A 72,089-nucleotide genomic window follows, 5' to 3' on the forward strand; every position below is an offset into this window, starting at 1 on the left:
CAGCTTCCAGGCCACCATCCCTCCCACTGCTCCTGGCCCAGAGGGAGGGGCTTCTGAGCCGCCATCCCTCTGTTCCTGGTCCAGAGGAAGGAGCTTCGCAGCCACCATCCCTCCCGCTGTTCCCAGACCACAGGAAAGGGCTTTTGGGTCACCATCCTTACCGCTGCTCACAGCCCCTGGACCACCTCACCCAGCTAAGAGGAGGTAATCTGTGCAGGTGCTAACAGCCCCCCAGCCCAGTCAAAATGAGAAAACACGTAAATAAGTCTCAAAACCAGACTTCCAGATCACCTACAGCAACCTCAAAGGGAAATGAGATGGAACACTCTGATACTCAACCACCTGGACCCACTGAACTGGCAACAAAAAGGGATCTGGAAAAAATGAAATCAGAAATAATTTCTCAGATAACAGGAGAAATTGTGCCCCTACTGCAAGATATGCTTAATAAATCTAGAGAGGAGCTCAGGAACATGATGGAATCCCAACATAAGAAACAAATGGAATCCATAAAACAGATGCAAATAGATTTCCAGGACATGAAAAACTCCTTTGAAAGTCTACACAGCAGAATGAGTCAATGAGAGGGCAGAATTTCAGATATAGAAGACAAGATTGCAATTAGTGGCCAGGAAAAGAAAAATTGCTTCAAAATTATAAGGGAACATGAGAAATCAATCCAGCAGCTGCTAGATGATGCAAAGAAGAATAACATAAGACTGATTGGACTCAATGAAGAAGCAGGAGAGAGTGCAGACGACATAAAAAGTCTCTTCACAGAAATAATGGCAGAAAACTTCCCAAGCAGGGGAAAAGAGCTTGACATACAGATAAGTGAGGCATATAGGACTCCAAATAGCCTTGATCAAAAAACATCTACACATAGGCATATAATTGTTAAGATTCCAGAAACACAACAGAAAAACAAAGTTCTCCAAGTAGTCAGAGAAAAGAAACAAATCACATACAAAGGAAAGCCCATCAGAATCACTGCAGACTTCTCAACACAAACCATCATGGCAAGAAGAGCTTGGAGTGACATATTCCAAGCCCTAAAAGAAAACAGCCTCAACCCAGATTGATGTACCCTGCAAAACAATCTTTAAAAATGGATGGAGAAATAAGATACTTTCATGACAAAGAACACCTGAGGAACTTCGTGAATACCAAACCAGCACTCGAAAGAATTTTACACAATATCCTAGGAACAGACATTGAGGATCACAACCCCAGGAAGCAAAGCAGAATGAACCCATCTGGCATGACAAGAAATTAAATGTAAAGGGGGAGAACCCAACAAAAAGAAAAAGTCATGGCAATGACAAGTCAATATGTTTCAGTTATAACCATCAAGGTTAATGGTCTCAATTCACTAATCAAAAGAAATAGACTGGCAGAATGGGTCAAGAAGCAAAATCCAACAATATGCTGCAGACAAGAAACACACTTCATTCAAAAGGAAACTCAACTCATAGACTGAAAGTTAAAAGGTGGAAAACAATACTCCATGTGACAGGAAACCAAAAAAAAGCAGGAGTAGCTATCCTCTTTGCAGATCAAGTAGATTTCAAACCAACACTGATTAAGAGAGATGAAGAAGGACACTACATCCTTGTAAAGGGAAGAATCCAAGAGGAAGAGATGACAATCATAAATATCTATGCACCAAACACTAGTGCACCCAACTATATAAAACAAATACTAACAGACATGAAAAGTCATATATGAACTAATACAATTGTACTGGGGGACCTCAACACCCCACTGTCACAAATAGATCAACTAGACTAAAAATAAGTAATGAAATACTAGAACTCAATCAAACTCTTGAACAAATGAACTTAACAGAGGTCTACAGAGTCTTCCACCCCCACAAAATCAGAATACACATTCTCCTCATCTGCCCATGGGTCATTCTCCAAAATAGATCACATACTCACACATAGAACATGTTTAAGTAAGTGCAAAGGAATTGAAGTTATCCCCTGTACATTATCAGACCATAGTGTGATGAGATTGGAGATCCATAGCAAAAGAAACTCAAAAAATGTCATGAACATGTGAAAATTGAACAATACACTTCTGAATACCCAATGGGTCACAGAGGAAATTAAAGAAGAAATCAGACAGTTCCTTCAATCAAATGACAATGACAATACAACATTTTGTAATCTATGGAACACAATGAAAGCTGTCTTATGAGGGAAATTCATAGCAGTGAATACACATATTAGGAAAACAGAACAAGCCCAACTAAACAACCTGATGTTGAACCTCAAGCTTCTAGAAAAAGAAGAGCAGGACACCCCCAAAGCTCATACAAGGGAGGAAATTATAAAGATCAGAGGAGAAATCAATGCAATGGAGACTAAGAGAATGATACAAAAAATCAATGAACCCAAGAGTTGGTTCTTTGAAAGAATCAACAAAATTGACAAACCTTTAGCCAACCTTGTCAGAAAAAGGAAAGAAAAGGCCCAAATCCATGCAATTAGGAATGAAAAGGGTGAAATTACAACAGACCCAGCAGAAATCCAGAGGATCATCAATACCTACCTCCAGAACCTATATGTCAATAAGATGGACAACACAGAAGAAATGGACAGAATCCTAGATATATATGAATTACCAAAGTTGAATGAAGAAGACCTAAAAATTCTGAACAACCCAATATCAACCAATGAAATTGAAAATGTAAGTAAAAACTTATCAACTAAGAAAAGCCCAGGCTCTGATGGCTTCACTGCTGAATTCTACAAGACATTTAGAGAGAAACTGCTGCCACTACTGTTTAAACTTTTCAGTGAAATTGAAAGGGAAACAATACTCCCACATTCATTCCTGGAAGCAAGCATCACCTTGATCCCCAAAGCAGAGAAAGACCCAACCAAAAAAGAGAACTATAGGCCAATTTCACTAATGAACATAGATGCAACAATTCTTAATAAGATAATGGCAAACAGAATGCGGAAGATCATCAAGAAGATCATACACCCTGATCAAGAGGGATTCATGCCAGGGATGCAGGGATGGTTCAATATACAAAAATTAATCAATGTAATATACTATATCAATAGAGCCAAGGACAAAAACCATACGATTATCTCCATAGACGCAGAAAAAGCATTTGACAAAGTCCAACATGCACTTATGATTAAAACCCTACAAAAAATTGGGATAGATTGTCTCTACCTCAAACTGATAGAAGCTCTCTATGAAAAACGAACAGCCAATATCATACTAAATGATCAAAAACTGAAATCCTTCACACTAAAATCAGGAACAAGACAAGGATGTCCACTATCACCACTCTTGTTCAATATAGTTCTGGAAACATCAGCCATGGCAATTAGAAAAGAGAAAGAAATAAAAGGAATAAAGATAGGTAATGAAGAAGTCAAATTGTCATTATTTGCAGATGACATGATACTCCATATAGAAGACCCCAAGAACTCCACCAAAAGTCTTCTAGACTTAATAACCAAATTCAGTCAAGTAGCTGGTTACAAGGTCAACACACAAAAATCAATAGCTTTCCTCTACACGAATGACAGACTCACTGAGAGAGAAATAGGGCAAATAATTCCTTTCACAAGAGCATCCAAAAAACTGAATAAAGTATCATGTCATCTGCAAAAAATTATAATTTGACTTCTTCCTTTCCTATTTTTATTCTTTTTATTTCTTTCTCTCATCTAATTGCAGTGGCTAATGTTTCCATAATTAAATTAACCAGGAGTGGTGATAGTGGACATCCTTGTTTGGTTCCTCATTTTAGTGTGAAGGATTTCAGTTTTTGACCATTTTGTATGGTACTGGCTGTTGGTTTTTCATAGATGGCTTTTATCAGATTGAGGTAGAGACCATCTATTCTAATTGTTGGAGAGTTTTTATCATAAATGCATGGTTGATTCTGTCAAATGCTTTTTCTGCATCTAATGAGATGATCATATGTTTTTTAACCTTGTCTCTATTAATATAGTGTATTGCATTTGTTGATTTCCATATGTTGAACTGTCCCTACATCCCTGGGATGAATCCCACTTGGTCAGGGTGTATGATCTTCTTAATGATCTTCTCCAATCTATTTGCCAGTATCTTATTAAGGATTTTTGCATCTATGTTCCTTAGCGAAATTGCCCTATAGTTTTCTTTTTCAGTTGGATCTTTCTCTGCTTTGGGGATCAAGGTGATGATTGCTTCCAGAAATGAATTCAGGAGTATTGTTTCCCTTTCAATTTCATTGAAGAGTTTAGACAGTAGTGGCAGTAGTTCCTTTCTAAATGTCTTGTAAATTTGAGCAGTGAAGCCATCAACACCCAGGTTTTCCTTAGTTGGTAAGTCTTTAATTATATTTTCAATTTCATTGATTGATACAGTGTCCTTTAGAATTTTTAGGTTATCTTCATTGAACTTTGATAATTCATTTGTATCTAGAAATCTGTCTATTTCTTCTGTATTTTCCATCTTATTGGCATATAAGTTCTCCAAGTAGGTATTGATGATCCTCTGGATTTCTGCTGGGTCTGTTGTAATTTCACCCTTTTCATTCCTAATTGCATGGATTTGGGCCTTTTCTTTCCTTTTTCTGACAAGGTTGGCTAAAGGTTTGTCAGTTTCATTTATTCTTTCATAAAACCAACTCTTTGCTTCATTGATTTTTTTTGTATTGTTCTTTTAGTCTCCATTACATTGATTTCTGCCCTGATCTTTATAATTTCCTCCCTTGTATGAGATTTGGGTTTATCCTGCTCTTCTTTTTCTAGAAGCTTGAAGTTCAGCACCAGGTTGTATAATTGAGCTCACTCTGTTTTCCTAATATGAGTATTCACTGCTATGAATTTCCCTCTTTAGACTGCTTTCATTATGTCCTATAGATTCTGATGTGTTTTATTGGCATTGTCATTTAATTGTAGGAACTATCTGATTTCTTCTTTTATTTTCTCTGTGACCCATTTGTTATTCAGAAGTGTGTTGTTCAATTTCCATGTATTTATGAAATTCCCGCGGTTTCTTTTGCTATTGATCTCCAATTTCATCACACTAGGGTCTGATAATATACAGAGGAATAACTTCAATTCCTTTACACTTACTTAAATGTGTTCTAGGAGCAAGTATGTGGTTTCTTTTGGAGAATGAGCCATATGCAGCTGAAAAGAATGTGTATTCTGATTTTGTGGGGTAGAATACTCTGTAAACATCTGTTAAGTTCATTTGTTCAGGAGTTTGATTGAGTTCTAGTATTTCTTTATTTTTTGTCTAGTTGATCTGTTTGTGACAGTGGGGTATTGAGGTCCCCCACTACTATTGTATTAGTGCTTATTTGATTTTTCATGTCTGTTAGTATTTGTTTTATATAGTTCAGTGCAGTAGTGTTGGTGCATATATATTGAAGAGATGATTGTCATCTCTTCTTCTTGCATTGTTCCCTTTACAAGGATGTAGTGTCCTTTTTTGTCTCTCTTAGTATTGGTTTGAAGTCCACTTGATCTGCAAAGAGGATAAGTACTCCTGCTTTGCTTTGTTTTCCTGTCACATGGAGTATTGTTTTCCACCCTTTAACTTTCAGTCTATGAGTTTCCTTTTGAATTAAGTGTGTTTCTTGTATGCAGCATATTGTTGAATCCTGCTTCTTGACCCATTCTACCAGTCTATGTCTTTTGATTGGTGAATTGAGACCATTAATATTGATGGGTATAACTGATATGTATTGAATTATCCTTGTCGTGACATTCTTTTTTTCCCTCTTTGCACTTATTTCTTGTCGTGCCTGATGGATTCATTCTGCAGGGCCTCCTGTGGTTGTGACCCTCATTGTCATTTCCTAGGATATTGTTTAAAATTTTCTGGAGTGCTGGTTTATTTTTCATGAAGTTTCTAAGGTGCTCTTTGTCATGGAAGTACCTTATTTCTCCATCAATTTTGAAAGACAGTTTTGCAGGGTACATCCATCTGGGTTGGAATTTTTTTGCCTTTAGGGCTTGAAATACATTACTTCAGGCTCTTCTTGACTTGATGGTTTGTGTTGAGAAGTTGGCTGTGATTCTGATGGTCTTTCCATTGTATTTGTTTCTTTTCTTTAACTGCTTGTAGAATTTTGTTCTTCTGTTGGGTTTCTGGAATCTTAACTATTATATGCCTATGAGTAATATTTTTATCACAGCTAGTTGGAGTCCTATATGCCTCACTTATCTCTATGTCAAATTCTTTTCCCCTATATGGGAAGTTTTCTGCCAGTACTTCTGTGGACAATTTTTTTATGGTTTTTGGTGGGATTTTTTTGTTTGTTTGTTCATTTGTTTTTGGGGTTTTTTTGGTACCAGGGATCAAGCTCGGGTGACAATTTCTTTATGTTGTCTGCACTCTCGTGTCTTCATTGACTCTGATCAGTCTGATTTTATTCTTCTTTGCATTGTCTAGCAGCTGCTGAATTGATTTCTCATGGTCCCTTACTATTTTTAAGGAATTTTTCTTTTCCTGGTCACTAATTGCAATCCTACCTTCTATATCTGAAATTCTATTCTCACATTGGCTCATTCTGCTGTGTAAACTTTCAATGGAGTTTTTAATCTGCTGGAAATCTGTTTGCCTCTGTTTTATGGATTCCATTTATTTCCTATGTTGGGATTCCATCATGTTCCTCAGCTCCTCTATTTTTTTTATCTGTGTCTACTCTAGATTTATTAATTATGTCTTGTACTATGGGCACAATCTCTGCTATTATCTGAGAAATTATTTTTGATTTCATTTTTTTTCCAGATTCTCCTTTTTTGCCAGTTCAGGGAGTCCACGTGGTTGAGTATGGGATTGCTCCATCTCATTGCCCTTTGGGGTTGCCTTAGGTGATCTGGAAGTCTTGTTTTGAGACTTACTTATGTGTCTTCTCATTTCAACAGATGCAGCCTGCAGTGCGTTTGTTCGGGTGACTTTTTGCTCACCCAGTGGTCTTGAATTTTCAGCCCTTACCAAGCAGCATTTACTCTGCTGCTCACCAGTACACCAGTTCCTGGCTTCAGAGTAGTGGCCTTCTGGATCCCTGAGCTGACCTGTTGTCTCAGTGGGCTTCTGGCTGGGGCCTGTGCACATGTGGGATGGTATCTAGGCATGCCTCTCACTGGGCCCCCTATGTAGCTATTGTTTGGGAGGGCCTTTAGCTGGGGACTGTGCACTCAAGTTCCTGTTGCCAGAACAGGCTTTGGCTAGGGTCTCCATACACTTATCACTGCTATCGGGGTGAGCCTCTGGGTATTGTTTGTATGCCTGTGTAGCTCTTTTCTAGGTGGGTCTTTGGCTGTGGTGGATGGTATGCTGGGCCTCTGGCTGAAGCTTGTGCACCTGTGCAGTTCTTTTCTGGGTGGGCCTTTGGCTTGGGCAGTTGTGCAGGAGCCTCTAGGGTCTAGGCAGACCCCTGGCTGGGATCTACCTGCAGCCGCACTGGTCTGGGCCACACATCCATTGTTAATCAATGATATGTTAAGGCCAGCAAATTCAAAATATCAACTAAAAATTTGAAATAACAAGATATTTTAATAATTTGACAGATTACAAAGTTAATACATACAAGTAGTTTTTTTCTCTAGAAAATCAGCGATTGACAAAAAAAATAATAGAAAATATTATAAAACCAAAATCTGAAAAACTGTAATAAAAACACAAGAGTTTTTTAAAAGAAGAAAATTTTAAGCTTCATGTTGAATCATAAGTAAAATTTTCATATATGGAAAGATAATATCTCATTCTCAAACACAAATAGCTAGTATTGTAAAGATGTCACATTTTCCCAAATTAATTTATAAAATAAGTGCAACCTCAACATTCCAATAGAATTTTTGTGAGAAACAAAACAAAAGCAAAATGATATGAAAATTAATCTTGTTATAAATAAGAATAATAGGAATAAAACAGAATAAGCCTCATGCTAACACCTAAATTACAAATAGTATGAACATAAGGTTAGGATTTAAGAAAAAGCTCACAAAATAATGCATCACTGAGCTTCTGAAAGTCAAATAAAATATGTATAGGAATTTATTTTGTAATAGAGATATGATTTTCTTTCAATATTTATAGTTTCTTAAATAAGCTGGGCTGTAGAAAGTCCCTAAACATGTCTGGTTGGGAGGTAGTGGAAGGAAACAACTCTTGCCCATCAAAAATTCAAAATATGTTATTAATAAAAATTAATATTAATCAATTGATATTAATTTTTCATTCTCAAACATATTTCAGAGTTTGTATATAACCCAAAGAAGATATTTATTTACCCTCGGGGGCAACTATGAGGCTATAGTGAGAAATTTAACCCCTGTAAATCCAGATGACAGTCTCCTGCTGCAGAAGCACCAGCCTCTATATTATCACTTGGTCACTACTCCCTAAAATGCATCCCAAAGATGAAAAATTCACACACCAAACTGCCAACAGCATGTTTACATATCACTCTGTTGGCATGGTTTTTATTTACATAAAATGACTATACTTCAAAATTATTTTCATCCATTATCTATTCAGATTGTTTTGTGAATGTACAAACCATGCGGTGATGCCTGCTAATGTGCTCATCTTGCCACCACTGAACGATTTCTTCATTATACAAGACTATTTTTTCCTCCCTGAAACTATTACTGCATGCAGCAGGAGGCCGAGCAGGGGTCAGACCTTAAAGAGCACTTAGCTGTGGTTTCAGGGTTCTGTCCCTAACCAGCCCAGGGCTCCTTGAAATTACTGAGCAGCTTCTGATGCATGAGAGCCTCTCAGAAAAATAGGTTCTAAGGTATTAAATAAAATGCTAAAAAGAAGCCTCAGAGCCAAATTTCTTCTTCCATTGATTTTCATATAAGAATTCTCCCAGTAGGTGTAGAGCAATGGTTCTTGAACTTTAGTGTGTGCATGATTCCCCTTACAATGTAGATTCTGACTTACCGCTTTGGGGTAGGGGTCTGAGATTCTACATTTTTAACAGCTTTTGGTGATATACCAGCCTTTGAGAGGCAAAGTCCTGGGCTTTTTGAACTTGAAATTCAAGTCCTTTTCTATTCTAGTTCTATGACTTTGGTTCCACAACTATTGACTCAGTAAGGCAAAGGTACCTCTAAGAACATCGTTCAGGTAAGATGTTGTTCATGGTGCTGCTATAGTTTGGATCTAAAGTGTTGTCTAAAGGCTGCTGTGTTGAGGACTTGGTCCTTGGGGGATTATTAGGAAGTAGTGAAACTTTGAGAGGTGGGTTTGGTGAGATGTTGTTAGATATTGAGACCTGCTGTTGAACGGGTCTGTGAAACCGTTTTCAACGGTTTCATTTCTCAGCAAAGGTAAGTGATACTGCTCCACTGTGCTCTTCAGCCATGAGGTGCTGCCTCAGAACAAGCCCAAGATCCAAATCCATCAAGAAATGAAACATCCAAGAGGAAGGTGAGAGGGAGGGGAGGAGAAAGGATGAAAAAAAAGTTGTTAAGTACATGACAAATTCCCCACAAGGCATGAAATCATAATGTACTGAAAACATGTACTAATAAAAAAAAGAAATGAAATCACTGAAATGGTGTGCTAAATTAAATTTTTCTCTTTATAGGTTTATTACCTCAGATATTTAATTATATTGATGTAAAACAGCTAATGTAAGTGCAATTAATATATATTTTAAATAGTCCTGTCTCCAAATTATTCCAAAGAATGAAACAACAAACAAGTAAATAAACCTCTGACTTTCTTTTATAAACTAACAACATCATGTGTCAGGGTGATTAAATTTTCCTAGGTTGAAAGCTAGTGATTGCTGAAATTGAAAATAATACCAACAACTTGGCCCTCATTAGTAGCATACACAAAACACTATTGGTACCTTTTAGTTTAACAGAAATGTTAAAAAATTAAAGATCCAAAAACAAAATGCATTCATTAAGCAGGAGAAAGAGAAGCAAAAGTTTAAAACTGCGTTTGTTTTTCTACCTCCTTGGAATATAATCCTATGAGTAAAACATAATAGCTTTTTTAAAATGTCATGTTAAAATGTTAATTTGTGACTAAATAAAATTATTCTGCTTATAGAAGTAAAGGAAGACAAAAATATAATTAAGAAACATTTAATCTGGTGAATAAACAGAATTATATGTTATATATACCTTTCATGTGAAATTTTAGAATTAGCATTCACATTTACATTACTCAGTTCAATTTCTTTCTTTTCTTGTTAGATGACACACTTTGTCTTACCCTACTTCAATCACTCAGTTTTCTGAGTTTTCTTTCAAAATCTACTTTTAAATTTAATATTTTACCCTAGAATGTAAATGAAGGTGACTTTATGTGTTAAATCACCATAGAGTATTTAATTTTAAAGAGTATATTTCTGTTATATTAGGTAAAATTTTTAAAAAGCATATTATTAATAGCATCTTTCACTGAAATGCAATCAGCCTACTTCTCTTAATATTACATACCATGAATAAAATAGATCAGGTCTGCTTTTAACTAAATCAAAGAAACATCTAATTTGATATAATAGAGAGCCCCTTCTTGGGGTTATTTTTCTTCTATAGGGCCTGTTTCAGACATCTTGGAGAGGACAGTAGAATATGCTTAGTAAATTTAACAAGGTTTGTTTCTGACCAATTATATTTGCAACACATAAGAGTTACTAAATATACCTTTGTTTTATTTTCCTAATTCAAAAAATAATAACTATAAACCCATTCCAAAACTATCTGTTTAAATATAAGCATCTTTAGAAATAAGATGATAATAGAAAGTACTTAGTAATTCATTTCCAGAAGTATATTAAATTACTCCAAACATCAGGAAAATGATTATTTTGCCATAACATCCCCTTTCTAAAATTAATTTTATTGGTACATTTTAGGTATACTCTATAATGACTTTCAACATTGGAAATTTGCACCTTTACATAATCTCTCTTGGTTCTTATTTTTTCCCCATTTCCCTGCCCTCCCTTCAACTCCTCCATTCCTCCCTACTTACAAAAACTTTGTTTCCATTTTACCATATTCTCATATTAATTCCATTCCCTTCTTTCTTTTACCCTACCCCTCCCACTTCCCCTTCCCCTTTGCCTCTTTTCTCCCTATTTCACATTATTTATTATACCTTTTAGTCCTTATTTACACTTTCAGTTTCTCACACTAGAGAAACTTCAGTATTTACACATGTGTGTCCTATTTATTTCACTTAAGATTATTGCTTCAATGTGCATCCATTTAGCAATAAATGTCTCTAATTTCTCATTTTTTAAGGCTGAGTAGTAAACCATTTTATAAAAAAAAAAAACCCACATTTTCTTTATCCAGTCTCCAGTTGATGGGCATTTGGGCTGCTTCCAAGTTTTGGATATTATAATTTGTGCTGCTCTGAACATGAGTGCACATATATCACTGTGGTATGATTCTTTTAATTCTTTTGGGAAGATACCCAGCAAGGGAATAGCTAGGTCAAATGGGACTTCCAGTCCTGTTCTTTCAGGTGTCTCCGTACTGATTTCCACAGTGGTTGCACCAGTCTACACTCCCACCAGCAGTGGAGCAGGGTTCCTCTTTCCCCAGAGCCCTGCCAGCATTTGTTATTGGTGATTTCATGATAGCAGCCATTCTTGCTGGGGTGAGGTGGAATCTCAGTGCTATTTTCATTTGCATCTAGTTCATGTCTAAGTTGACACTTAGCATGGTATCATCATTATAGTAGACCACCATGACTTCCTATGGGATAAGTTAATTAATATAACTTGTCTACTATAACAGATCTCCCCTCAGGTAAATGCCATATTTGATAAACATTATCACCAGTAATGAGTACTAAGAAAAAAGCCAAATCAGTCACACAAATTCAGTAAAAATGTTCATCTTGATGTATAGCAGTAAAAATGCAGTGTTCTCAATTGCTGCAATCATAGTAGCCGTCTAACCACACATTACTACTCATACAATTTTGAGGGAGTATTGGTTCCCTTTCAATTTCATTAAGGAGTTTGAGAAGTGGTGGCATTAAGTCTTCCCTAAATTCCTTGTATAATTCAGCAGTGAATCCATCAGTGATTTTCTTTGTTAGTAGGGGAGCTGTGGGAGGGGAAAGGAGCCCTTTTCCACGGTTGCAGGGAGTGTAGACTGGTACAACCACTGTGGAAATCAGTGTGGAGATTCCTCAAAAAATGAAAACTAGAGATTCCAGTTCACCCAGCTGTTTTCCTTTTTGGTATCTTTCTGAAAGAATTAAAAACATCATCTCACAGGGAAAGTGGAAATAAGGACCAAAATATATAATAGATATTGGGAAATTGTTAGAAAATGTTCAAATAGGAAGGGGAACAAGGAAGTGGGGAAGGGGGAAAGAAAGAAAGGGCAAAAAAGAGAATAGAAGGAAAAAAGGAAACAAAGCTGTTGTAAATTAAGAGGGAAAGAGGAGTTGAATGGAGGGAAGGGAAATGGGAAAGAAAGAAGCAAGATATATTGTACACAAATACAAAATTATGGTGATAAATGTTATCATTATATATATATCCAAAATGTACAAAAAATTAAGAAGTAATAATACAGATTAAAAAGTGAGCTATGCAATTTAGTTAAATTTGACAGAATAATATTATTTTGATATATAAGACATTACTCTTCAAAAGAATGTTACAATCATGATTTTTGTTTTGCTTTAAAATTATAATAATGTTAACATTTTTTAAAGAATTGCCAAGGTTATCACAAAATTGTGCATATGCATACAATTTTAAAGAGTCATTAAACACTAAAATGATAATGACCACAACAATGAGTAACAGTTCAGCAACTTTGGCCAAATATCTTTTCATAATTTCATGATGGTCAGCTTTGCTATCTGCTATTTTTTTTTCTCTCTGCCCTCAGTAGACAATGTCATTTAATTTTTAAAAATCCTGATCTTGGGCCGAGGATTAAGCTCAGTGGTTCTGCCTCCTGCCTCGAAAGCACAAAGACCCAAGTTTGAGTCCAGGTACCAAAAAAAAAAAATCCTGATCCTAACTCTAAGTCTGCGGGTGTAGAATCTTTGGTTCTAGGATTCTAGAATAAGATAGCATTTAAAAGGCTGGAAGCCAAGGAAAAAATGCTCTGGAATGCATTAATTTTAATCTTGTATAATGGTTCTTTGCTGCTTCTTATTCAACTCCTGACCTATAAACCAACTTCTCTATTGCTTCTGTTTTCTTTCCATGCATTTGTACCTCTATCCCCAATCTGATCTATCCTTTAATTCCTTCTACCATAGCCAATATTTTTGCATCTACAACCCTTACAGCCAATCCATCCTCTTCATTCTAATCATTCCAAAAACCAAGGTCCCAACCGTGACCTAACCTCCAATGTGCCACTAACTTCAGCTGCTGGTCCACATGCTGCTCTGCTGCCTTACAGCAGCCTGCTGCCTCCTGGCTACCATGTGACCCTAAGAAGATTTAAGGATTAAAGAGCATAATGTGATGGTACATACCTTTAATCCTACCACTGCTCGAGGAAGAGGTAGGAGGATGGCAAATTTCAGCTCAGCCTGGGCAACTTAGAAGACCCTATCTTGAAGTAAAACATAAAAAGTTGTGGGAGGTCTGGGGATGTAGCTCAGTGTGAAGGTCTTGGGTTCAATACTCTAATACATACATACATACATACATACATATATACATACATATGCTACAGATTAAAAAGTGAACTCTGCTTTTTATGACTGGAGGAAGTTAACCAGAAAAGTTTAGCTGCATGATCACAGTGATAATTAAAAAAACAAATCTGTTAAATACTCGTCCTAATACCCAATTTTTTAAGCTATTATGTTACACAATCTTGTGACACAATTTGCCTTTAATGATTTGTTTACACCTGGAAGGTTGATCCTTCCAATACAACTCCACCATATATTATCATATCTACCACTATTTTTGGCAATATACACAGTTGAGAAACTGAAGCAATTTGTTGCATCCTTTAGAAATACTGTTTTGGTTTTTTTTTCCAGTACCAGGGATCGAACTCAGGACCTTGTGCTTGCCAGGGGGGCACTGCACCACTGAGCTACATCCCCAGCTCCAATTTTTTTGTTTTGAGGATATTCTTTCAGTCATTTTTAAAAGATTTGAAATACCTGGAGAAGGGACCATTGTAAGTACTTACATAACATTTGCAAGTCTAAAATATAAACAAATCCTAGTAAGCAACAGCAGCTGAAGTAAAACTAAAACCTTGATGACTAATGTTAACGCCTAACAGATATCCACAGGAAACTTGCCAGGGGCACTTACTTATGTTTAATACAGCCAGACCTCTCTTTTCACTGGTTCTTAATTGTGTGTGCAACCATAGATCAATATTTGAAAAAATATTGTTTCTGCGCTGGACATATACAGAACTTTTCTTGTCATTATTCTCTAAATAATATAGTATAGAGACTATTTAAATGGCATTTACATTACAATAGGTATTATAAATCACCTGACAATGATTTAAAGTATATGGGGAACCATGAGTAAGTTCTATGCAAACAACACCACAACTTGTGCATCTGTGCACTTTGGCATCCACAGGGGCCCTGGCACTGATCCCCATGGATACAAAAGATGATTCTCTACATATCTAACTACAGTACATGATTTTTTCCAAGGAAGTGATCACATGGTGTGATGCATAGCAGGAACTCCAGGAGGTCCCAATACACTTTATTCTAAGTGGGACCCCGCAGTATGTGGTATACACTCTTCATCAAATATATAATTATCCCAAGATTTATTGCCAAAGAAGAGACTTGTGTGTAAACTGTTTGTAAAAGTTCAAACAAGCCACTAACAAAATGTATTCAACTATAGTACAATAAAATAACCCACATTTTACACGATGGTCTCCATCTCCCTCACCTCTGGATGATAAGGATGTAGAGCAGTATTATAAATATGTTGGCTTCCAGATTTAGAGAGGAAAGATAGTGGCTAGAGAAGGAGAAGAGATGGCATAACAAAGAAAAGAAATCTGTGTGGCTCAGAAAAAAAGAGAAAATCCGAACTTTCTTAGCCATTTTTTTTTTTTTAGACAGGGTCTTCCATGTAGTCCAGGCTTGTTCTGAATGCACTATGGAGTCCAGGCAGGCCTCAAACTTGTGAAGATCCTCCTGCCTCAGCCTCCCAAGTGGGGGGATTATAGGTGTACACCATCACTCCTGCCTGAACTTTCTGAGCTTTTAACATCTTTATGAGACTATGAGACATTTGTCATTTTTATTTTTCACTTTTAATTTACTATCATTTTAATTTAGTTATTAACTGATATATCAAAACCTAAAATGTACATATCAATGGAATATCACATTACATTCCAATCCATGTTTAAAACAGGGCAAAAGTATTTGTTTCCTTAAACATTAACAATTTCTTTATGGTTAAATCTTTCAAAATCCTTTCTTCTATCTTGTTGAAATGTACAGCATATTACTGTTAGCTTTAGTCACCTGACTGTACAGTCTCACACTAGGATGTCTGGCTTCTCTCTAAGTGTAACTTAAAAACCTTTCCCATTCCCACATTACCTTCACTCTGCCAGCCTTTAAAAACCATTTTTATTTTCCCAACTTCTATGAGTTCAAATTTTTAGATTCGGTGAGATCATACAGTATTTGTATTTCTGTTGCCTGGCTTATTTTACTTAATATAATAATCTTGAGTTCCATCTGTATTGTCACAAATGGCAAGACTCCATTCTTTTTATGGCTGAATAGCTCTAGCATGCACATTTTCTTTATCAATTTATTGACACGATTACTGAGATTGTTCCCATTTCTTGGCTTTGTGACTAATGCTACAATGAATATGGTAGTACAGATGACTCTTCTATATATTTCTTTAATTTTCTTTGATGTATACTTATATGTAATTGCTAGATCTTATGATGCTTATATTTTTTGAGGAATTTCCATATGGTTATCAATAATGGCTACATGAATTTCCACTCTCATTAAAGCTTGCATGGGTATCCTTCTCTCCACATCCTCATCAGCACTTATTATCGCTAGTCTTTTTTTTTTTTTTGGTACCAGGGATGGAACTTGGGACCTTGTGCTTGCGAGGAAGGTGGGTGATGGAACCACTGAGCTAAATCCCTGGCCCTATAGTCTTTCTGATAATAACCTTCACTACAGGGATGAGTTGATATCTCAATATGGCTTTGATTTGAATATCATTGATTATTATTGTGTTGTCCTTACTTTGAGCCTTAGAATCTGTCCAGATTACATATTCAGGATTTTTTTTCATCAGTACACATAAATTGTTTTGTCTTACTATAAGCAATGATGCCTACACTTATAATGTACACAGTTATTCCTTTGTATTCATAGGGAATGGGTTCCCAGACACCTTGTATACCTAAAACTGTAGACACTCAAGTTTGTGGTATAAAGTTGTACAGTATTTGCACATGACATATGTCCATCCTGTGTACTTTCAACAATGTTATATTGCATACATGTTCTATAAATAATCGTTATACTGCATGATTCAAGAAATAAGGACAAGAAAAAAATCTGTATATGTTAAAGTGCATTTTTTTCAATAGCTTTAATCCCAAGGGAGTTGAATCCATGAAGGTCCAAACTGCAGATACAAAGGACCAACAATATATACATTTTCTCTAAAATTTATCTGATAGAAATCAGAGAAGTGATATGCCCCCCTATCTGAGGGGTAGATAGCCCTCAGCATGACCTTGCTTGGAAACTCTGACCTCCTTGTTCTAGAGAAGTTTAGACGTGTTCTTCTGCAATGCTGCTGAGTGCTCTGTCTAAGCAAAGTGATGAGAGCCATGACGAGAACCTTAAGAAATGAGAAAGGGAGTTTTATGAATGAGTTTTCTAGGAGAAGGAAGAAGAGGGCAAACTTTTAATTCAGCAAGTCCTCAAATTTGGAGAGAGCATTGCAATACCTTACATGAAGATTTTAAAGTTTATTTTTCCTTTTACCTTCGATAACAGAAATATTTATTGTTAAAATCCAGTTATTACCTTCATTTGTTTCTATATTGTTATTATTATTTTGTTCGTGTTACTTATCTTATATTTTCTTAAGTTCTCAATGAAAATTAACACTCACATCACTTTTATGTTAATAATGATGAGAAAATTAAAGAAAGAGTAAAAAGGGAGTTAGAATTTTCTATCGCTCCTCAGCAAGGGCCGAACACAAGTGCCTGACTGAGGTGATAGAGTAAACAAACAGAACATGCCACTCAGTCAGTGAGGAACCTACTGATGTTTGGATCAGATTTGAAGATTATTATGTTTTAATAATTCATACATAGGGTACAGAACCCAAAGGATTTTGTAAATCCCCAGCCTTAATGGAACTTTCTGTGTACTAGAAATCTGTATTTTGAGTACATTTTGAAACTTACAACTCATTCGAGATTTAGTAACACTCGCTCACAAAGCTAGCCTCTTCACAGACTACTTGAAGTGTAATAGTCTAAATTTTTATCAAGTCAGGGGTAGGCTCACTAGCATTCTCTCCCAGATCTCTTATTTTCAGAGAGATGGAATTAAATATTCACTAATGATCTTGGTAAATCATAACCCTGAATTAGTAAAATCTCACCTTTACTTATGTCTGGTAAGTTTTTATATCTTTCTTTATATACCAAGTCAAATTCTGAAGAAAACGTGTCTCACTGGCTCATTCTGTACTTGTTGACATATGGTGTGGTTTGGGCCACTGCATAGGATACTGGGGAACAGAGGAACTAGCTATAAAAGGACTGTCCCTGGACCAATCACCTTTGGCTGTGGAAGGTCATATTTTACGTAACATAGCTTCTTACAGCAATAACTTATAAATGTGTACCAGGAATGATGATCACCATAATGACACAGTTGCCATTGGCTTCCAAATCACTACGTTCTCCCATCCTATGCCTATTTCACATCTACCCTTCCCCTGGAATTTCTTAGCCCATGCACTTTAATACTCCCTAGGACCTCATCTTTGCCTTTTGGATTAGTTGTGCCACTATTATATTGAGAAGAGAATTCTCAAGCCCATATGTCCAAGTGGTACTCCTCCTTTAATATTCAGCAAACGCTAACTTCATTCAGTAGCTAATTCAGTCTTTTTCTGCTGAAAGTCATATCTTTGATAAATAATGTATCTATTATTAGAACTATATTTCAAAGTTCCTACTGCACTCCTCCAGTTGGATGCCAACATATTCAGAAGTGAATTTATCTATCTCCAAATGTAATTTTAAATCCTGATTTTTTTTTTTTAGGCACTTGCCCAACACTGCTGTGAAAGGAAAAGACAAGGGTCATTTGTTCATCACTATGCTTCTCACTGTCTGGCACATAATACGTGTGAAATAAATCTTTGGAGATTAAGTAATCAAGAATAGTTCACTGTTACCTAGGCTAGACATTTGAGATTCAATCTCCTTTTGTCATTTGTTTTGTCACTAACCTTATTCAATATCAGCTGTGTTTGTCTTAGAGTTACTTCTCTAAAAATAATCCTCTCTAATCTTCATGCTATAGCTGTTTCTATACATTTGACTGAACTAATGAGAGAAGCTTAAGTGTTTTTCTTTTTTTCTCTCCACTCACTCCCCTCAATTCAGTCTCCATAGTAATGTAAGTTTATTTATCACTGTGATCTGAACAACTACCTATTCAGAAGTTTCGGATATCTGCTCTTTCATTGCATAATACTATGTTTTTCATAAATATCCCCTAAAAACACACTTGTCAAATGCTTTTTCTTACCCTATAGCTCAACTGGGAGGTGGTAGAATTTTTAGGAAGTGGTGCATTGTGGGAGGAAGTAAGGTCACTTGAGTAATGCCCTGAAAGTGGATATTGAGACACCAGGCCTTTCTTCTTTGCCTCTTGGCTGCCTTGAGGTGAGCAGTTTCCTTTGCCACACACTTCTGTCATGTGTGGCTACATGCCCAAAAGCAATGGAACCGGTCAATCACAGAATGAAAGTTCTGAAGCTGTGAGCCAAAATAAGCCTTCATCCTGATAAATTGCATATCTCAAGTACTTTGTCCCATGGTGACAGAAAGCTTATAACATATGTAATAAACCCAAATTCTTTATCATGCCATTCAAAGTTGCTTCCAGCTCTATCTCCCATAACTATTCTTTCTCCTTAACATTTTATTATGTTCCAAGCACAACTGAATACTAAAAGCCTTCATGTGCACCCTTATGTGCAAAATTCTAATTCATTTTCAAGATCGACTTACATATTACCACTTCTATCAAGTCTTTATCATTTCCTCAGCCTTGTTTCATTTTTTCTTTGTGACCAAATTTTACTTCACACATAGCTCGTCAATAGCACATACCAAGAAACATTTTGTTTAAACATATGTCTTTCCTTCCAGCTAGATAACACCAGAGTTATCCCATATGTCTGAGTGTTCAGCGTTTAGCAGAAGACATTATAAAATATGCTAAACATTTGTGGGATGATTATGGTTGAAAGTAGCCACTAGAATTTATAAAAATTCATGTTTAAAAATGATAACAAACTTGTGAGATATAAGGAAATAAAGGAAGGACAAGAAAAAAGGAGGGGACAAGGGAGGGAGGGACAGATGGACAAGAGGGAAGGAAGACAGGCTCAAGGATAACGTGATGCTTATTTGCAGAACCTTTTCATAAAGTACTCTAAAGAAGTGAATACTGTTATAATATTATATTTTGACCAATTTCATTTATTTTTTCAGCTCAGAAAAAATCTACAGAATACCCATAAACATGTATACTTGAATTGGAAAAGACTGAAAACATAAGAGAACACATTGAAATCAGCATATATGAATACTCGTAAGATTCACTTTATGTGAAATTTTTCTATCAGGTGAATAAGATTCTTACTCTTCACAACATTGTATGATGCACCAAGGTGCATGATTCTCTAAATCGGAAAATGTTCCTTGATTTTTTTATTGGGTCAGAACTTTTCAAGAGCATAATTCTGAAATATTTAAATAAATATACATAAGGTTATATCACTCAAGCACTTTACAGAAGAATGAATAATTTTTCCCAAATATACAGAGTCCCCTTCAAAAATAAATTATCCTTCTTCACTAACATCAGAGACTGAGTCATTTTATTTACCTCTGTCAATGAGAAACGAAGTGATTCTTGTCAATTCATGTAGAAATTATGAATCAGAATCAGGTCCACTAAATTCTTATTTTATTTTATTACTACATGTTTGAGTACGTAAAGTTTACATTTACCTTAGACAGTAGGTATGCTTACTTAACATGTCTTGATTTTTAAAATTATTTTCCCTTCCCCATCATTCACACTCCCTCTGTCTCTAGATCCTCTTTCCTCACTTTCATTCTTCTTATTTTTTAGTTCATGTTTGCAACCTACAATGTTTACATTCATTTTGAGTATTTGATACATGCTCATGACACATCTTGAATCTTTTATGTATCCTTCCTTACCCTCTTACCTCACTGTCAGTCTCTTGGACCCCTTCCTATTTGCAAAAGGTCTATCTCCCTAAATTCCTTTTATATATTTTCATTTTTCTTTTTATTTCTGCTTTTCATTACTCAAATGAATCTATAGTATTTAAGCTTGTCTGTCTGATTTACTTCATTTAACATTATTTTCTAAGTGTATCCATTTACCTTCAGGTGTCTTGAATTTGTACTTCTTTATAGCCAAGTAGTATTCCATTAGGTACAGGCTTCACATTTTCTTTATCCATTTATCTGCTAATGGACATACAGGCTGCTTACAGGATTTTATGAATTGTGCTGCTATAAACATTGGTATGCATGTATTGTTGAAATACTGTGTCTTTGGCCCTTTAAGGAAGATATTTAGAAGGAGAATAGTGAGATGAAATGGAATTTCTATTTTTAGATCTTTTAAATCTCAATACTGATATCCGTAAGGGTTGACATGCCCATCAATGATGCAGAAGAGTTCCTTCTTCACTGCAGCCACACCAGCATTTGTTATTATTTGATTTATTTTGGTGTCAATTCTTTCTGTTATAAAATGAGATCTTAGTGATCTTTGAATTTGCATTTTTTTCTAATGACCAGAGATGTTTAATATTTTTTCCTATATTTATTGGCCATTTGTACCCTTCTCAGAAGTATTTATTCATTTCACTTGCCTATTTTTTGACTGAGTCTTTTACTTGGGCCTCTAGTTTTTTGATTCTCTTTATATTCTAGACATTAGTCCTCTGTCTGAGGAATACCTAGCAATTTTCCTCATTCTGCAGGTTGTCTTTGCACTTTCTTGATTATGTAATTCTTTTCTTGTGCAGAAGCATTTTCATTTGATGAAATTCCATTTGTTGATTCTTACTGTTATTTTTTTCTGCAATTAGAGTTCTGTTCAGATAGTCCTTGCCTATATCTATGACTTCAATAGTTTTAATTTCCAGTAAGTTAGATGTCTCTCTTTTAATCTTTAGATCTTTGGTCCATTTTGATTTTAGTTTAGTGTATGCAGAGAGATATGGGACAACTTCAAACTTATGCATATGAATAGCCAGCTTTCCCAGAAACATTTGCTAAGTTAAGGTTATCTTTCTTCCAAAACAGATTTTAGGTCCACTGTTAAATATCAAATAATTGAATATGTCTGGGAATGTTTTTGCATCTGGTATTCTGTTTCACTCAACCACATATCTGTTTTTGTGTGAATACTATGCATCTTTATCACTGTAGCTTTGTAGTGTAACTTGAAGTCAGGTATTATGATTCCTCCTGCTTTGCTCTTGCTGCCCAGAATTACTTTTGCTACTTTGGGTCTTTTCTGGTTCCATATGAATTTTAGGACTCTTTTCTCTAGTTTTGTGAATAATGTTGTAGGTATTCTCATTAGGATTGCTCTAAATATATTTATCAGTTTTGGAAGTATAGCCATTTTTAAAATATTGGTTCTATCCATGAACAGGAGACAACTTTTCGTTTTTGGGAATCATTTTTGATTTCCTTTTTTCAGAGTACTGTGGTTTACATTGTGGAGATATTTTACTTCCATGGTTAGGTTAGTTCTTGATATTTAGTTTTTGTGAATGACATTGTTTTCCTACTTTCTCATTGAGTTTTTCATTGATGTACATAACTACAAGTGCTGATTTTTCCATCCTGCTACATTGTTAAAAGTGGTTATTGATTCTAAGAGTCTTTTGTTGGAATTATATGGGTCTTCTATATAGTGAATCATACTATCTACAAATAATGACAGTTTGATTTCTTCCTTCTCCATACATATAGCAGCTTTTTTTTCCTTTCTCTTCCTGTTGCTCTGACTAATGTTTCAAGTACTATGCTGAACGAAGTGGTGATAGTGACCATTCTTTTCTTCTTTGTGATTTTAGAGGGAAAGCTTCTAGTTTTTCCCCATGGAATACAATGTTTGGCATAGATTTGTCATGAATGCCATTTATCAGGTTCAAGTAAAATCTTTCTATACCTATTTTCTAGAGTTTTTTTTTTAAAATCATGAATGAGTGTTGGATTTTGTCAAAAGCTTTTTCTGGATCCATTGAGATAATCATGTGGCTTTTGTCCTTGTTCTCTTTACATGGTGTATTATATTCATTTATTTGTACATGTTGAACTATCCTTGCAACTCTGGGATGAAATCTATTTGGTCATGATATATGATCTCTTTGAGGATGTGTTGCATTCTATTTGCCAATATCTTATTGCAGATTTTTATAGATATATGTTCATTAGGGAGATTGGCCTCTAGTTTTCCTTTTTCATTTGAGTCTCTGTCTGGTTTTGGAATCAGAGAGATGCTGGATTCCAGAAATGAGCTTAGAAGCACTTCTTCTCTTTCAATTTCATTGAAGAATTCGAGAAGTATTGGTATTATAACATCTTTAAATGCTTTTGTAGAATTCAGCACTGAATCCATCAGGTCCTTGACTATACTTAGTTGGCAGGGGATTTTGTTTTGTTTGGTTTTGTTTTACTGCCTCAATTTCATTGCTTGTTACTTGCTTGTTCAGAATTTTTATGTATTCTTGGTTTAGTTTTGGTAATTTGTGTGAGTCTAGGAATCTGTCCATTTCTTCAATTATTTCCAATTTGTTGGAATACAATTTTCCACAGTAACTAGTGACTACACTCTAGATTTTGATGATGTCCATTGTGATTTCAATTTTTTTTATTTCTAGTTGCATTGATGTGAGTATTTTCTCTCCTTCTTTAGGTACATTTGGCTTATTTGGTACATTTGGGTTTATCTACTTTGTGTAGCCTTCCAAAGAAACAGCTCTTGATTTGTTGATTTTTTATTGATATTTTAGTCTCAATTCCATTAATTTCTGCTTTGATCTTTGTGATTTTCCTCCCCAAATTCAGTTTGGGTTTAAATTGCTTTTCAAATATCTTGAGGTTCATCTTTAGATTATGTAACTTCATTCTATTTTTCTAATAGGAGTATTGATTGCAATTAAATTTCCTCTCAATACTGCATTCATTGTGTCCCATAGGTTCTGGAGAATTGTCCTGGCATCACCATTTGATTCCTAAAATTGTTTAATTTCTTCCTTGATTTCTTCTGTGACCCACTGGGTGTTCAGGTGAATTAAGTTTCCAGATGTTTCTAAATTTTCTGTGGCTTATTCTGTGATTGATTTCTAGTTTCATTGCACAGTGGTCTGAGAGTAAACATTCACTGGTTTTAATTCTTTTGTATTTATTTTAACAGATTTTGTGGACTATAGTTCTATTGTGGAGAAAGTTCAATGTGCTGCTGAGGAGAATATGTATTCTATTGTAGGGGTGTGGAACACACGGAAGACATCTATTAAGTCCATTTGTTCAAAGGTGTGGTTCATCTCGGATATTACTTCATTGAATATATCTTTAGTTGATCTGCCTCTTTTTGAAAGCGTAGCATCAAGGTTACACACTATAACTGTGTAGAGGTTTATTTGATCTTTTATGTCCAGCAGTATTTGTTTAATGTAGCTAGGTGTTACAGTATTTGATGCATATATATTTGTAAGTGTTATATCTTCCTGTGAGATTGTTCCCTTCATTAGTCTGTAGTGATCTTTATCTCTTCTCATCAGTTTTAGCTTGAAGTTTTTTTGTGTGTGAGAGTAAGATTGCTACCCTTATAGTTTTTGGCTTCCTGGCACCTAAAATATTGTTTTGCATCCTTTCATATTTAGTCTACAAATATTATTTTGGATTAGATGAGTTTTGTGATTGCAACAGACTATTGCATTCTGGTTTTTGACCCTGACGATGTGTGTCTTTTAATTGTACCTTTAACATTGAGAATTATTACCAAAAGGTATGGATTTTTTCCCAACTGTGGATTCTCTTTCTGTTGATGATGATTTTTCTTTTCTTTCTGTTGTTTATCTATTCAATTTGCTTGGTGTATTCAGTCCACCTGGACTTTTGGCTTTGCTGGCTTCATTGTCTCTGTTTAGGATATTCTTGAGCATTTTCTAGAGTGCTGGTTTGTTTTCACATATCTCTTGTTGTTTTTTTATAAAATGTCTTCATATCCTCCATCTATTTTGAAAGAAAGTTTTGCCAGATATATTAAACTGGGTTGAAAGAAGTTCAGTTTTACAGATTAAATATTTCACTCCAAATCAAAAACCTCATCCATGAAAACTATAGCAATCTGAAAAGAGAGATTGAAGATGATATCAGAAAATGGAAAGGCATCCCTTGCTCCCAGAGAGGAAGGGCCAACATAGTGAAAATGGCCATACTTCCAAAACTACTAAATGGATTCAATGCAATCCCAATTGAGATCCCAGCAGCATATTTCATGGACCTTGAGAAAACACTCCAAAAATTCATTTGGAACAAGAAGAGACCCAGAATAGCAAAAGCAATTCTAGGTAACAGAGACATGGCAGGGGGTATCACAATCCCCAAATTGAAACTATACTACAAAGCTACTGTGATAAAAACAGCACGGTAGTGGCAAAGAAACAGACCTGAGGACCAGTGGAACAGATTAGAAGATGCTGAAACAACTCCAGACACACTCACTCAGCCACTTCATGTTTGACAAAGAAGACAAACACCCTCACTGGAGGAAAGATAGCCTCTTTAATAAAAGGTGCTGGAAATTTGAGGTTTTAACTTGCCAAAGATTAAAATTAGACCTATATCTCTCACTATGCACTAAACTAAAATAGAAATGGATTAAAGACCTAAATATTAAAACAGAAATGCTACACTGGCTGGAACAGAGGTTAGGCAGAACTCTTGAAGATATCAGTGTAGAAAAAGATTTTATGAGCAAAACTTCAGCTGCCCTTGAACTAGCACAAACAATCAACAAGTGTGATCTCTTCTTACTAAAAAGTTTCTGCACAGCAAGAGAAACCACCAACAGTGCGAAGAAACAACCCACAATATGGGAAAAAATTTTCACCAGTGGTCCCTCAAACAAAGGTCTACTATCTCGAATCTATAAAGATCTTAAAAAAAAATCAGACCTCCCAAATTTAAAGACCCAATCCAAAAATGGGCATCTGAAATGAACAGGCATTTCTCACACAAAAAATTAGAAATGGAAAATAAACATATGAAAAAATGTTCAACATCACTGGTCATTGGAGAGATGCAAATGAAAACAACACCAAGATTCCACCTCACCCCAGAAAGAATGGCTGTCTTTATGAAATCAACCATTAAAAAATGCTGGTGAGGCTGTGTGGAAAGAGGAACCCTGTTCCACTGATGGTGGGAATGTAGACTGGTGCAACCACTGTGGAAATCAGTATGGAGATACCTCAAAGAACTAGGACTGGAAGTCCCATTTGATCCAGCTATTCCCCTGCTGGGTATCTTCCCCAAAGAATTAAAAGAATCATACCACAGTGATATTTGTGTGCCCATGTTCATAGCAGCACAGTTTGTAATAGCTAAAAATTGGAAACAGCCCAAATGCCCATCAACTGGATACTGGATAAAGAAAATGTGGTGTTTCTTTTTATATAAAATGGAGAACTACTCAACCATAAAAAATGAGACATTAGAGACATTTATAGGTAAATGGATGCACATCGAGGTGATACTCTTAAATTAAATTAATAGGACACACATGTGTAGATACCAAATAGTTTCTCTAGTGTGAGAACCTGAAAGTGTAAATAAGGACTAAAAGGTATAATAGATAATATGAATTAGGAAGAAAAGGGGTAAAGGGGAAGAGCAGGGGAAAGGAAAGAAGGGAATGGAATTAATATGAGAAAATGAGAAAAAGGAAACAAAGTCTCTTAAATAGGGAAGGATGGAGGGGTTGAAGGGAGGGCAGGGGAAGGGGACAAAATAAAAACCAAGAGAGTATATAAAGGTGCAAATTTCCAATGATGAATGTCATTATATTGTATACCAATAAAAGGATATACAGTTAAAAAAATTCACCCCATGCTATCCTGGCCTTTACAGTTTATGTTGAGAAGTCTTCTTTAATCCAAATAGATTTACCTTTATATGTGACTTTTGCTTTCCTCTGCCAGTTTTTAAGATTCTTTCTTTTGTTGTGGTTGTTGTTTTTGTTGGATATCTGGAATTTTTGACAGAAATTTGTCATGGGTGTTTCTCCTTTTGTAATAGTTGGTATTCTATAAGCCTTGTTTACCTATATGTTGAACTCTTTCTTCATATTTGGGAAGTTTTCTGTAATGATTTCTGTAAACAAATTATTTATTCTAGGTGTGCTTTCTTCTACTTTTTCTCTAACTCCAGTCAGCCTTAGGTTGTTCTTCTTAGTGTCATCTCACAGCTATTGCATGAATTTTTCTTGTTCTCTTTGTTCTCTGATCATTTTTAAGGCTTCTCTGAGTAATTTGTCATAATTTACCATTTTGTTCTTGCCTTCAAAAACCTTGTGTTCTGAAGCTGGACCTGGAGCTCAGTGGTATAGCATTTGCTCTGTCCTGCCTTTATATTGGTCATTTTTTTCAATTTATCAATTCTATATAATTTTTTCATATGCCAAATTTCTTTCTGATACCTTTTCATGGAGTCGGTATGTTTGGTAAATTTGTCATTCATATTTTGAACCATTTTGGTCACCTGCTTCTTTTTTAATTCATTTCTTCATTATCCACATTGGGCATTTCATATGATAGTTGCATAAACTCTTAAATCATGTCCTCTTTGAACTGGCCCAGTATCTTTAATTCCTATTGAATCATTTTGTAGAGCTCTACTACCTCTCCTCTTCATTGGCACACTCTAGATCTGCCTACGAGAGTTGGGAGAACTCGGGGACCTTCTATATCCTTCGTTTTTTTCATCTATTCCTGGGTGTATGATGTACATATACATACATATATATGTGTACATATATACACATAAATGTGTATACATAGTTTTGTGCTGAGGGTTGGGGTCAAGTAGAGTGAGAATAAATTATAATTAATATGAAGATTCTTTCAGTTAGATTCTTCCTTCCAGCAATATGTTCACAACTCTATTTGTCCAAAGATATGGTTCATCCCTTCTGCTATTTAATTTAAGTGCTTTGGGATCTGTTGCTGTGCTGTAAGGAGAGAATTGCAAAGGGTCATAACAGCAGCAACAGATCCGAACATACATCACTTATATTAATCAAGCCTTGGGTTTATACTTTCAGCCTTATCAATAACCTTAACAACTTACTATTTTATTAGCAGTCAGTCTGCAGTGTGGAAAGAGAAGAGAGTGAAGAGATGGGGGATGGTAAAAAGAGGAATGAAAGTCAGTAAGAGCAGAGGTAGATAGGAGAAATTATAATAAGTAAAATAAATTACATCAGGGCTCAGATTCTGTTAGAGATCTTTTATAGTTGGAGTGAAGGGTTAATGTTGAGTTCTTTAAGAAGATACATGAGGATACTGGGGTGGGATGTAGGAAGGACATGTAATTAGGGATTAGGTAAAGCTGTGAGGTTGATTTATTTGTGCACCTGTCAGAGAAGAGGCAAGGAAAGACAAGGGGCTAGGTAAGATAAGGAAGAGCAAAAAGAATAGAATAGATAAGACAGAGGGTAATGACAAGACAAGGATAGTAATGTCTGAGAGAGCAGAATACAGAGTAAAAACTAACTTGAGAGGCAGAATGTAAAAATTGAGAGAAACAAGTAGAAAGAAAACGGTGTTGCTACAGATGCTAGAATTGAAGGAGTAGGGACAGGAGAAGAGAGAAGAAAGTAGACAAAGACTGAATCAAAGCAAAAGAAAAAAAGAGAAGTAACCAAAAACACCCAGCGGGTGTATCCAGCAGTACAACAAGACAATATACAAGCAATTCCTTTGTGACTGCTCTGCCATCAGCCTCAAAGTCCGCACAATACCCTTCTTCCCTGAGGTGCAGTCTGGTGGTAAGCAGCCACATAAGGATTTCGCGTGCACATGCAGGGGGACTCAGTGGGCAGGCGGGCACACTCACACAATCTGGGCTGACCTGGTGGCACCAGTAGCTCCTTTATCCTTTCTCTGGCCAGAATCTGTAGAGTGTAGCTTCCCTTGCACTCAGCGATCACTGGAGAGTACATCACAGGAATTCAGCTTTCTCTGCTTTGGGAGGGGGCAGGATGGGGAGAAGGACCACTATATGCAGTGTCTGTCCCAGGAGTCTGGTCTTTGCAGTGCTTGTTTGGTCCCTCAGGTTACGTGCCACACTCTCATGATGACTACCTCTCAGTGAAGCAGGGCAGAGGTGTGTGTGAATCAGCCTTGGCAGCACAACTTCCCTTTTTTAACTATCCAAATGTTGCATTTGGTCTACATATACTATCTTCTCTATTAATTTTCCCTTCCAGGTGCAAGCACCTCCCCTTTTCAGAATGCCTTCATTTTGGTGAATCATCTGTAAGCATCTCCAATGCAACTCCTCCCCTAGTCAGGCATGTTGGATTTCCCACCATGTTCTTTTCCTGTCTATCAGGGAATGACATGTGTTCCATGAAGGTAGCATTCCACTGGGTTGTGTCTCATAGTGAAGAGTACACAGAACAGAGCCACAGTGAACATAGACATGAAATATGTATGAGAAAATAAAATTTTATGTGTTAAAATTTAAGGATTTGGAGCTGTTTGTCAAACCAGCATGAAATTGCTTATTCTAACAAATCTATGAACATGTTCACATTTTAACAAATATTTATGAAAAATGCATTTTAGCACTTGTATTGCATAGGCATTGATAGAGATATATCATTGAACTCAGTTTGTGCTGCCTATGAAATGCAAATGTGGCCACATAACATTGTTCACATTCCTTCCAAATCATGCTTGAGAACAGATGTATAATCCTCACTCATGTTTAGAAGTAGTAGGTGAATGTTCAAAATCCATACACTAAATTTTCTTAGCCTGTCTGTAGAGAATTACAGTCAAAAATGATTCCTGTGTCTATAAAAATATGGCTCTCAAAAGGATTTATAACTTTAAAAGCAGTTAGAAATAAGCAGAATTGTTGATGTATTGCCCTCAAAATGTATTGCTCAGGTAAAAGCATCTAACAATCTCACTACATCCTTGTCTCTCTTTTGGCTCTCTTCCTATACTGAGTCCCATCTGATAAAATTATAGTGTCCTTACAATAAAGTCAACTTGGGGAGTTGCTAAAAGTAGAGACTTTTAAAAGATTTTGTTCAACTTGTAAAAGTAACTGTGGTGGATACCACTGTGGCAATTCCTGAATCCTCCAGTAGGAGATAATCCTCTACCGTAGATGTGGTAAGTGTTATCCTGATAGCAACTTGCAGGGGCCCCTTCTCCAGAGCAATTCCCTCCTGCAAAGAGAACTGCCCCTTGCATCAGAGTCTAACTGTTGCCTCCACTCCTGGAGTGGGCAAGGACCAGAAAGTGACAAACAGTTATAAAATCCCAGACCACTACCTCAAAAAAGAACAAATAATTCTTGTTCCAAAGCTTCCCCAGGCCATCAGCGTGAAGCTGACTGGAAGAGGAAAACTACACTCCACACAGTCTCTCTTACCCTATCCATGTAACTTGCCTCCCTGAGAGCATGTTCCTAAAAGCTAACTTGAAAAAAATCTTCCCAACTTCTTCTAAAGAAACTGACCTAAAATTGTTCTCTCATTTATAAAGCAAATATTTTTTTCTCTTTGATTATCTTTACATATTTGATTTTCATTTGGGGAAGTATTTTTTAGTGAAGAATAATATCTGACTCATAATACATACCTAAATTATATTTTCAGTGAGTAATTAGATATGCAATTAGAGTTATACTTTTCTACGAGTTTTATTTTTTATTCATTATTTATTTATATATGTTTGTAGTGCTGGGAATTAAACCTAGGGCTTCCTGTAATGCTAAGCAAGGTTTCTACCACTGAGCTACACTCCTAGCCTCTGACAATTAGTTTTATTATGGACTGAATCCCATTATGCAGGCATTAGTCAGACCAGATGGTTAGGCATGTGTACCAGCTGATATAAGTTGCTAACAAATACATTCACACTGTTCACACATCTGGCCTTTATGACAGAGTTTCCTCATGTGAAATATTTGTACGTGTGTCACAAAATACTTCACTCCTCATTATATGCAATTTCTGTGTACATAGAATCATACCTAGAATTCAAAATATAAGGTATATTAATATTTGTAATTTTATCATGAATTAGTTCTTTTTATAGGTACTTTTTGAGTGGCATAAGAACTCTTTGAAGATAGAGATTTTTCACATCTCTTTTTCAGAATCTAACCCAATGCATGTCATAATCAATGTTAAAAAATATCAAGTCATTTTTAAAAAAATTATCCTTGGTCTTACAATGTGAATAATTGATTGCCTATAAATCTAAGTATTGTATTCTTGTACATATTCTAAATTTATTTGTAAGATGTATATATAATAATCTGGATATCCAACATTAAAACAATGTATTGGGATGCCATTAAAAAAGTCACACATGTAGATGAAAAACACACAAATATTGATTATTTAAGTCTCATGTCAACTGGTAAAACTCAGAATTTGCATTGTTACATCAAAAATATTCAAAAAGCAGTGTGAGAAATTTATTAGCAAACATGAAAATGTAATATGTGCTGCTAATGACATAGTTGATAGAGAAGTGTAAAGAAATTAAAATTTAAAATTCAAATTTTCCCAAAATTTTAATATAAATTTCCATTGTTTTTGTTTTAGGAGGAACAGTCAAGAAAGCTATAGAATTTTAATGCCATTTGCTAATATGAAAATAGGTAAATATTTTTTCAGTTAAGCTTCAAAATTGTGAATATTGGAATATTTTTTATTTAAATATTAACATTCTTATAAAATAAGTAAAATTTATGGAAAATATTTGTTAATGTTTTTTCCATCTTGCTAAATGTTAAAGAACAGACAGCATAAGAATTATAAAATTTTTATTTTATTTATGTTAAAAATTATTCCTCTGCAACTTTAAACAAAGGATATTGCATAAAGCAATAAATATAAATTAAGAAAACTTAGTAATTAATTAATACTTTATGCTTAAAAAAACAAATTGGATCATTATCTATAGAGTACTTTCTTTTTCTACATTTAGTTAATAAACTACTTAATTCAATTTTACATATTTTGGGTCAAATTGGAGGAAAATTCAGTACAAGCTATTAAATAGTATTGAAAGATGGTTATATGTGCACACAACCTGAAATCAAAGTTTCAATCAATGAAAACTTGGAAGCAGTATTTGATATGAAATGCAAACTCCTTATTATACATACCTTCACCACAAAATGTACATGTTCTATTGTTTCCAGGGCACAAAACTTTTATTAAAGTTATGAGATAACCAAAAATGCTCTGCTCTGTAAAACCACAGTAAACTGGTTGCCACTTACACTGAATGGCCATGTGGAGTTAGTATGGAGAGTAAGGTTGCTGGTCAAACCTACTCTGAGTTGAGGAAGAAAGAAAGACCATGAGAATGCAGTGAAAGTCTGGCTAGAGATAGAAAACAGCAACCAAACCTAAGAAAGTGTCTTTGGGAGAGAGTACTAGGTATATGGTAGATGTTCCAAAAATTTATAAGTAAAATTTTGAGCAAGAGAAGGAGGGAGGTGAAAGGACTGGCAGACAGGGTGGATGTGGTTTTCTAACACATTTTATGGCAGTCATGAAATCCCTTGACAATCAATTTGCTTCACCGTGGACTCTCACAACTTTTTCTCTAAATTGTATACTTTCATTTAACTTATGAGATTTACTCATGATTTCCTTAAGGATACCTTTTCTGAATCCCCAGAATTTTTCATCTTTATGTGACATCATGAGCTTAATTCCTAAAACAAAGTGTTAGTATTACTTGATTATTCTGGCTCTTGATGTAGAATTTATCTCAGGACAATATATTCCCAGCACTTGACACTGGGCCATATATAGCGAGGGCAATGGATAAATATGCATTGAAACATACTGAACAATTTGAAAAATTATGCAACTGAATGCAGTCTTTATTCTTAACCAAATGTGGGTCTTGCTAGGGAAATAGACTTTTTTTTATTTAGAAGGAATAACATTAGAATAAATCATTTTTTTTTACAGTTACTAAAATATCAGTTATTGTTCATGAAATCTAATTGTCCAGGCACCTTAATTGTCATGAACAATCCTGGAAATGACTGATAACATGTTAAAATATTTGCAAGGCAGATTCACGGCCTAACTTATTCTTAAGTCATTAATCAGATTATCTTCTGTTGTTTACCACAATTTAAATATTGGAATGCTTAATGACTTAAAGAAGTTTATTGTGATGCCAATAAAAACAAAGATAGTAGTGAGGAGTAAACATAAGTTGACAGAATGAAACATTAAGTAGTTTGCATGTAATCTTAGAGGGAAAAGGGAATATTATTTTATGCAACCATCTTGAAAGTTTTGCCTATAATATATGTGTATCACCAGTACAAAATATTTAATTTAATTCATGCTATTCCACATTTACACAGTAATTTCAGGAAAGAAGAGCTCAAATATGTTAATCCTATTCAAACTCATGAAAAAATTTACACTGCTTATGCACAGAAAATTATTCAATACATATTTGTGAAAAAGTCGCTTGCAAATATAAAATCTTTGATGTTGGCTTTGTACTATGAAAGAAATTTTTTTTTCAAATATGTGATTAATATAAATAAATTGAACTTCTGGTTTGCAGTTTCAATATAAAAACAGTGCAAGTCACTGTCCCTGTCTTCACAATAAGAAAAAAAGCTAAAATATGCAAATAAACAAAAAATAGAAAAAAACAAAAAATAAAAATACAACTCCTCTAAGAAACATCAAAGAACTGAAATAAGCAGGCAAATTGTCCCCAAATTTATAGAACAAAGTATATGCTGTAAATTACCATTTACTATTAACAGAAGCTGAAGGACAGAAGCCTTTCTGGGAGCCAAGTACCGGTAAGAGAATTTAAATAGTGATTGACTAATTGTGATAGTTTCACTGTGAACTAGTTATTACAGACTGAATTACATCCCCCTAGAGTTCATATTTTGAAGATCCAACCTGCATCATAGTATAAATCTAAAATGTCCCCCCCAAATTGTCATGTGTTTGTAAGGTAATTGGATCATGACAGTGCTATATTTATCTGATGAGTTCATAACTAACTTGCTGTTAGAAAGGGGTCTCTAGGCACATGACTTGGAAGGGTGTATTTTTCCCTGGCTTGTCCTACTTCTCTCTGTTTCTGGGCTCCCATGAGTTGAGCAGCTTTCACCATGTCCTTCTACCATGCTGTTTTCTCCTTAAAGAAAGCCAACCATGGACTAAACTTACTAGAATCTATGAGCCAACTAAACCTCCCCTTCTTTAATATGGGGCTGTTCAGTATTAAGTCTCGGTGATGAGAAAGCAGATTAACACAAACATTTGTTGCCTATAGCAGGGTCATTGCTGTGACTGCATCTGACCATGTGGTTCAAAAGGCTTTGAAATTGGTTTCATGGAGGAGTGTGGAAAAATTTGGAGATGACAGCTACAGCAGGGTTAGAATCCTGTGACCAGAGGTGGATGAGTGATACATACAAGAGTTCAAAAGCCCAGGATGCTGATAAGAATGTGTATAGTAAAGACAAAGCTGATTAAGATTCAGTTAGAAATGAGGACTGCCTGGGAAACTAGAGTAGAAGCCATGGATATTTCATTCTTACAAATAATTGCTTTGTTTTTTCCCATTTCATGACACTTTGCTGCAGGTGGAGATAAAAGGCAATGGATAAGTTAATCTGCCAGAGGAAATTTCAAAGCATCTCAATGTTCAGGGTATGATATTGGTACTGAAAATTGCTTTTCTCCAGATCTAGAATGAGAATCAGCAATCAAAAGTAGGTGCAAAATGTTTGAAGTTTTATCCCCCCCAAAATCTAAAAAACTGTTAGCACAGTTGCTAACAAAATTAACATTAAATAGAAGCTGAATAATTTATGTCAGATGAATACAAAAAAATGACTTGAAAACATCTCAGAAATCCACCAGACTCCATCCTTCATGGGCTCAAGGGTGTAAAAAGGAAAACTCCTTTGAAAATCTTTGCTTTGAGAAGATAGCCCTTGCTCATTCAACTTGTGCTAGGCCACCTAGGGAAGTGTTTCCCAGGTCAACCATCCAACTACTCAGAGGCCTCTGCAGCCATGGTCCAAGAAGGCCCAGATATTGTTCAAATTGGTAGCAGACTATGCCATCATCTATGTGGTGTATGTTTTATATGTAAACTGAATATAAGAGCTGTGAGTTCAAAGAGTCTTCCACCTAGATTTTTTAAAGCCCCAGGGGAACAGGTATTGTGTTTCTCTTAGGGAAATATGTGAACCTTGAAAGTAAAAAGTAAAGGTATAGTAAGGAGCCTAAGAAGTCAGACATCTAAAAATGTAAAATACCTGTTGAGTAGAACCAAAAACAGTGAATGGAGCCACCTTGTGATAGAAGCCATGTGGGCTGTAACTAACAAATCTATTGGAGCTAAGCTTCCCAGCACTTTGAAGCCTACTTCTTATCATAACCTGCCCATGGTGCTGGACATGCAGGTTCAGGATTCAATGTTTTTCTTGCTGGATTTTGGTCTTGCTTTGGTCCTGTTCCTTTCTATTCTTCTAGTCCTCCTCTTTGAAAATAAATTATATATATATATATATATATTATATATATATTATATATATTATATATACATATATATAATATATACACACACACATACCCTCTGTGGCTCTGTGGGTATATGTTGGGAATATTTAAGTTTCTTTTTTGATTTTCCTTTTAGGGACTCACAGCTAAGTATTTCCCTTGAGTCTCAGAGGAGACCTTAGTCTTTTCAGCAATGCTGCAACTGTTAAGCCTTTGGCAACTGCTAAGACTTTGCACAGTGAGATGCATATGACCATTTTGAGGGGGGAGTGGAATGTAATGGTGTAGATATAAAATGTCCCATAAAAATCTCATGTGTTTGGAAAGAGATCTTATCATGGGGGTATTATACTCATCTGTGGATTACTGCACTAATAAGTTCATAACTAATTTCCTGTTAGGACGTGGGGGCTAGCTGGAGACAGTTCACTGAAAGTGTGACCTGGAAGTCTGTATTCTTTTCTCTGGGCCCTTCCTTCCCTCTGTGTGTCATATCTGCCTTGGGTTGAGCAGCTTTCATCTTCCAAACCCTCCTACCATACTATCTCTGCCTTGGAGCCAGCCAAGTATGGACTGAACCCACTCAAAACTGTGAGCCAAATAAACATTTCCTCCTTTAATTTGTAGATGTTGGGCATTGTGTCTTAGTAGAGAGAAAGCTGACTAATACACCCCCTAATGTAACTACACTTAGATATATGCTCTCTAGGAAGTAATTAAATTAGATGAGGTCACAAGGGATTGAATTTCTCATAAGAGAAGTTTCAGGGATGAGAATTCTCTCTTTCTTCCTTCAGGCATGCACACAAAAGAGGTCATGTGAACTCTCAGTGGGATGACATTGGCTTCAAGCCAGGAAGAGAGGCTTCTTCAGAATCCAAATTCACTGTCATATTGTTCTTGGGTTTCTTAGTCTTCTCAGCTATGAGAAAATACATTATTAAGCCATTTGTATTTTGTTGTCACAACCCAAGCAGATGACTATTGCTAGCTTGAGAATGAAAATATTCAGGGGCCATGAGTCTACAGTAGGGGGTGGCACTCCTCATGAGTTGGGTGTTTATCCTGAATCTCACCAGTTTTACAGGGTGAATATAAGAGAAGATTTCCTTTTGTTTCTTTCAGAAGGAGGGTTAAAGTAAACATTTTGACATAGAAGAATAATTTTCTATTCTCATCCACAAAGCTTTCCTTCAAAGGAAAAATCTTATCAGAACTTATCAGTTCCACAATGATATATGTGCACCCATGTTCATAGCGGCACAGTTTGTAATAGCTAAAGCTTGGAAGCAGCCCAAGTGCCCATTAACTGGAAACTGGATAAAGAAGATTTTTTTTTTTATAGAATGGAGTACTGCTCAGCCATAAAGAATGAAAAACTAGAGTCATTTACAGCTAAATGGATGCATACTGAGGCCATACTCTTAAGTGAAATAAATAGGACACATATGTGTAAATACCAAATAGTTTCTCTAGTGTGAGAAACTGATAGTGTAAACAAGGGTTAAAATGATTAAAATGAATAACTGATAATTTGAAATAGGAAAAAAGGTCCAAAAATGAAGGAGTGAAGGGAGGGGAAAGGGAAAGGAAAAGAGGGAAAGGAGAAACTATGAGAAAAGAAAAAAAATGGAAATGAAATCTATGTAAATAGGGAAGGGTGGAGAGGGTGCAGGGTGCACAGGTAATGGGGAAAAAAACAAGAACCAAGATATATCATGTACAGGTACAAACACCCGATGATAAATGTAAATGAATTTTATACCTAAAATGTACCAATAAAAGCACTAAAAAAGAAAAAAAGAAAACCAAATATTGACTTTTGGCTCTCCTTCTACCTCACAGGCTCAGTGTTTTTAGTGTAGAGATTTTCTTGCTATTGGCACTGTCACTGTTATTCCTTTAGTAACACAGTAAGAAGAAATGCAAATATCCTTTAAAATAGGACACAGAATTTTAAAATATATTTAAACAGCCTTTCTTTACTTTTATTGTTTTATATAAATGGACCTTGTTTTGTGCCTTAGCATCAATTACACATGTTCATCTATTTAGCCAGTTTGATGATATTTCATGTTAGTTCTCCATCAGGGTACACAGAATTTCTACAAGGCAGGTGACCATATATCTTTTAAAGTAATACTTGAACATTCACACTCGAAGGCTCATGACAGCTTCTTTGAGGAGTACAGCTTGAGATTCATGCTCTGTGATCTAGCTTTAAGCCTTAATAAAGGTATCCCAATTCTTGCAACTGTTATCATTTGACACATTCCTAGGTGTATAAATATTGACTTAGTAAGAGACGAACTTCATGTGCTTTTCACAAAGGACGGAAGGTACATTTGGATCTTAAGAAGTTGATTTAAGGGTCAAAAAAAGGGCTGTGGCTATAGTTCAGTGCAAAGGCCATGGATATATCCCCAGTTCCACAAAAAAAAAAAAAGAAAGAAAGAAATAGGAAGGAGGAGGAGGAGAAACGGAACAAATAACATCAGTCTAATACCTAATTTTATTGCTTAAAAATTCCACCTTCTACAAAACACTAGAATAAAATTCAGCCAGTCCTTTGACCCTTTATAACAATGATCAATTTTCCTCCCATTTCCAGAAGCATATTCTTCATTTCCATTTGATGCCTCACAAGGCATAATTTTACTAGTTATTTTTTAAGGTACTAGGAATTGAACCATCACCTCACACTGAGCTGTCCCCACCCCATAATGGTCATATTTCTATCAACAGTCTCTATAAATTCATAGAAGATTTCTATAAGATGCACCCCAAAACTCTTCCACGTTTTACTGGTCACTCACTTCTAAAGCCATCTACACATTTTTAGGTACTTGTTACAGAAGTATCCCACCTTTCAGTAGGAAAATATGTATTCTATTAATCCGTTAGTACTGTCAACAAAATAGCACAGACTAGGTGTCTTAAACAACAAAAATGTAACATAGCTCTGGAGCCTCCAAGCCTAAAATCAAAGTAACCTCTCGGATGGATGGCTTTTGGTGAGGTGACTTTGTGGCTTGTGACTGCTGGTCTCTGTGTCCTTACGTGGACCCTACTGTGTACACACAGAGAGAGAGAGAGAGAGAGCTCTGGCATCTCTCCTTTTAATAATAGAAACAAAAATTTTATCAGATTGGGTACCTACACTAATGACATCATTAAACATTACTTACCTCATTACAGGGCCTACTTACAAATATATGCATTGGAGAATTTGGGGTAGCAACTGGAGGGACAATTCAGATGACATCATCTTTCACCTCTCATAATTCTCAACAATCCATCATTTTCATAAGCATAAATAAAGAGATATTCCTACTATTTTGAAACAGAATATCATTGGAAGTCTCTGGTGGAACTAGGATAATTACCAGCAACTAGTAATAAAGAAAGTCTTTATAAGCAAGTATCAATAAGCCCTAGCCCAGAAGCTGGATGTACAACTCATTACTTGACAATAATGAGGTTATACATATTTTTTTCCTTCCTAGTCATAGCTGTGGCCAATCAAGCCAATAAAAGATTTCAGTTAATTTAGCATCTCCTTGTTCTCAAAATTTCTAGGAATTAAAAAAGTATGACTTGACATACCAAGAATGAGGAAGATCTCAAAACGAAAGCAAAAAATATGAATCAATAACCACTAACAAGATGAAAGAATTAATAAAATTCTCTATCAATTTTTTAAAGTAGTCATGATAAATTGCTTCAATAGGCAGTGGCAAACACTTTTAACAAATGAAAAAAAAAGAAAAGGAAAACTCTGAGCAAACAATTGGGAGATATTTAAAATAAATAGAAGTATAAAATACAATTACTGTAAAGAAGTGAAACAACTAAACTGATTGACTCTATACAAGAATGATGGGAACAGAAGAAAGTAAAAATTAACTTGAAGATACAAGGGTATAATACAATAACACAGAAAGACAAAAGTGGCAATGGGATTATATGATCTGGTATTTGTCAATTGTAGCAAAGGACATAAGCAATTAAATAAGAAAATGAGGACATTACTACTCATCTTAAAAATAAAATGAAAAAAATAGAAGTATATGCAATTATATAATTATAGCAATTATATATATCAATAAAATAGACATAGAATGCAGAAGATCATCAAGAAGATCATACACCCAGACCAAGTGGGATTCATCCCAGGGATGCAGGGATGGTTCAACATATGGAAACCAATTAATGTAATACACTACATTAATAGAGCCAAGAAAAAAAACCATATGATCATCTCAAAATATGTCAAAGAAGTTTTTGACAAAATCTAACACTCATTCATGATAAAAAAAAAAAAGTACAAAAAATTGGAATAGACAGTCTCAGCCTCAACTTGATAAAAGCTATGTATGAAAAACCAACAGCCAATATCATACTAAATGCTCAAAAACTAAAATCCTTCATGCCAAAATCAGGAACAAGACAAAGAAGTCCAATATCACCACTCCTGTTTAATATAGATTTGGAAATAGCCACAGCATTAGATAAGAAAAAGAAATAAATAGAACTATAACAGGAAATGAAGAAGTCAAATTGTCATTATTTTCAGATGACATGATACTTTATATAGAAGATCCCAATATCTCTACCAAAAGTCTTCTAGACTTAATAACCAAATTCAATAGAGGAGCTAGATACAAGGTCAACACACAAAACTCAAAACATTTCCTGTACATGTAAAACAGTCACTGAAAAATGACCTAGAGAAACAACTCTCTTCACAAGAGCATCCCAAAAAATGAAGTACCTAGGAATCAACATAAGGGAGGATATCAAAGACCTCTATTCTGAAAACTATAGCACTCTGAAAAAAAGATCAAAGAAGACATCAGAAAATGGAAAGACATCCCTTGCTCCTGGGTAGGAAGAACCAATATAGTGAAAATGACCATATTTCCAAAACTGTTATATAGATTCAATGCAATCCCAATTGAAATTCCAGCAGAAAACTTCACAGACCTTTAGAAAATAATCCAAAAATTTACTTGGAACCAGAAGAGACCTAGAATAGCAAAAGTAATTCTAGGCAAAAAAGACAAGGTAGAGGGTATCAAAATCCTCAACTTGAAACTATACTGCAAAGCTACTGTGATAAAAACAGCATGGTACTGACAAAGAAACAGACTGGAAGACAAGTGGAACAGATTAGAAGATGCAGAAACAACTCCAGACACACTCAGCCATCTCATCTTTGACAAAGAAGCCCAACACCCTTACTGGAGGAAAGATAGCCTCTTTAATAAATGGTGCTGGAAAAATTGGGTTTCAACTTGACAAAGATTAAAAGTAGACCTATATCTCTCACCATGCACTAAACTAAAATTGAAATGGATTAAAGATCTAAATATTAAAACAGAAACACTAAACCAGCTGGAAGAGAGGTTAGGTAGAACTCTTGAAAATATTGGCATAGGAAAAGATTTCATGAACAAAACCTCAGTTGCATGTGAACTAAAACAAAGAATCAACAAGTGTGATCTCTTCTTATTAAAAAGCTTCTGCACTGCAAGAGAAACCACCAACAGAGCTAAGAGACAACCTACAATGAGGGAAGAAATTTTTAGCAGCTGTACCTCAGACAAAGGTCTACTATCTAGAATACATAAAGAACTGAAAAACATCAGACCCCTCAAATTCAAAGACCCAATTCAAAAATGGGCATCTGAAATGAACAGACATTTCTCAGAAAAAGAAGTAGAAGCAGCAAATAAATATATGAAAAAATGTTCAATATCACTCATCATTCAAGAGATGCAGATGAGAACAACACTGAGATTCCATCTCACCCCACAAAGAATGGCTGCTATCAAGAAATCAACCAATAACAAATGCTGGCGGGGGTGTAGAAAGAAAGGAACCCTTCTCCATTGTTGGTGGGAGTGCAAACTGGAGCAACTACTGTGGAAGTCAGTATGGAGATACCTCAAAGAACTAGGACTACAGGTCCCATTTGACCCAGCTATTCCCCTACCGGGTATCTTCCCCAAAGAATTAGAAGAATCATACCACAGCGATATATGTGCACCTATGTTTATAGCAGCACAGTTTGTAATAGCTAAAGTTAGAAACAGCCCAAGTGGCCATTAACTGGAAACTGGATAAAGAAGGTATGGGGTTTTTTTATAAAATGGAGTACTACTCTGCCATAAAGAATGAGAAACTAGAGACACTTATAGCTAAATTGATGCATATTGAGGTCATATTCTTAAGTGAAATAAATAAGACAGACGTGTAAATATCGAATAGTTTCTCTAGTGTGAGAAATTGAAAGTGTAAATAAGGATGAAAATGATTAAAATGAATAATTGATAATTTGAAGTAGAAAAATGTCCAAAGGTGTAGGGATGGTGGGTGGGGAAGGGGAAAGGGAAGAAGGGAAAGGAAAAATTATGAGAAAGGAAAAAAAAGCAAACAAAGTCTATGTAAATAGGGAAGGATGGAGGGGTGAAGGGCGCACAGGTAATAAGGGAAAAAATAAGAACTAAGATACATCATGTTCAGGTACAAGCACCCAATGATAAATGTAAATACATTGTATACCTAAAATGTACCAATAAATATATTTTTTTAAAAAAGAATCATACCACAATGGTATATGGGCATGCATGTTCACAGTGGCATAGGTTGTAAGAGCTAAAACTTGGAAACAGTCCATTTGTCCATCACCTGGAGACTGGATAAAGAAAATTGGTGTTTTTAATAAAATGGAGTACTACTCAGCCATAAAAAATGAGAAACTGGAGACATTTATAGTTAAATGGATGCACATTGAGGCCATACTCTTAAGTGAAATAAATAGGACACACCATGTGTAAATACTGAATAGTTTCTCTGGTTTGAGAAACTGAAATTGTAAATAAGGATCAAGTTATATAATAGATAATATGAAACAGGAAGAAAATGTGCAAAGGGGAAGTGGAAGTGGGAGGGGTAGGGGAAAGGAAAGAAGGAAATGGAATTAATATAAGAAAATTAAAAAATGGAAGCAAAGTCTTTGCAAATAGAGAGGGGTGAAGGGGTTGAAGGAAGGGCAGGGGAATGGTTAAAAATAAGAATCAAGATATATTTTGTGAAAGTACAAATCTCCAATGATGAATGTCATATTTTATACCTAAAATGTACCAATAAAATTAATTTAGAAATTTGAAAAATAGATGAGTTATAACAATAGGACAAATTCCTAGAAATATAAATCCCCAAAACTGACACAGGAAGAAATAGAATACATGAACAGGCATACAACTAGTCAAGACATTCAGGCAGTGATTAAAAAAACACTCAACAAAGAAAATTCCAGAAAAAAATTCATTGCTTAGTTCTACCAAAATTTAAAGGATTATTCCAATATTTCCCAAACTATTTTAAAAAGCTGAAGAGCAAAGAATATTCCCTAACCAACCAACTGCCTTGTTAGCAAAACCAGACAAAGATGTGATAAAAATATAAAAGTATAGATCAATATCCTTTATAAATATTGATGCAAATATTCTCAACAAAATACTAACAACTCAAATCCCATGGAATATTGAAAGGATTATACACTTTGTACAAATGAGATGTATCCCAGGAGTACAAAGATTGTTCACTGTTAGAAAATGAACCAATTTAATAAACTAAATTAATGAAACCATTGGGGAAAGCCCACACAACCACATCAATTGAAGAAGAAAGACAATTGAACAAAACCCAATAAGTATCCATGATTAAAAGAAACTAAGGGTATAAGGGAATATCCTCAAAATGGTAATGAGTATTTATGAAAACCTCACAGCTAACTTGTCAATGGTAAAGATTGAAACTTTCTCTCTGAAAATAAAAACAAGAGACAGAATTCTTTTTGGGGTATCTCAGTGTAGCTATAATTTGTATTTTTCTCATATTCAGCAATGTTGAGCATTTTTCCTCAATATATTGGTCATTGTATTTCTTCTTCTTAGCAGTGTCTATTCATTTTGGTTGCTCATTCTTGGATGGTTCTTTTATTTTGGGAAGTCTAATATTTTTGTGTTCCTTATATATCCTAGTTTGAGACAACAACGACCTCAAGTGTCAACTAGATACTGACAAACCGCAAGAACCACTCACTGACTACCTTTAACCAGAGCAAAGATGTCCAAGATTTTACTGAAGACTCTCAGGATACCCATGTATTGATCTGCAGTAATTCAGACCAGTAATTTGTGCTAGATGTAGGCAGTCATGCAAGAGATAAAGCATACCACAGGACTAAATGGCATCTCATTTCGGTCCATCCCCTCTGAAGATTATACCCTCTAAAGCTGGCCTCCCACCACATATACAGGCCTCATGATCCTCCTGGACCAAGCCAGAGCCTCTCAGCAGATCCCAGGAGATCCTTGTTGAACTCTGATCCTCTCCAAGCTTGTCACACAAAGCTGTCTCTCACCCACTCCCCCTGTAGTGTAACACTTCAGTCCTGGACCCAGACTCTCTCTCTGGGTGTTGGTCTCATCTTCAGTCATGTGATTGTCACCTCTGTTGCCTCTGCACCTCTTGTAGGGCTGGTGTCAGGGCCAGGGGGTGGGCAGCAGGGCCTCTCCTACATGAGGCTTCAGTGTCTGCAGTGGGAGTGGGCCAACAGCATTTTATGCTACAGTTAGAATATACAAAATATAGTGTATTTAAAATGCAACAATGAAAAAACAAAGAGCCAAGCTTAAAAATGAGCAATGGAAGGAAACTGACATTTCTCCAAAGATGTAGAAATACCCTGTACAAGAAAAGATTTTCAAAATTATTAATCACTAAGAAAATGCAAATCCAAACTACAATACTATAAAATTATATACCCATTAGGATAGCTATCATAAAAACAACCTCAGTGAAATAAGTAACATTGGCTAGAGCTAAAATATTCTCACAGCACTTATATTCTGTTTTTCTGGATCTGGTAAATATTAAACACATCTAGAAGCAATATTGGCAATGGCCTTATGATCCTTCTCAAAATCAGATAAAAACTCACCTTTGGTGTTTGGCATTCCAGCCACTCTTCTGAATACTCATTATTTTGTTGTTCTAGGATAGCTGTCCTTATCATCCCCCACATAGGAAAACAGTTAACTGTAGATTGAAATTTTTCAAAGATCTCTGATAAATAGCCTGTTTTGTACTAAAAGTTGAGTTGCAAAATACTGATGGTTGTACTTACAAAGAAAGAAAATAATTTAAATGAATCACAGAACAATCTTCACAGAAAAAACTAAATTCCCCTTTTCCCAAAATTAATGTTATCTCCTAGCTACAGCAGAATTTATACTTTTGATAGCAGCTTCCTACTAAAAACTGCTACTAAAACATGCCATTGATTTACCTTTGCATGTGGATTGTAGCTAAGCTCCCCATAGTACCATTTTAATAATAAAATACCTCTTCAAACATGAGCACAGGTTCATTATTATTATTTTTACTGGGTACAATGCATATTTTTTCTTCCCTCGAATGGGAGTTGACTCAAACAGTTGATGGACACATCGCCCTGGGAGTCTTGCTGACATATGTAATTATTGTGGCCTGCAAGCAGCAATTTCACTTGGGAAGAGGAACAAACAAGGTAAAATTCTAATGTTTAAGCCAAACATCTTCACTGAAAATATGGATTGTGGGAGGGCAAAGATAAATGGGAGCATTGCTCACCAAGGAGAAAAAAAGAAAAAATAAAGCAACTCTGAGGAAATGAAATTTTGAGGGTTTTACCAAAAGGGAAATAAACTTGGTTAGAAAAAGGGAAGACTGCAAAGTTGACCTGACATTGTTCTTTTAGGTATCTGTCAAAGAACAGAATTTCAACAGTGTTTTAAAGATCTAATTTGTTTTTTTAACCCAATAAGCTATGTAGAATACGTGATAGGGTATAGTGTGATCACTCTATACATGAGAAAATGTGTAAGAAACAAATCGGGGGAGTTAGCTTTTCCATTGCCTCAATCATTTACCATTTCTTTATGGTAGCAACTTTTAAAGTTCTCTCTTATCGTTTTAATTGGCCTCACTAGCTACGCATGAACCTATCAGCCTCCCGTGCACATGATAAAAAGGCACCTGGTGTGAAGAATGAACTGCTTTTGTATGACAGCTTTAGCTGAAGCAAGGAAACAGTACAGTCCAAGAAGTGTGCTGGTTCTCATCAGGTTCTTTTCTTTGTATGGGTTTAAGAAGGGCCTGGGGGAATTCTCTAGTCTCTCAGGTTGGCTAAGCCTGTTTTGACAGCTGCCTGTGAGTCTCCTGTTTTTCCTCAGTTTCAGCCTGGTTAGGTAGCATTGACCATGAGTGATTCCATTTTAGCTTTGCTGGGGCCATGTTCAGGTTTCCAAGAAATTTTATTTAACAATTGTAAGCCTGGATCAGATGAGAATAGCATGTAACATATTACAGTTTTATCCAGTGCAAAGCTGTCTGGACATCATTACTCTCCGCAATCACCATCATCACCCAAAATAAATTGACTTCAATTGCCATTTACACTCATTTTAGATGATCTTGAATTGGATTGTCAACTTGGTTTGACAAAAAGACCAATGAATCCACCAGGCCAGTCTATCTCTCTTAATGGACTAAACAGGCTTTGATGGAACCTTTTCCAATAATAGCTCCTAGAAAGTAGCTTTGTCTTACCCCATCTCTCAACAAACAAGAAATATTAGTTAGTAACTAAAACTGCAATGTTCTTGAGTTTTTTGAGTTGATCCTAAGAAAATAAAAGGGAAAATGGTATATTTAATAGGTACTTAAAACTGAAGGTTTTTGTTTTTGTTGTTGTTTTGTTTTTTGTTTTGGGTTTTTTATGCATGTAAAGCAAAAAACACTGATTTTTTACAGTGAGGGATAATGGTGTGTGTGGGGGGGGTCTGTGTGTGTCTGTGTGTGTATGGTCTGAGCAGCCTCAGAGTTAGACATCATTTATACATATACACACACATACAAAAATGCAACAAGAATAGACAGAAACTTGAAATATCTAACATGGAGGCAGACAAAAAAATCTATGTGCTTCAAATTTGCACTTTCAGTTAGCTTCTTGTGCAAAGAGTCTCATGCTGGTTCTTGGACTCTAAATGGGATCTGAAATTGCTTGCTCCCTACTTCTCAGAAGCAAGATGACCTTGTTCTCGGTCCTTATTTAGTTACTGGGAAATGCAAGCCTGAGAAGGAGGCATGTGAAAGCAAAGTTAGGTCCCAGGAAACTTGAGTCTCACCTGGCAGGGGCCTAGGGACTCTGCAATGGACAAGCCATGTGGAGCTCAGAGGCAGACCATAATATTTACATTAAGGTTGTACTACCAGAGGAATGTGCTCTAAAATACAGTATTTTTCCTAAGCATCCCCTGCCTTTACATATATTTTTCAATATAAAATATTCCTGAAAAGCACTCCAAGGTGATAATTGCTTCTAGTTGTCTTTAAATAAACTTACGCCTTAATCATTTGGCAAATCTGAAAGAACTTCACAAAACACATTAAAACATGACACGTTGTGCTCATGCCTGTAAATGCAGCACTAAGGAGCCTGAGGCAAGAGGATCACCTCCAGTTCAAGGCCAGTTTGCTATATAGTCTAGGCTAGCCTAGACTACATAGGGAGACCCTGTCTCAAAGAATGAAAAACAAGGGAAAAAAATATGACAGACCCACATTCATCAATACCTAGTGGGTAGGGAGATTCTAACTTAATCAAAGGTGCTTTGATGTGAAGGAGAATAAATAATGAGAGCTGCTAGAGGTACAGCGAAGGAACCTGAGCTCCCCATGAGCAGGAACATGCCCAGGTTGTATTTTAATGTAATGTGTCTTTGTCAGAAGCGTTTTGTTATAGACAAAATAATGTGACCCCAACAATGTCCATATTCTACTCCCTGGAGTCCCTAGATATACTACTTTGGAGGACAAAGAACTTTTCAGATTAAAAGCACTGAATACTTACAAATGAAGAAGTTAATGTGGATTACTCTAGTGCTTGTTACATAATCCCAAGAGTCATTCACAATGAAGGGAAATGCAGAAGACGAAGAACGATATATAAATTAAAGCCTTAATCTCTGTCCTAGAAAAGATGTTATATAAATAACAGTTGTTGGTTCCAGAGAATCTAACAAGACATTTTGAGCAAATAATTAATAATGTAGTGAAGAAAATTCAAAGCACGGATTCTGGTGTGATTATATTGCATATGTTTATTGAAAATGTTAAAATTAATTATTCTTTCTCTAGTTGTATTTGAAGTTTAACACAAGCTGTGGCTAGAACTGTCAGTGCTAATATGGCAGTATCAAGTCATGATTTTGCATTACCTCTCCTGGAATTCATCTAACATAATAAGGAGAGTAAAACAGAACTGAGTAATTAAGCTCCAATGAAGTTAAGAGAATTTTTAAAATCTGCATCACAAAATATAAACTAAGAATATTGAAAATTAAATAAAAGTGTAAAAAGACACTCAGAGACGATTCCAAGGTCATGGATTTCAGAAAAAGTAGATGAATCACCCCAATGCAAAGGAAATGAGGGTCAAATCCATCATCCTTTTCATGTAATAATAGTAACAGGTGTGGAGTTGGTGATAGACATTTCCTTGGATGACGTTTAACATAGAGTCTCAAAAAGTATGGAAGAAGTAAATAAGAACCATATTTTGAAGGAATGATACATATGTAAAACATGGGTAAAGCAGAGATATTATAAACTACAAAGAGTCGGGCACTCACCATCGGAAGTTGCAGTGAGAGAATGTGGCTTAAAATACTCACTCACCTATAATAAATCCTACCGGAAATTGAATCCTTATTTGCCCAGAACACACAACTCTGACTCATTTCACTTGCAAAACTCTTGCAGGAAACAAAAAAAAATTATCAAATTAACTTCATTCAAAAGTTATTCAGAACACCAAAATGAACAAGCACAGTCTATTTGAGATATTCTATAAGAAATAAAAAGGAGTACTGATGAACAAATTTTATAGTGAATATACACAATAACAAAAAAGAGCAGATAAAAATTTTGATCAAATATACTGACATGAAATTTTTTTCAAAAAACAAAAAGTATTGCTCCATAAATCAAAATCAAAAGGCCCAAGTAGAAAGCTAAGGGTCCTATAGATATTTAACAAAAGATATGAAACCAAATCAATCTAAGAAAAAGAAAAAAATAAAGCCATGATGCTAATCAGTGATTACAGCATTTACAGGGTTATGGCTTACGTCTCGAGCTCCCTCCAGAGCTCCTTACACTCATATGTGGGAGTTTGGGAAGGTGGCTGGATCAAGACTGTGTAATGCTGGTATTAAGGGTGTGTGCTTACTAAATTAGCCCACTGATTGGTTTAGCATACTTCTGGCTGTGAATAATAGGAAAGCCCACCCTGGGTGTGAGTGCTACCCACCCTAAGAGTGTGTAGCCTGGATAGAATTTAAGGTACAGAAAGAGGGCTGCTGTCCATTGCTGGCTGCTTTCTTGCTATTTCACTACTTAACTGCTTTCTGCTCCCACTGAACTGTTTCGCCTCTGCAATGTCCCTCTGCCATGCCACTCACCTCAGAGCCAGCCTACTATGAACTGAAACCTCTACAACTACGAGCTACAAAAACTTTTCCTCCTTTAACTTTGGGTGCCAGTTATTTTGTCTCAGAGAAAAAGTAACCAAGACATACACTGATTAATTGCAGCTTAAATGACAGTAAAAAACATGAAAATGTCAAAGAATAAGAAAAGCAAACACAATGAAATGAAAATGAAGTGCTTATAATAGAGGGAAAATAATTTTTCCTCCATTATTTTTGAAGTTTTAGTTGGAATAGAGTCTTGTAAAAAAGAAAAAAAAATTAATGAAAGAAGAGCAAACAGGAATTTGTCAACATGTTTGTTTCACATGTCCCCAAATGATACCCAGGGATGAGTAATTTAGGCTTTAGTGCTCTCATCCACTGAAACAAAGGAAGAAGGAGATGTGAGGGCTAGGCACAGGAGATGCACAGGGAGGGAATGGTAAGAAGGCTAGGATTTGGTCTGCAGTTTCCAGTCAGTACCTCCTGCTTTTTGAGCCTCTTTTGTGATTTAAACTTACCCTTCTCTTCTCTTCCAGAGCGCATTCACAGATAGATATCACGTATATTAATGTAAACTTCTCTTACAAAAGCACTTACTCAGTTTTCCAGGCTTCTTCCACATCTGTAGTTTCTCAAAAATATCAGTTCAAAATAATCCTTATGCTAACATTTTGTCTCCTACATTTATATTAGCATAAATGGTGGGTAGAGATCTATAAAAATATTCCCCTTCTTAAAAGCAATGAAAATAGTGACAAAAAATAGAATACATTTTTTTACTACTGTGGGAATTAACCAAAATTTTACAACAATCAAGAGCATTTATTCAAGAAAAATAACTGAACATTGGTCAGAAGATCAGGCTTTGTGGCACTTGAACTTGTATTTCTATAGCCCTCTCTCCAATTGTAGAGAAGGAAACCTTGGAGACAGTCAGGTTGTCTGGCTGTCACTGAGAGCCAACGCAGGATTTGAGAGTCTTCAAAGCTCAATTTACAAAGAATTGTACTTATTTGAACTGTCAGATCATGCTACAGGAGACCCTACTCTCCAGGGGATTTTTATTTAACTTGACTCAGCAATTGCCATGTGAAAGCTCCTCCAGCCTGAACAGGCATCTCTTTGGAAGTGTTTGATGAAGAAATCAGAGTCAACTGTTTACATCCTGTGGTCACTTGAGGCAAAAGATAACAGTTGAGGGGAAATGCCTGGTAAATCTTAAAAGGAAAAACTGAGCAATGAGAGGTCAGTAGGGGTTTGGAAAAGGTTTGATATATTCCAGAGAATCTAAAAGACCACATGTATATACGGGAATGGGTACCTGGCCAGGACAGAAATGAGAAGATACTAAACTTTTAGAAGAAACAGGTCTCAATTTTCATGCACCTATAGCTCTCAGATAAGAGGCCAAAACCATAAGTAACCAAAAATAAATAAATAAATAAATAATAGAAATGTATTTGTCTTTATTAAAATAAAACCTTTTGTTTTAAACCATGTATTATCAACAAAATAAACAGATAACCCACAGAATGGGAGAATATATTTGTCAATAATACCTTTCATAAGGATCTAGTAACTAGAATATGCATAGTACACATAAAACTCAATAATAACATAATAAGTGAACTTTAAAACTTGCAAAGAATTCGATGAAACATATATTCAAAAAGATATATTTTTGGGGATTGAGCTCAGTGGTTCCACCGCCTGCCTCGCAAGCAGAAGGACACGAGTTCGATCCCCGGTACCAAAAAAAAAAAAAAAAAGATATATTAATGGGCTATAAGCAAATTAAACAATGTTCAACATAATTGGTTATCAAAGAAAAGCAAATCAAAACTACAGTGTGGTACCATTTCATAACTATTGGTATGGCTATAATAAAAAAAACACAAGAGCAAGAATTGGAAAGGATATGAAGAAATTGGAAATTGGAAGACATACATTTCTAGTGGGAATGTAAAATGGTATTGCACTTTTGAAAGCAGTTTGTCATTTTCTCAAAAACAAGGAACTAATGACCCTCTCAATTCTGCTCCAAGGTTTGTACTTAAAAGAAATAAGCACCATTGCTGACACAAGGGCATAAGAGCACTGAATATCTGCCTTCAAACAATGACTTGTACATGCATATTCATAGCAATGTTATTTATAATAGCCAAAAAGTGAAAGCTACCTATATGTGCAGCAAGAGATAAATGGGTAAACAAATTTTGATCAGTCCACAAATACAATATTTAGTATAACAAAGGACATATAACATGTTATATATTGGTACATACCACATGGATGAACTTTGAAACATTGTAAACAGAAGCAGAAAGATGCAAAAGGTCACCTATTGTATTATTCCATACTATGAAATATATAGAACAACAAATCCATACAGATGGAAAGTAGATCCATGGTTGCCAGGTTGTGAATGCACAAGGTAATGTACATCAAGTTCTAAAGGGTATGTGGTTAGATTTCAGATGATTAAAATATAAATTAGAAAATAATGAAGTTTACAAATACTTGTGAAAATGATAAATTCCACTGAATTTTACAATCTAAAAGAGAGAGTATTATACTATGTGAGTTATATTTTATTTTTGACAAGTATCATGGGAAAATATGAGGAAAAACTCAAATATACACAGTCAGCGTGCCCACTGAAAATGTACAAGAAGAATGATAAAAGAGAAACATCACATTTTACATGTACTGTTACAGATAAATGGCTAGGGACCCGGGATTTAGCTCAGTGGTTTCACTGCCCGCTGTGCAAGTGCAAGAACCTGAGTTCAATCCCCCGGTACCCAAAAAAAAGAAGAAAAAAAAAAGATAAATGGTTAGACATAAAGAATTACTCAAATGTTTATACTTAAAAGAAAAACTGTATGTGAGAGAAGAAAATGTCATAAAATATGCAACACAAAAATATTCAAATAAAATTACTGAAAAAATGATAATTTGAACAATTACATAAAATATTAGACATCTATACAGAAATAAAAAGCAATGCTAAATTACATACACTGTATTCAAGGCTTACCTCTACCTTTAAGCAAGGCACACAGGACCTTCCAGCACAGAGAGGCACAAAGATTTCAAGGCTGGCCAAATAACAGTATACACAAGATCAAAACTGAAAATCAAGTATATGGGTGCCCATTCTTTCTTTTTTAAAAGGAGTATTTTCATATATGTGATTTTTTAAGAAAACCATTAAAGAATAGTTCTTATTTCTAAGAATACCCAATTTGGGGCTACTAAGACATTTACTAGAACATTTATCTTGCTTTGGATTACAACTCTTACAGAACACCATGATGGCCTATTTACTCAAGTTGAAATTTATATGAAAAATAGCCCTACTTATTCAAATATCAGAGGTGAATTTTAATAAGCCCACCAATTAGTAAATGAAATTATTATGGCACAATTCCAGCCTTGAGCATTGAGTAAATGAATTTTCTGATAAAGTCTAAAATAAATATGGTTATTGTGGTTACAAAAATGCAAAAATTATAAAATCTGACAATGTAGAAATGTTTATAAAATTAGAAGGGGAAAAGATACAAAAGTGGGAGTTTTTTAACATCTTTGAATTTCTCAAAATTTTAAATGCCTGGTTAAATGACACAGATATAATTAAGCTGCATGATACATGCAGAACAAAAGCATATGGGGAAAGGCTTAAAAGCTGCTTGCAAAGAACATAAAAAATAGAGACAAACTATTAAAATTCACCCCTGATATTTGACTGATGACTGAATCATGCTATTATTCATATAAATTTAAATTTGGGAGGTAGGCCATCGTCATGCTCTGTGAGACCTATAACCCAATCTGGGAAGCAAGCTAAACGTTCTATTAAATTGCCTCAAGTGTTTGAAGCTGTGTTTCTTAGAGGTGAAATAAATGCCCATGTTACTGTCAGTAGTGTCTGCAAATCCAAAGGTAGTAAGGACCACCTGCTAAGGCTTTGCATTGTAGTTTTTGTAGGTTCAAAGATATATGTGAACCCAATTTATATTTTGGGTAGCTATGAGGCAAGAGATTCCTACAGTCTTTACAGATGGGACCAATCATTGGCCAAGACACCCTATGTTAAGATACCTTCCTGAACTTTGGACAGCTGTACAGATGCTGACTCTTCCCATCATTTCCCTGGGACATCCTACTGAAGGAATAAAAATGAAAGACTTATAGGAAGCCCCATCATGTGTAATAGGAGTGATCCTGCTCATGGAGGGCTGCTCACTCCAGTGATCCCAATGAGCTCACCAGGAACTCAAGGAGTCTGGGAGACAGATGGAAACATCCTAGACTTTGCCAAGGAGCTGAACACAGGAAAGACCACTCCATCTGCAGATGTGATACTCCAGAGGGCCAAGGTTTGGCTGAAGCAGGCGACATCTCAGTAACCACACTGAACTTATAGATCCTGCCTCCATGACATGAAATATACAACCAGATGAGGACAGCCAGCAGTCCTGGCTCTGAGTCCCTCAGTATCAGTGGAGGTCATGACAACACTGAAGGTCACATGGATGTCAGTGGAGTTCATGTGGGAGCTGGGACTTCCAAGCTTACTCAGTGGTGACAAGGCAGGCCTTCCTGTCCTCACTGGATTGCTATACCCAGGACCAGGTAGACATGGTGGAGAGTTGGTTTAACCCCACTGGGCAGTAACAAGGAGTTCCTTCCCTCTCAGGTCTCAACAGATTCTTGACCTCCACACCCTCCTGGCAGTAATCAAGCAGTTCCCCACCTTTACACTCTAAAGTGGAGTTAAAATGCTAAAACACAGGATATAAATGAGATCCAAAGTTTTATAATACAATATTAAAATTCTAGATTTCAAATAAAAATCACTCATCATACCAAAAACCACAAAGATCCCAAATTCAGTTGCCAAAAACATACTCAATAAGTACCAATACTGAGATATTGGGATCCTCTGACAAGGATCTCAAAGCAGTTATCACAGAAAATTTCCAGGGGAAATTATAAAACTACTGGCAATAGATTTTATAAAACCATAGTTTTAGGAAAGACAGAAAATATAAAGAACCAAATGGAAATTTTGGAGCTGAACAATGAAATGAACAAAATACAGGGTTCAAATAGTGGGCTCAGTATTAGATTGGAGGGGCATAAGGAAATTTTCAGTGAATCCTAGGACAAATAAAAATTCCCACATGTGAACATCAAAGAAAAATAAACTCAAAAAGTAGTAGTCAGACTCATAAGAACCTGTTGGAGTATAACAAAAGATCTGAGATTTGGGTTTTGGAGACCCTGAAGGTGAGGGGGAGTGAGTGCAATAGAATTTCCTTCTTTGAGTTTCTGTAGTTAAAGCAAAAATGAGATATCACTGTAAGTCTATCAGAATAACTGAAACTGTACTAGTGACAATATAAAATTATTGGGATATAGAAAGACTGAATCATGCATTACTGATGGGCATGTAAAATGGTACGGGCAACTCTGGAAAATAGTTTATTAATGTCTTGGAAAACCAATTATGAAATTATCACCAGGTAAGCAATTATACTTGAACAGTGAAAGTTATGTTCACACAAAAACACATACATAATACCAATGTTCTTAGCGGTTCATTGTTGTTTTTCATAATAGCCCTAGCTGTAAAGATGCCTTTTAACAGATGAGTGGTTAAAAACTGTTGTACATGTAATACCATGCAAAACGATTCAACTATAAAAGAAACCTTAAGAAAAAAATCCAATCCTAAAAGGAAACATAGTGTATGATTCTACTTATCATAATTTTAAAAATGGCGAAAGTGTAGATATGGAATTAGATCAGTGGTTCGCCTAGTTAGGAGTGTTGGAAGGAGAGCTGTGGGTGTGACTGTAAAAGGGTAACTGTCAGTGCTTGTGCAATGGAGTAAATCTGTGTCAGGATGCAGAGGAGAACGCTGAGTGCACACAGGTGGTGAAGCAACACAGAACTCTAATGACACACTGTCCCAATATTACACAGCTATCTGTATGACCTAAGTAACTTGCTATGATTCAATAATTATTTCAAAGTGAAGTTTAAAAATTGAGCTAAGCAACCTTCCAATATTAGTATGAATTATAAAACTGTGGTAATTAAAGCCAAATATTGGATAACCAAGAGAAGCAAAAAAAATGCCCAAACATAGACTCACACACACTGAGGGGAAAAACTGGGTTTCATTATGTTGGAAGAGGACGTTGGCTATAAAGAAAAAAAAAATTTAATTCTTCATTACATCTTTCACCAAAGATATAGTATAGATAAAAAAAATGATGATAAAATTAAACTATGAAAATATCAGAGAGAAGGGAGGATGCAAAAAATATTGAAGGGGGAAACTGGGAAGTAACTCAGTGATAAGGTACTTGCCTATCATGTGCAAGGCCCTGGGTTCAATCTTTAGAGCTAAAAAAAATATTTAGTTGGGGAAGAATTTCGAACTATGAAAGAAAATTCTGAAATGGGACTGCCATTAGCTCCCCTCCCTGGGCCTCCAAGGAGCCACCCCAGCAGCCCCCCTACCCCCAGTCTCTGGCCTCCAGGCTGTGCCAGTACCTGGATCCACACCACAGAGTCACGGGGGGTCATAAAGGCCATTGTCCAGAAGGTAGAACAGAAGTGAACAACAGAAAGAGGGCCTCTCTCAGGCACCTTGGTGAAAATTTAAGCCCACTGGAAAAGTGAAGAAAATCTCTGCATTAAGGCTCACCAGACCACCGTAGTTGTTAAATTGGAAGGATCATCACCTCCCATCAGAACCTGGACTATCTTCAGGGGAAGGGCAGCTGGAACCTGCAGTAGAAGCTTGGAGAGTTCAACCCTGCAGGAGGTCAGGGATCTCAGCTTGGGTCTTGCAGCCAGAAATCAGCCTGAATCTCAGGGCACTGCTGCTGACTTGCTGAGATTGACTTAGAGCTGCACAATGCAGCCCATATTGTCTATTGTGACAGCAGAGACATACCTTTATTTTTATTTTCAAAATTATTTTTTCTCTTATTTTTAATTTTTTAAATTTTTTTCTACTCTTTTCAAATTTTTCTTTTTTTCTTTCTCTTTTCTTTCCCTCTCTCACTCTCTCACTCTCTTACTCTTTTCCTCTTCCATCTTGCTCTTCATCTCTCTTTTTGTTCCTGTTTCTGCCCTAATTCAGATTTCTACTTTCTTTTGCCTTCTCTCAATTGTCATTAATTTTAAAAGAAAGTGAATTCAGTTTCTAGCTTCCCTGTTGCTGTTAGTTTGTTCTGTTCTCCTCTTTGTTCTTTCATTCTGTCTTTTCCTCTTGTCTTCAACTGTTTCCTAGAGTTTGTGTGATCTTCCGGTGTCCTCTGGCCTCACTGCTAACCTTCCCCTATCCTTCTATCTATCTATTCCCCCCTCCCCAACTCCTTCTAAGTCCCCATCCTAAAGGGTAAAGTTGCTATATTGAAGAGTTTATTCACTATAAACATATTTTGGGCTGGTCATCAATTATGATTTAATTCACACAGTTAAAGGTGATAGATTAATAACTACCACAAATTGTCATTATCTTTTTTATATTATTAATTTTATTGATACATTTTAGGTATACAATATAATGACATTCATCATTGGGAGTTTGCACCTTTACATATTTTATTTTGGTTCTTATTTTTTTTGTCCCCATTCCCCTCCCCTCCCTTCAACCCTCTGCCACTCCCTATTTACAAAGACTTTGTTCAAATTTTTTTCATTTTCTCCTATTAATCCCATTCCCTTTTTTCTTTCCCCTAACCCTCCCATTTTTCCTTTCCCTTTGCCCCTTCAAAGTATCATTTTCTAAGCTGTACTTGATGCTATTGTTTTTTCTGATTGCATCACTTGTGCTAAGGTGTGATTGACCTTATCAGTCTCCCTTCCTGGTACAATGAAAACAAGATTGCTAGGGCCAGAGATTTAGCTCAGTGCTGCCTGCCTTGCAAGCACAAGGTCCGGAGTTCAATCCCCAGCACCAAAAAACAAACAAACAAAACAAGATCACCTGAGTCATTAGAGTCTCAAAACCTTACACCAGCTATATCTGGAAGACACCTCTGAGAAACAATTATGACCTAAGGGTTCTAAATACAAGCAACAAAAATACAATAAGCAGTATCAAAGTATCAAACCATGAATTAAACAAAAAACAGTACCAACAATAAAAATAGAAATGATAAGACATTTAGCAAGGCACAAACCCAGCCTTCCAACTCACCAATAGCAAATTCTGGGGGAGACAAGGTGGAACAGTCTGAACACCCTAAACTGATAGCATAGGAAGTAACAAAACAGATGAATGAGGCTCTAGAAAAATTCAAAACAGAAATAATTTCCCAGATAATTACAGAAATGGTGAACTGAATGAAAGACATGATTAGAGACTCTAGAATAAAACAGATAAAAAATGCGTTCAGGACCACCATGAATGCCCAACATAGGAAAGAAATGGAATCCATGAAACAGATTCAAACAGATATCCAGGAGATTAAAAACTCCATTGAAAGTATTTGCAGCAAGACTGAGCAAATGTGAAGACAGAATATCAGATATAGAAGACAGGATGGTGCTCAGTGACCATGAAAAGAGAGATTTCTTCAAAATAGTAAGGGACCATGAGAAATCAATCCAGGAGCTGCTAGATGATGCAAAGAAGAAAAATAGAAGACTGATAGGAGTCCACAAAAAAGCAGGAGAAAGTACAAATGACATTAAAAAACTATTCACCGAAGTAATGACAGGAAACTTCACAAACAGAGCAAAAGAATTTGACACACACATAAGTGAGCCATATAGCAGTCCAACTAGACGTGATCAAAAAAATCTATACCTAGATATGTAATAATCAAGATCCCAGAAACCCAATAGAAGAACAAAATACTACAAGCAGTTAGAGAAAAGAAAGAAATCACATACAAAGGAAACCCCATCAGAATCACAGCAGACTTCTCAATGCAAACTCTCAAGTCAAGGAAAGCCTAAAGTGAAGTATTTCAGGCCCTAAAAGAAAACAACCTCCAACCTAGACTGATGTACCCTGCAAAACTATCTCTCAAAATTGATGAAGAAATAAGATACTTCCATGACAAAGAGCACCTGAGAAACTTCATGAATACCAAACCGGCACTCCAAACAAATCTAAACAATAGCCCAGAAAAAGACAATGAAGTTCACAACTCCATGAGGCCCAATAGAGCAAATTCATGAGCAAAGCAAGAAATTAAAGGGAGTTGGGGAAAGATAAGAAAATTCTGAAGTAAAAAAAGAAAATATTTTTAAATTTTACAGCACATAAAATTTCTTCATGGACAAAAACCTCAACAACAAAATCAATTTTAAACATAAACCTAACAGAAAACATAATGTATGACATTTAAAAATTTGTCCTAAAAATGTAAAACACTCTTACAAGTACAGTGAACAGAGGGTTCAATGTAAAGAAAATGCAGAGTTTATCTAAAGCAAATGGAAAAGAAATATATATCCATGTTTATAATTAATTTTCTAATAAAAATTAATAGTATATCCCATTTTTTTAACACACTGGAAAGGATCAACAATTGATAATGCACAAAGCTTGCTGATGAAGAGGTGGATCAACAGAATCTTGGACGTATTACTGATGCAGGGAATCTGAATTAGTATAATTTTTAGACAGAGAGTTTGGATTAAAATGTAAAATAAAAATGCAAAATTAACACTTGAACTCAGGATTGACACTTCTAAGTATTACCATGTAAGAATTATTATATATATATATATATGAAATAAAGTGTATGAAATACCATTTTGGTAATATAAAATGTTGGTGAAAATCTTAAAAATCACTTAATATGAGATTACTGAAAATAATTAATAGCCATTAAAATAATAGAAGTATCCCTAATGGGAGTGATATGAAAGTTCTTAACATTTATTAAATTAAAAATTACAAAGCACAATAGATTTAGGTTGGCTTATTACCATATGTAAATATGTATATATTTTAAATTTAGTAACATTAAAATGTCAACTCAAGGGTCATCGTGCCACAGCTCCCAGCCCAGAGGAGACTTCCAGGTCAGTGTGCCATAGCTCCCAGCCAGGAGGAGGCTGCCAGGCAGGCATGCCACAGCTCCCAGCACAGAGGAGGTGAGCTGCTCTGGTGCCAGGAACACACCCCCACCCCCACCCCAGACGAAAATGAGAAGACAGGTAAACAAGCCTCAGAATCAGACTTACAGATCACCTACAACAACCTCAAAGGGAAACAAGATGGAACACTATGATACTCAACCACATGGATTCTCTGAACTAGCAATGAAAGAGGATCTGGAAAAAGGAAATCAGAAATAATTTCTCAGATAACAGCAGAGATTGTGCTCATAGTGCAAGACATGATTAATAAATCTAGAGAGGATACAGATAAAAAAATAGAGGATCTGAGGAACATGATGGAATCCCAACATAGGAAACAAATTGAATCCATAAAATAGATGGAAACAGATTTCCAAGAGAATAAAAACTCCATTGAAAGTCTATGAAGCAGAATGAGCCAATGTGAAGACAGAATTTTTGATATAGAAGATAAGATTACAATTAGTGACTAGGAAAAGAAAAATTTCTTTAAAACTTAAATGACCACAAGAAATCAAGCCTGCAGCGGCTAGATGATGCAAAGAAAAATAACATAAGACTGATTGGAGTCAATGAAGAACCAGGAGAGAATGTAGATGATATAAAAAAACTATTCACAGAAGTGCTGGCAGAAAACTTCCCAAGCAGGGGGAAAGAATTTGAAATACAGATAAGTGAGGCATGTAGAATTCCAACTAGCCTTGTTCAAAAAAAATCTACACATAGGTATATAATTGTTAAGATTACAGAAACCCAACAGAAGAACAAAATTTTACAAGCAGTTAGAGAAAAGAAACAAATCACATACAAAGGAAAGCCCACCAGAATCACAGAAGGCTTCTCAATGCAAACCCTCAAGGCAAGAAGAGCTTGGAGTGAGGTATTTCAAGCCCTACAGGAAAACAACCTCCAACACAGATTGATGTACCCTGTAAAACTATCTTTCAAAATTGGTGGAGAAATAAGATACTTTAATGACAAAGAGCACCTTAGGAACTTCATGAATACCAAACTGACACACCAAAAATTTTAGACAATATCCTAGGAAAAGACAATGAGGATCACAACCCCAGGAAGTCCAGTAGAATGAATCCACTGGGAATGATAAGAAATTAAAAGCAAAGGCGGAGGATCAAACAAAAAGAAAAAGTCATGACAATGAAAACTCTATACATATCAGTTATAACCATCAATGTTAATGGTCTCAACTCATGAATTAAAAGAAATGGACTGAAAAATAAATAAATAAATAAAAAATTTTTTAAAGAAATGGACTGGCAGAATGGATAAAGAAGCAAGATCCAACAATATGCTGCATACAAGAAACACACTTAGTTCAAAATAAACTCATACAATGAAATTTAAAGGGTGGAAAACAATACTCCATGAGACAGGAACCCCCCAAAAGGCAGGAGTAGCTATCCTCTTTGCAGATCAACTGGATTTCAAACCCACACTGATTAAGAGAGACAAAGAAGGACACTATATCCTTGTAAAAGGAACAATCCAAGAGGAAGAGATGACAATCATAAATATCTATGCATCAAACACTAGTGCACCCAACTATATAAAACAAATACTAACAGACATGAAAAACTACAAGCACTATAACAATAGTAGTGGGGGACGTCAATACTCCATTATCACAAATAGATAGATCAACTAGACAAAAAACAAGGAACAAAATACTAGAACTCAAACTCTTGAACAAATGAACTTAACAGATGTTTACAGAGTGTTTCACCCCACAAAAATCAGAATACACATTCTTTTCAGCTGCACATGGGTCATTCTCCAAAATAGACCACATACTCACACATAGAACATATTTAGTTAAGTGCAAAGGAATTGAAGTTATCCCCTGTATATTACTAGATCATAGTGTGATGAAATTGGAGATCAATAACAAAAAAACTGCAAAAACTTCATAAACACATGGAAATTGAACAACACACTTCTGAATAACCAAGGAAATTAAAGAGGAAATTAAAGAAGAAATTAGACAGTTCCTTCAAATAAATGACAATGACAACAAAACATATCAGAATCTATGGGACACAATGAAAGCAGTCTTATGAGGGAAATTCATAGCAGTGAATACTCATATTAGGAAAACAAAGCAAGCCCAATTAAACAACCTGATGCTGAACGTCAAGCTTCTAGAATGAGAAAAGCAGGACAAACCCAAAGCTCATACAAGGGAGGAAATTATAAAGATCAGGGCAGAAATCAATGCAATGGAAACTAAGAAAACAATACAAAAAATCAATGAAGCCAACAGTTGATTCTTCAAAAGAATCAACAAAATTGACAAACCCTTAATGAAACTTATCAGAAAAAGGAAAGAAAAGGCCGAAATCCATGCAATGAGAAATGAAAAAGGTGAAATCACAACAGACCAAGCAGAAATCCAGAGGATGATCAATACCTACTTTGAGACCCTTTATGACAATATGATGGAAAACACAGAAGAAATGGACAGAATCTTAGACATATGTGAATTACCAAAGTTGAATTAAGAAGACCTAAAAATTCTAAACAACCCAATATCAATCAATGAAATTGAAAACGTAATTAAAAACTTACCAACCAAGAAAAGCCCGGGTCCTGATGGCTTCACTGCTGAATTCTACAAGATATTTAGAGAGGAACTACTGCCACTACTGTTTAAACTCTTCAATGAAATTGAAAGGGAAGCAATACTCCTGAAATCATTCCTGGAAGCAGGCATCACCTTCATTCCCAAAGCAGAGAAAGATCCAACTGAAAAACAGAACTACAGGCCAATCTCACTAATGAACAGAGATGCAAAAATTCTTACTAAGATTCTGGCAAATAGAATGCAGAAGATCATCAAGAAGATCATACACCCTGACCAAGTGGGATTGATCCCAAAAATGCAGTGAGAGTTCAAAATATGCAAATCAATCAATGTAATACACTATACCAATCGAGCCAGGGACAAAAAACAAATGGTCATATCAATAGATGTGGAAAAAGCATTTAACAAAATCAAATACGCATTTATGATAAAAACCATACAAAAAATCGCAATAGATGGTCTCTAACTCAGTCTGATAAAAGCCATCTAGGAAAAGTGAACAGCCAATATCATACTAAATGGTCAAAAGCTGAAATTCTTCACACTAAAGTCAGGAACAAGACAAGGATGTCCACTAGCACCACTCCTGTTCAATATAGTTCTGGAAACATTAGCCATAGCAATTAGACCAGAGAAAGAAATAAAAGGAATAAAAATAGGAAATGAAGAAGTCAGATTGACATTATTTGCAGATGACCTGATACTCTATATAGAATACCCCAAGAATTCCACCAAAAGTCTTCTAGACTTAATCACCAAGTTCAGTAAAGTAGCTGGATACAAGGTCAACACACAGAAATCAATAGTTTTCCTATACACAAACAACAGACTCACTGAGAGAGAAATAGAGCAAATAATTCTGTTCACAATAGCATCCAAAAAATAGAAATATCTAGGAATCAACCTAACAAAAGAATCAAAGACCTCTTCTCTGAAAACTACAGCACTTTGAAGAAAGATATTGAAGGGTACATCAGAAAATGGAAAGACATCCCCTGCTCCTGGATGGGAAGGATTAATATAGTGAAAATGTCCATACTTCCAAAATTGCTATATAGATTCAATGCAATCCCAATTGAAATCCCAGCATTATACTTCATGGACCTTGAGAAAACATTCCAAAAATTCATTTGGAACCAAAAGAGACCCAGAATAGCAAAAGCAATTCTAGGTAACAGAGACATGGCAGGGGGTATGACAACTCCCAATTTGAAACTATACTACAAAGCTACAGTGATAAAGACTGCATGGTACTGGAAAAGAAACAGACATGAATGCCCAACATAGGAAATAAATGGAATGCATGAAACAGATTTGAACAGAGATCCAGGAGATTAAAAACTCTATTGAAAGCATACACCGCAGACTGAGCCAATCTGTAGACAGAATATCAGATATAGAAGACAGGATGGTGTCAGTGACCAAGAAAAGAAAGATCACTCAAAAATAGTAAGGGATCATGAGAAATCAATCCAACATCTCCCAGGTGACACAAAGAAGAATAGTATAAGACCAACAGGAGTTCATGAAAAAAGCAGGAGAAATACAATTGACATAAAAAAAAAACTGTTCATGGAAGTAATAGCAGAAAACTTCCCAGATAGAGCTATAGAATGGGACATACATATAAGTGAGGCATATAGAACTCCAGTTAGCCACGATCAAAAAATGTACACCTAGACATATAATAGGCAAGATCTCAGAAACCCAACAGAAGAACAAAATCCTACAAGCAGTTAGAGAAAAGAAACAAATCACATACAAAGGAAACTCTATCAGAATCACAGCATATTTCTCAACACAAACCCTCAAGTTGAGGAGAGCCTGGAGTGAAGTATTTCAAAGCCTAAAAGAAAATAACTTCCAACCTAGACTGTTTTACCCTGCAAAATTATTTTTCAAAATGGATGGGGAAATGAGATACTTCCATGACAAAGAACATCTGAGAAATTTCATGAACACCAAATCAGCACTCCAGAAAATTCTAAGCAATATCCTAGAAAAAGACAATAAAGGTCACAACTTCATGAGGCCCAACAGAGGGAAGCCACCAGGCAAGCCAAGAAACTAAAAAGAAAGGGGAAAAATAAAAAATAAAAGAGCCAACAATAAGCAAACATCATGACAAGGATGAGTCAATATCTATCAATTAAAATCATCAATATTATTGGCTTCAATTCACCAATCAAAAGAAATAGACTGGCAGAATGGATTATGGAACAAAATCCAACAATACGCTGTGTACAAGAAACAGATCTAACTCAAAAAGAAATTCATAGACTGAAAGCAAAAGGATGGGAAATAGTTCTCCATGTGACAGCAACTGGAAAAAAAGCAGGGGTAACAATCTTATTTGCAGACAAAGTAGATTTCAAAGTAAAACTAATTAAGAGAGACAAAGATGATCACTACATCTTTGTGAAGGGAACAATCCAAGAGGAAGGGATGACAATCATAATTATATATGCACCAAATACGAATGCCCCCAACTATACAAAACAAAGATTAATGGACATGAAAAACCAAATAAGCACTGATAGAATTGTAGTGGGGACCTCAATGCTCCACTATCACAAATAGACAGATCATCTAGAAAACAAATTAACAATGACATTCTAGAACTGAACCAAGCTATTGAGCAAATGGACTTAATAGATGTTTACAGTGTTCCACCACCAAAATCAAAATATACATTCCTTTCAGCTGCACATGGGTCATTCTCCAAAATAGACCACATGGTACCTCATAGGACATGTTTAAGTAAATGTAAAAGCAGTGAAGTTACCCCCTGTATATTATCAGACCATAGTGCAATAAAATTGGAGATCAATAACATAAGAAACCGCAAAACCCCCACAAACACATGGAAATTGAATAACACCCTCCTGGAAAACCAATGGGTCACAGAGGAAATTAAAGATGAAATTAGACAGTTTCTACAAGTAAATGATAATGCTAGTACAACATACAGGAATCTATGGGACACAATGAAAGCAGTTCTGGGAGGGAAATTCATAGCAGTGAATGCCCATATTAGGAAAAAAGAGAGAGCTCAAAAAAAAAAAAAAACCCTAATACTTCAGAACCTCAAGCACCTAGAAAAAGAAGAGCATGACAAACCCAAACTTCACACAAGAGAGGAAATTATAAATATAAGAGCAGAAATCAATGCAATGGAGACTAAGAGAATGATACAAAAAAATCAATGAAGCAAAGAGTTGATTTTTCAAAAGAATAAATAAAATAATAAACCTTTAGCCAACCTTATCAAAAAAGGAAAGAAAAGGCTCAAATCCATGCAATTAAAAATGAAAAAGGTGAAGTCACAACAGATCCAGCAGAAATCCAGAGGGTCATCAATACCTTCTTCGAGAACCTCTACTCTAATAAAATGGAATGCACAGAATCCTAGATACAAATGAATTGCAAAAGTTAAATGATGATGATATAGAAATTCTAAACACCCCAAATACAATGAGTGAAATTGAAAACGTAGTAAAACCTTTACAAACAAAGAAAAGCCCAGGTCCTGATGGATTCACTGCTGAATTCTACAAGACAGTTAAAGAAGAACTATCACCATTACTGTTTAAACTCATCAAGGAAATTGAAAGGGAAGCAAGGCTTCCAAATTCATTCCTGGAAGCAAGTCTTACTTTGATTCCAAAACCAGGGAAAGACCCAACCCAAAAAGAGAACTACAGGCCAATCTCCCTAATGAACATAGATGCAAAAATCCTCAACAAGATACTGGCAATAAGAATACAGAGGGTCATCAAGAAGATCATACACCCTGACCAAATGGGATTTATCCCAGGAATGCAAGGATGGTTCAACATACATAAATCAATAAATGTAATACCCTATATTAATAGAGCCAAGGACAAAAACAATATGATCATCTCAATAGATGCATAAAAAGCATTGGACAAAATCCAACACCCATTTATGGTAAAAATCCTACAGAAAATTGGAATAGAAGGTCTTTATCTCAAACTGATTGCATACTAAATGGACAAAAACTGAAAACTGTCACATTAAAGTCAGGAACAAGAGAAGGGTACCCACTATCATCACTCCTGTTTGATATTGCTCTGGAAACATTAGCCACAGCAATTAGAAAAGAGAAATAAATAAAGATAGGAAAGGAAGAAGTTGAACTGTTATTATTTGCTGAAGATATGATATTCTACGTAGAAGACCCAAAATCCTCCACCAAAAGACTACTAGACTTATTTGACAGATTCAGTACTGCAGCTGAATACAACTTCAACACAAAAAACAGCAACCTTATTGTACACAAATAACAGACTCACTGAGAGAGAAATTAGGGAAGCAATTCCTATTATAATAGCATCCAAAAAAATGAAATATCTAGTAATCCATCTAACAAAGGAAGCAAAAGACCTCTACACTGAAAACTACATCACTCTGAAAAAAGAGATTTAAGAGGCTATAAGAACATGGAAAGACATCCCTTGTTTCTGGGTAGGAAGAACCAATATAGTGAAAATGGCCATACTTCCAAAGCTGCTATATAGACTTAATGTAATGCTAATTTAAATTCCAACAATATATTTCACAGACCTAGAGAAAACAAGCCAAAAATTCATTTGCAACCAGAAAAAAACCTAGAATAGCAAAAGCAATGCTAGGCAACAGAGACACGACAGGCGGTATCACAATCTCCAACTTGCAACTATACTACAAAGCCACTGTGATAAAAACAGCATGGTCCTGGCAAACAAACAGACCTGAGGATCAGTGGAATAGATTAGAAGATGTAGAAACAACTCCAAACATACTCAGCCCCCTCTTCTTTGACAAAGGAGCCAATCACTCTCATTGGAGGAAAGATAGCCTATGTAATGAATGGTGGTGGAAAAACTGTATTTCAACCTGCCAAAGATTAAAACTAGAGCCATGTCTATCACGATGGATGAAACTAAGATCAAAGTGGATTAAAGAGCTAAATATTAAAACAGAGACACTAAACTGGTTGGAAGAGATGTTAGGCAGAACCCTTGAAGATACTGGCATAGGAAGAGATTTCATGAACAAAAGCTCAGTTGTCTGTGAAGTAGCACAAATAATCAACAACTTGCATCTCATCTTATTGAAAAGCTTCTGCACTGAAAGAGAAACCACCAACAGAGCTAAGAGATAACCTACAATGTGGGAAAATATTTTTAGCAGCTGTACCTCAAACAAAGGACTACTATCTAGAATATATAAAGAACTGAAAAAAATCAGACCCCCCAACATTAAAGACCCGATTCAAAAATGGGCATCTGAAATGAACAGACATTTCTCAGATAAAAAAGTAAAAGCAGCAAATAAACATATGAAAAAATGTTCAGCATCACTAGTCATTCAAGAGATGCAGATGAAAACAACACTGAGATTCCACCTCACCCCACAAAGAATGGCTGCTATCAAGAAATCAACCATTAACAAATGCTGGTGGGGGTGTGGGGATAAAGGAACCTTTCTTCATTGTTAGTGGGAGTGCAGACTGGTACAACCACTATGGAAATCAGTATGGAGATACCTCAAAGAACTGGGACTAGAGGTCCCATTTCATACAGCTATTTCCCTGCTGGGTATCTTCCCAAAAGAATTAAAAGAATCATACCACAGTGATATATGTGCACCCATGTTTATAGTGGCACAGGTTGTAATAGCTAAAGCTTGGAAACAGCCCAAGTGCCTATCAACTGGAAACTGGATAAAAAAGATGTGTTTTGTTTTTTTGTTTTTTGCTTTTTTTACAATGGAGTACTACTCAGCCATAAAGAAAAGAAACTGGAGACATTTATAGCTAAATGGATGCATAGTGAGGCCATACTCTTAAGTGAAATAAATAGGACACCCATGTGTAAATACCAAATAGTTTCTCTAGTATGAGAAACTGAAAGTGTAAATAAGGTTTAAAATGATTAAAATGAATAATTTTTAATTTGAAAAAGGAAAAAAAATCTCCAAAGGGGTAGGGGAAGTGGGAGGGGAGGGGGAAACGTAAGAAAGGAATGGAAAAATAATGAGAAAAGGAAAAAATGTTATCAAAATCTTTGTAAATAGGGAAAGGTGGAGGGGGTGAAGGGAGTGCAGGGAATGGGGAAAAAATAAGAACCAAAATTTTTAAAAATACGTTTATTTCTCTTTTTTTCAATTCTCAGGAATGAATCCAAGGCTTTCACACTAATTTATATCCTTAGCTCATTTTTTAATTTAAACAATTTTTTTTACTTTGATACAGGGTCTTGTTATGTCATTGATTTGCCAAGGCTGGGCACAAACTCGATATCCTTGTGTCTCAGCCTTACAGAGTGCTGGGATTACCCCATGCCTGACTGAAATGTAACACTGTTGAGAGAAGAAACAGCCCTGGATAAAGAGCCACTGTCATTCATGTGACAAATATTCACTGATAGTCAGGAACTGGGTATGGAATATCAGGCATGCAAAAAGGATCCTTGCCCACAGATAGTATATAGTGTAGAAGGTAAAACCTGTACTAAACAAGGACATAACCAGGTATAAAGTTATACCTGTAATGAGTGCTAGGAAGAAAGGAGATATGAGCATTAGACTTGATGATGGACACTCATTGAGTCAAGGAGTCAGAAGACACTTTCTGGAAGGAAGAGACTTTTGAGCTAAGATTTAAGATGAGTAGACATTCTTTAAGTGAGAAGCTTCTCAGCTGAGGGAAGAACACAGAGAAAGACTCTGTGGCAACAAGGAAGATGACAGAGAGAAAGGACTGAGAAAAACCTGTGCAGCTGGACATACTATGCTAGGATAAGGATACTGAAACACATGCTGGGTTGGAAGGGCCTAGACCTTTGTGTATGTGTGTGTGTGTGTGGTGTGCGCATGTGCACGCACTCATGCGTGGCTGAGTGTGTTGACAGGAGAATATTATCATATTTATGTTTCACAGAGCTGATTGTCGATATTCTATATAGGAAGACTGGAGAGAGTTAGCCACTTTGGATGTCATAGAAATATCCCATGGGTGAAATGATGGAAGTTTAGATTCAGATCACACTGTTAGGATAGGAAATGAATAGATTGATCCCCAAAACATTTAGGGACTAAAATTGAAAAGAATGGGTGCTGGATAGAATATGAAGGAAGATACCGTGGATAACTTGCTGATTGCTTGAGCTGAAGAAATAGTATTCCCATTCTCTGACACTGCCAGGACTCGTTGAGAGGTATCAAGGTCATGAGCTTTGGATTTGACAAGTTAGATTACAAAATTTCATGTCAGTGTTCATGTTTTATGACTATATGTTTTGAACGTCTATGTGTTAGATTCTGTATTCTATTCAGCCTAACTAATCATTTTCACTCTTTAAAATGTTTTGCCATTATCACTGTTTAACAGCAAAATAGAATTCTGCAGTTTTTTCATACACTCCTAAATTTGATATAATTCATGAAGCATCAAGCAGACCTAAATTCTGACTAGATAATTTTACTCTAGTAGGAATGGTTGGTTGTCTGTTGGTGGATTCACCTCTAAAGGACATAAGGTCAGTAACTTGGAACCTGCTATCAAAAGTACCTATTAAAAAGTAGTGAAAATGTCAATGATAATTTCACAGTACCTGAGCAAAACTTGTCAAAATTTTGTTGCATTTAATACAGACACCCAAGCCAAGTCAAATAGCATTTCATAGTATCACATTAGAATGATCAAAGAGCATCTTCAGGCATTTAGACATGAGATTTGTCTAACATGTTTAGCCATCACTAGATTATCTACCTAATAGGCAATGAAACCATGCAGAAGAAATTTTGATTAAAATAACCCAGTTCCATTAACACCTATCTGTAACATATTTTATTGATAAAAATAAGTAGTTTTAAATGTATTTTTATTGTTGTTATATTGTTGTAATACATAATAATTATATTTATCCTGGGAACTTGATACTACACATATCACATCTCCATCACTTTTACTTTACCTTCCCCTCATCTTCCCCTCTTCCTCTGATCTCCTCATCACTACAAAGTCTAACTCCCTGTTTCCTTCCATCTTTCTTATATTTTGCAGTTTAGATTACTCATATCTTAGCTTTCTTATACTAGAGAAACCATGTGATATTTATCTTCCACTTTATTTATTTCACTTAGCATTATGGTCTTGAGATGTATCCATTTTCCTAAAAATTACTCAAATTTATCCTTCTTTATGGTAAGTAACCATATATATATACATATAATATATATATACATATTATTTTCTTTGCCCATTCATTTGGTGATGGATATATGGGCTGCTTTTCATAATTTATCTATTTTGAACTGTGCTGCTATAAACATGGTTATGCATGTATCACTATAATTGATGGCTTTAATTATTTGGAGAAGTTACTCAGAAGAGGAATTGGTGGTCCAAATGGAATTTCTGTTTTCACTGTTTTGAGAATCACCATATTGATTTCCACAGTAGTTTTACTGTTTTACATTCCCAATAACAATGTGGAAGGATTTCTTTTTCCCAAAATTTCACCAGCATTTGTTTTGCTTTCTGTCCTTCATGATGGCCAGTCTTGCTGGGTAAGACATACTTTGTAAAGATAGCATCAACATGTATTTTAATTTTTTTAATTACCTAGAAGTAATAGAAGACATTTTGTTCTTTTTATTTTTCCTTCTAATTTTGTAGAAATTCTAGGATACCTCCCAAGAATCTTTTCTGTGTTTTAAATCATTTTTTGTGTTCATTTTAATATTATTCTCCAGAAAGATTGTATTTTTGCAAGGTATCCATCCTCACTATATGTGCGGGGGGGCATGTATGTATATCCATAACTACTCTAAAAATGGTTAACAGCAATGCACATGATATTTTTGACTTGAAGTGTTACATAAAATACGTAGTATTTAAGTAGTAGCAAGGTTCATAAACAATAGCATTTGTCTAAACTAAATTAACAGTTATACTTTTTAACATGTACTAAATGCAAAAAAATACATAAGCCAAAAAATTAAATAATTTAATAAGTGATAGCTTTCTAAGTAAACAAAGTAGAGACTGAGTTCTTATTTTGGTAAATTCATCAAATAAGCTGTTCACATATTTAACAAGTGGTTAAGAAAATTGAAATTTGTTGATAAAATAAACATAAAAACAGACCTCCTACAATTAACCATTTTGCTTCCCTGTTTTTCCTCTCACTTAAAAAAAAATCAGTCTCTAATTGTTGTGGTTTAATTTTAGACTTAAGCCAAGTAAAACACACACCAAATATTTCATTGGCTTCTATAAATTAACAAAAAGTATATATACAAGCAAACACCAGAGAAGCCATAATTTCTAAACACTGATATAGGATAGTGGTGGCAAACTTATGGCAACCATGCCACAGCAGGCTGTTTGTATCATTCAAAGCTCTAAAAGGTTTGCCCTCACCAATATAGGAGAATGTGGCATTTGAGTTCTTAACTGATAGTTAAGTGATAGAGAAAAACAAAATTGGGAAAAAAATGTATTTTCCATTTGGAAAGAGTAGATGATCAGTCATTAATGTCAACAGATACAAAGTTCAGGCTTGACATTTTGTCATGATTCTGTAGTTGAGTAATAATCACATGTGCTCTACTGGATGTTTAATGCTACATTAGCCACATCTCTTTAGTGACATCTGCCTGAGTGAATTCAATATCCCTAACATCTAAACTTCTCATTTTATATTAATACTTCTCATTTTATAAGCAGCTCACTAAAGGTTTCCAAATAAAACTCATTAACATTTATCTACCCAATATTGGAGAAAATAGAGAATATTCTGATAAATTTAGGGAACATGTATATTCAGAAAACTTATTTTGGTATTTATTTTTATATTAACATTTATTATTTTATGTTTATACACAAAAACTTTCATCTTAGAAAATGTGAAGGTACAGAAAAATATATCAAGAAGGAAATTATAATTATTCATTATCCCATTTCTAAACATAACAACTTCTGTCACCCTTTTGGTGTCATTCCTTCTAATCTATTCCTATCCATGTGTAACTTTTTAATACAACTACCATTATATCATATATTTAGATTATCATACTTTGTTCTTAATGTTGTACCACAATAATTTTACATGTTTTTAAGTACCAAGATCATGAATTTTAAACTCTACACAATTAGATCTATAGTAGTGTATTTTAAAGGTAGTACATTTAAGGGTATGATGCTATTTCCAACTTTTATGATTTGAAATACAACTTTGCAACTTTTCTATGCTTTAGAATCCAGTACTTAAACTATTACATGAAACATGGATGCTTCCATTTTAAAGCATTATAAGTCATTCGACAGACATAAAAAGAGTCTAACTTAAATTTCTAGATAAAAATAATACAAATAATGAAAAGACTCTTTGCTCTAATAAGGTACGTTTCTCTAAAAGCACATCGTCCACTCTCCATGTGGCTGATGCCACTTCCAGTGACCCTCTTAGCATTGAGGAGGATTCACCAACTTCTGCTATACTGGTGGCTTTTTTATCTTGTCTCGTAGATGACCACTAAGTCAGAAGAGTCCTCTGAACTAGCTGGCACACCGAGGATAGAGCTCAACTCTGCAGCTCCAAAGCAGGGAGAAATCTTCATTTCAA

General features: G+C 35.5%; 1 protein-coding gene and 1 long non-coding RNA gene across 2 annotated transcripts in view; one reads left to right on the plus strand and one right to left on the minus strand.

The window, feature by feature from the left end:
• Nucleotides 1-9,315: 9,315 nt before the first annotated feature.
• On the plus strand, nucleotides 9,316-44,580 carry LOC110347680 (uncharacterized). The gene is made up of 6 exons (XR_002392403.2): nucleotides 9,316-9,411; nucleotides 19,731-19,864; nucleotides 31,159-31,214; nucleotides 33,369-33,407; nucleotides 34,206-34,272; nucleotides 43,182-44,580. It is a non-coding gene; the product is annotated as an uncharacterized LOC110347680 (long non-coding RNA).
• A 24,704-nt stretch (nucleotides 44,581-69,284) lies between these two features.
• Ppdpfl (pancreatic progenitor cell differentiation and proliferation factor like) overlaps nucleotides 69,285-72,089 on the minus strand; it is a 5,879-nt gene continuing 3,074 nt past the window's right edge. Inside the window, exon 5 of the mRNA XM_004837527.4 lies at nucleotides 69,285-72,089. This exon is cut by the window's right edge and continues 15 nt beyond it. The gene's annotated coding sequence lies outside the window, so the exon portion shown is untranslated.

Source organism: Heterocephalus glaber, unplaced genomic scaffold (assembly GCF_053883595.1).
Source record: "Heterocephalus glaber isolate CG9 unplaced genomic scaffold, H.glaber_assembly_v1.0 deba00000281, whole genome shotgun sequence".
Lineage (NCBI taxonomy): Eukaryota > Metazoa > Chordata > Mammalia > Rodentia > Bathyergidae > Heterocephalus > Heterocephalus glaber.